The sequence below is a fragment of the Bactrocera tryoni genome, unplaced genomic scaffold (assembly GCF_016617805.1).
Source record: "Bactrocera tryoni isolate S06 unplaced genomic scaffold, CSIRO_BtryS06_freeze2 scaffold_25, whole genome shotgun sequence".
Lineage (NCBI taxonomy): Eukaryota > Metazoa > Arthropoda > Insecta > Diptera > Tephritidae > Bactrocera > Bactrocera tryoni.
In genome coordinates, this window is record NW_024395977.1 from 30970810 (window position 1) to 31042898 (window position 72089).

General features: G+C 36.3%; 1 protein-coding gene, 2 long non-coding RNA genes and 1 pseudogene across 6 annotated transcripts; 2 read left to right on the forward strand and 2 right to left on the reverse strand.

Moving 5' to 3' along the window:
* Positions 1–27919: 27919 nt before the first annotated feature.
* Positions 27920–36678, reverse strand: LOC120780271 (annotated as a pseudogene).
* A 1377-nt stretch (positions 36679–38055) lies between these two features.
* LOC120780872 lies at positions 38056–39902 on the forward strand. The gene is made up of 2 exons (XM_040113106.1): positions 38056–38436; positions 39302–39902. Exons 1-2 carry the CDS (start codon positions 38056–38058, stop codon positions 39866–39868), a joined length of 948 nt encoding a protein of 315 aa, XP_039969040.1. The 3' UTR covers positions 39869–39902.
* A 4924-nt stretch (positions 39903–44826) lies between these two features.
* Positions 44827–45635, forward strand: LOC120780599. 2 transcript variants are annotated; one of them, XR_005705922.1, is made up of 3 exons: positions 44827–44932; positions 45087–45272; positions 45366–45635. It is a non-coding gene; the product is annotated as an uncharacterized LOC120780599 (long non-coding RNA). The 2 variants fall into 2 exon arrangements; XR_005705923.1 differs by lacking the exon at positions 44827–44932 and adding an exon at positions 44948–45002.
* LOC120780598 lies at positions 45167–47524 on the reverse strand. Of its 3 annotated transcripts, none has more exons than XR_005705921.1 (5): positions 47050–47524; positions 46420–46991; positions 46231–46357; positions 45360–45594; positions 45167–45258 (listed from the first exon to the last, which is right to left on the reverse strand). It is a non-coding gene; the product is annotated as an uncharacterized LOC120780598 (long non-coding RNA). The 3 variants fall into 3 exon arrangements; XR_005705920.1 differs by having other exon boundaries at positions 46420–46792; positions 46849–47524; XR_005705919.1 differs by having other exon boundaries at positions 46420–47524.
* Between the last annotated feature and the right edge of the window lie 24565 nt (positions 47525–72089).

Consider the following 72089-nt stretch of genomic DNA (forward strand, 5'->3'; position numbering starts at 1 on the left):
GGCTGTAAAATCCTTTCCGGTTCATAAAAAGTGAAAGAGGAGTAGTGGCGTCTGTGCTTGAGGGTGAAACAATCCCAATATGGGTACAATCGATTGCGCCGATTGTGCCCTTGATCCCAAATTTCGTGTAAAATCTTTAAAAAAAAATGTATTTATTTATTTATATTTATTTTTATTTATTTATCTTACCCCTTCTTTGTATCCGAAACATCCTGCGCGCTTGAAGGGAAACAAATTTCACTGCCCTTAACATCCACAATTAATTTCGAAATAAAGTGCAGAGCTCTAGACACAGAGGGCTGGCTCATAGAGAGCATATAACTATTACCAACGCATTTTTGGTAAGAGCCATGCCCGTAAAAATATAAACACGCCAGGAAACGCAGATAAAAGGTATATTTGACTTCTGTACATCATGCGGCACCAATTCACTTATAAGAAATTTACATAGCGATTTTGGGAATCGAAATGTATTAATAAATGTTGTGTCCTGCATACTAAAAGGATCGCTTTTGTTTCGCAAACCCTTTAACACTTTCCTCCTACCGCCCGATTCCTCCTCCTCAACAATTGCCGCATATACAAATAATAGTTCCTCCATGCTAATTATAACACTCAATTCTCAATTTTTTTAAAAATGTAAAATATTGATTTAAAACAAAACAAACACTGATGTTTTCTATTATGATGGCTGCTTTCACACGTCACAGATATTTGTGATAATAATTCGCCAGAATAAGGTAACCCTCACTATAGTGAGAAACATCACTGTAGTGAGGTTGGTGACTTTTGTGAGGGCATGAGAATAGGGCTGTAAAAGTTCTAATAGATACAGGGGCAACAAATTGCTATTGCACACCGAATATTTTACCCAACAGACAAAGGTTGGAAATTGCAAATCGTGTGAAAACAACAAATGGCTTTGCGTTGATTACTCACTATTACAATGCACACATTTTTGGTTACCTAACACGTTTTTATGAAGTTAACAATTTGCAAAGCGATATGCTAATAGGGATGAATTTACTCAGTAAAGCAGGAATACAACTAAATTTTAAAGATAACAGATTCCTAAGAAATAATTGTAAAAATGAAGAGAAATTCTATACACTCAGCGAAACAAAATTAGGACAAATAAATAATATAAAAGATGAAAATTTAAATGCAGAAAAAATAAGAAAAATAAAACTTAAAATCTTAAAAATCCACGGTAACATAAATACAAATTTACCGTTTAGAACTGATGTTAAGGCCGAAATAAGAACAGTCACAAATGCACCAATATAAAGCAAACAATACCCCTAACCTCTTTCTACGAATGCGTTTGTGAATAAGGAAGTTAAGAAAATGTTAAAAGAAAACATAATTAGGGAAAGTAAAAGTCCTTATAATTCACCCATTTGGTTAATACCCAAAAAGGCAATTAACGAAGACGGATCACCCAAAATGAGAATGGTGATTGACTATAAAAAATTAAATGAAAACACAATAACTGATAGATATCCTATTCCGGATTGCAATGTCATATTGGCAAACTTGAGGAAAGCTAAAATTTTTTCTACCATAGATCTTGAATCAGGCTTCTACCAGATACCAATTAAAGATAAAGACATTGAGAAAACTACGTTTTCGATTAACAACGGCAAGTATGAATATGCCCGAATGCCTTTCGGATTGAAGAACGCACCTTAAATTTTTCAGAGAGCTATGGACAACATACTTCGCCAATACGTAGGAAAACTTTGTCTTAACTTTGTTTACATTGACGATATCATAGTATATTCTAGCAATGCTGACGAACACTATGATTATTTAGAGAAAATAATAAATACCTTGCATAAAGCTCATATGAAAATTTCACTGGAAAAAGCCGAGTTTTTCAAGACCAGTGTTGAATTTTTGGGATACAAGGTTGCCCATAATATAATCATGACGGATGAAAAGAAAGTAGAAACCATTAAAGAATATCCTATACCAAAAACTTTACGACAGTTAAGGAGTGTTTTGGGAATGACCGGGTATTATAGAAAGTTTGTGCGAAATTACGCACACATTACTAAACCATTAACTAAATATTTGCAAGGAGAAAATGGTAGAATATCACAAAACCAATCAAAAAAAGTCGTAATAGAATTAGATGATGAAGCCTTAAAAGCAGTAGCGAGATTAAAAAATGAATTACTGCAACAGGTTGAACTCACTCAACCAGATTTTAAAAAAAAATTTATATTAGCTACTGATGCATCAAACGATGCAATAAGAGCCGTCTTGTCACAAGACCGAAAACCAATAACCTTTTTATCCAAAACATTAAACTCAACGGAAAAAAATTATGCTACAAATGAAAAAGAATTATATGCCATTGTCTGGGCATTAAAAAACTTAAGAAATTACTTATATGGAGTTGCTGATTTGGAAATTCACACGGATCATCAACCCCTTACTTTCGCTGTATAGAATACGCCCCAAAAATAATTTATAAATCTGGAAATACTAATTATGTAGCAGATGCATTATCCAGACAGTTTTTGAATAATAATATTTTAGAGGAAAATAATAATGAAAATATCGAAGGAAGCGAAGAAGATAACCCCACTGAAACAATGCATTCAGCACCAAGCTTAGATATTTTTCACATAAAAACTTTAAATAAAACCTTAAACTCATTCCCACAACAAATTGTAGTGAGCAACTCAAGGGGTAACGAACATTTTAGAACAAAAACTTTTAATACCTACAGGCACCACATACGGTATAAAGATTTAGAATTTTTAAAACAAATCATTTCGGCAAGAGTAGATAAAAACCTTTTAACTGGGGTAAATTGCACATTAGAAGAATTACATGAAATTAAGCGAATTTTGCGAAACAGAATTGCAAAGAAAGTTTTCCATACGGATATAATAGCTATTGATATTTCTAACGAAGATGATCAGGAAAAAATAATTAGACAAACACATACAAGAGAGCACAGATGTTATAAAGAAAATTTAAAACAAATTTCTAAAGATTACTACTGGCCGATAATGAAGAAACAATTTAAACAATTTGTAAGGAATTGTGAAATCTGCAACAAAAATAAATACGATGGACACCCTATAAGGGTACCGATTGGAGAGGCTCCAATTCCGAAAATAGAGGGGGAACAAATATATATTGATATATTTTTTGCATCAAATTTAAAATTCCTTACTCTAATGGATGCATATTCCAAATTTTTAATAGTTAAACATATCGAAGACAAAACTAAATTGTCAGAAAAAGTATTAGAAGCCCTTCAAAGTTTCCCAGAAGTAAAAATGATTACATGCGATAATGAGCCCGGATTCAGCTCAGCTCAATTCAAATCCTTCGCAGATAGAAATAAAATTAAAATGAATTATTGCGACCCTAGACATTCAACAACAAACGGACAAATAGAAAGAATTCACTCAACAATAATTGAAATTGCAAAATGCCTAAAAGAGGAAATGGAATTAATAAATGATGTTGAAATTATAATACGCGCGGCACAATCATATAATCAAACTGTTCATTCTGTAACGGAAAGAAAGCCTTTTGAAATATTATATAATAAAATTAAGCACAATGATTTAACCGAAAAATTAAAATTAGTTCAAAGTCAGATGCTTAATTATAGAAATAAAGGCCGTAAATTAAGATCATTCAATGAAAATCAAACGATTTACGAAAAAGGAAATAAATTGCAAGGGAAAATAAAACCTAGATATTAGAAACAAATAGTTAAGCAAGATTTAGGAAATAAGGTTATGATTCAAGAGAAAAATAGAATTATTCACAAAGATAACATAAAATCTTAAATTTTATAGATAAGACATAATGATGAAGATTACGATACTCTTTTTGGTAATACCTCTAATCGCGGCCCAGATAGAAATAGTAGACTTGAACCATGGAATGAAATCAAACTAATCGAAAGATATGACAGAATATCATACTTAGTAAATACAACAATGTACAAAGGTCAAGTAAATAATTTGGAAAAATTACTTTTGAAAGAAGAAAATCCTAACCCTTTACTTATTGCTAAACTCAAGCACATTAGAATTCAAATAGATACTTTAACCACACATCACCAAAGGCAAAAAAAGGATTATTTAATTTTTTGGGAACAGGACTCAAATATATCTATGGAACTATGGACGAAGAAGATCGTGTAGAAATTGAAGGAAAATTAAATATTAATACTCAAAATGCACATAATGCAATTGAACAAATTAATAAACAACAAAATATTAATGAAAAATTTGGCAATGAAATAGAAACTGTAACTAATAGTTTAAACACCCATTATAAAGAATTTGTTGAAAATATGAAGAGTATTAAATCAGAACTTAAAGCTGTATCGAAAGAAAAATGGGACAATAAATTATTAGAAAATTTAATGTATATTGAAACAAATGTAATTAGAATAAAAGAAATCATTATGACTAGCCAAAACAATTTGTTAAGTAGAGATATTATTACAGATGAAGATATAACTAATTATAACGTAACTTTTGAAAAACTTAAAGAAATAAAAATTGTAATAGTTGCTAAAGATGAAAATATTGTAATACTGGTAAAGTTACCTCAATTTGGTAAAGAAATATATCAAATAATTCATGTACAACCAATACCAAATGCAAGACAACTGGAAATTTTTATTAAAGAAAACGAGGTATTGTCCATTAATGAGATTACTTATAAAAAAACAAAATTTAAGGAAGATTTACGGCTATATGAAGATCATTGCATTGAAAATATTTTTAAAGGGAAAATGCACTGCAATTATGTAATAAATAATAAAACCAATATCATTGAATTAGACTCAAATCATATATATATAATCAATGCAATAAACGAAACAGTTAGTCACAATTGTGATTCAAATAACTTTACCATAAATGGTAACTATTTAATCCGATTTGAAAATTGCGATATTAAAGTAATGGGAAAATTGTATAAACATAATAAACCAATGTCAATTCAAATTTTACCAAACCCGGTGAAGCTTATTAATGTAACAATAATGAAAGATATAACAATGGAAGAAATTCATTTTGATCAAATTGAAAACATAAAACAAATATCAGAATTAAAATATGAGGCTAACAAATCTAAGGCCATAAATTAAAGTTTAATAGCTTTGATACTGCTAGTATCAACTATTATAATAATTTGTAAATTCAAAAACAGGAAAAATAAGTTGGAAGTAAAAATTAAACAAGTTCCAACGCAACCTGTTGACATCGCATATATAAATGAAAGAATTAAATACTACTCATCTTTGAAATGGAGGCGATTCATTTAACAAAGGGGGGAGTTCAGAATCGTCAAATAAACACTCCCACCAAAACTGCTGACAGCATTAAGTGCACAAGCATAAATAAAAAACGATTCTAGTCACCGACTAAACCTCGTACTGAGCAGTTGAGTTAGCGTCTTTCTCTGAGTTTATAGCTATTCATATAGCTCTCTTTTGGTGTTCTTTTTTTTGCACTACGGTCTGCTTACTTAAGTAACGCGATTAATACGTATTTTAAGTGAGAAATATAAACCAATACTTATATCAGTGTATTATAATTTTTCCACTATGCCCCCGGCGGGCTTCCAGTTCGGGGACAACAGGTTTGCTGCGCTGGCCCAAGGTCCCCAACCAAAACGTAAAAAATCCTATCAAAAACTGCAAGATGCTTTTCCTGACTTACCGCCAATAAAAATTGATGACCCAAAGTATATTGTGATTAAATCCGACGAGAATTCTACACCCCTTTCGAAGGTTTCTTGTTTTCGTGTTTACAACGCCTTACTTACCGTGAGCAAAGATATAAACAAAATTAGTGAATTACGCGACGGCAGTCTATTACTGCTAGTGAAAAATAAGCAAGTAGCAGAAAAGTTTATAAAAACGAAATGTCTTTTCAACATTGGCGCTGTTAGCGCTAGCTATCATCAACATCTTAATTGTAACAAAAGCACCATTTATGCACCGTTTTTAAACGATGTGCCTGAAAGTGAAATAATAGAAGGACTGAGTTCTTACGAAGTTTCCGCGGTTTATAAGTTCACTCGCAAAGTTGAAGGTGTTATAAAGCCTACTGGTGTTATGCTAATATCATTCAACAGTTATTCCCTTCCAAACAAAATAAACATCGCATGGAGGATGACCTCTGTGCGACCATACGTGCCTAATCCAATGCGCTGCAGGTCATGCCAGAAATTGGGTCATACGCAAAAACATTGCAAAGGTTCCCCAACATGCGAAATTTGCAATTCTCCTTCTCCACACGATAATGACTGCATCCGAGTTATGTGTGCGAATTGTTCTGGCGAGCATCGCTCTTCGGACTATACGTGTCCAAAGTATATGCAAACCAAAGAAATTTTAAAAATAAAGACACTAGAAAAGTGCAGTATGCAAGTATAGAGAAAATACTTCCCTCCCTTCCCTTACTGCTAGCTTTGCACATGTGCTTCAACCTACAAAAGAGGTATCCTCTGTAACCACCACACCAACAAAAATTTCAGCCATCAACAATTTCACAAAATCTAAAAATACTCATAGAATTGCCGACAATGACTTGCCTAGTACATCAAAACAAAACGCAGAGGTCACCTCTGCACCCAACTCATCAATAAACTCTTTAACTAGAAATAATCACTCATCAAACGCCAACAACAAACATATTTCCATCAACAAGCCTGCTTCGATCAGTTCAGACTACAACAACGTCTCACATTCAGCTAAAAATATCAGCGACAACTGTACCCAACAAGCCTCTTTCTTAAATCCCAAACTTTTCAGTCCAACAACAGCCTCTCTCATTTCTAACTTAAACAACTCCTTAAACTCGCTCAATAAATATACTGACTTCAACAACACTACTACCAACACTACCGTGCAGTCTAATCCACCTAATCACGAAAATCTCTTTCCAACAACAAGCAATTCCAACGATAATCAATACTCTACTCAACATACTGAACAAATAGAAATTGACTCTGAATAAATACGCTTAGCTTTTACTCTCTTTTGAACTAGTACCAAATTGGTGACACTCAGCTTCAACTGACTGCTCTTACGAGTTGATATTCTAGCTCTCTTCTGTTTCCCTTTTTTCTTTTTTTCCTACATAGATCTTATGATTCCAGTATTGCAATGGAATTTAAACGGCTACACTAATAATTACAATGAGCTTCAATTATTAATACAAGACCATGCCCTAGCTATTATACTCTTAAATGAAACTCACATCTCTTTCAACTTGTCGGCTTTTACTCCTAAGCAGTATATTGGCATGTTTCACAATCTTCCACATATTAGCACAGGTAAAAGAGGCATTGCGATTCTCATAAGGAGAGATATTTCACACAAAATTAACGCCATTCAATCCAACTTGCTGGCTATGTCGATCGAAATTATCTTACTTAAAAAATCACCATTATCTGCACCTATATTGCACCGGATGAACATTTTACCAGTACAGACATCGTGCAATTAATCAACCAAGCTGCTGCTCCTTTAATTTTCGCTGGTGATTTTAATGCATGGAGTCCACTATGGGGCTCTCCAATAGCCAACAAGAAGGGCAAATGCATTGAAGACGCTTTACTTTCCCCTAACTTAATATGTTTGAATAACGGATCCGCGACACACTTTTCCACTCACTCCACTTTTTCCCATGTAGATCTTACAATGTGCACCGACACACTTGCCACAGAGTGCGAATGGAGTATACTCGATTACCTGCATGGAAGCGATCACTTCCCCATTGTACTAAAATTGCACCTAGGTTCAACAACTAAAAACCACAAAATAAATAAGGTATTCAAAACTGATTACGCTGATTGGGAGAAGTTTCAGACACATTGCGAGATAAATAGCAATAATACCACAATATCTGACAACCCTAACCAAGAAAGTGCGAGGTTAACAAAAATTATCCGTTCAGCAGCGAATGTTAGCATTCCTCATACAAAGCCAACAGCAAGTTCAAAGAGTGTTCCTTGGTTGAATAAAGAAATCGCTGAATTGCGGGCAAAAAAACAGACAGCTTGGTATGAATACAAACGCGCTCGATCACTAGTCAACTTAATATCTTTCAGGAAAGCCAATGCTCTTTTCCGTCGTTCCGCGAAACAGGCCAAGCGTAAATGTTTTCAGGATTTCACAAGCAAAATAAATCCTTCGTCTAGTCCTAAGTTAATATGGAACGCTTTAAAAAAACTTTCTGGAGTGCCTAGAAATCTAACCATTCAATGCGTAAAGGGGCCAACAGGTTTGGTAACCAATCCATCCGATATTTCCGAGTTATTTGCAAACCACTATTCTGAAACAAGCTCAGATATTTCATTCAGCACACAGTTTCAAACCTTTAAAACCACCACACTGTCCGACACTTCCTACTCTGTCTCCCCTCTTTCTTTTTCTGCTAAACAAATAGAAACCAGCATTTCACTGTCTGAATCCGAGTTCGTTGCATTTACCGTTAAGGGTAAGTCCCCGGGGCAAGATAAAATTTCTTATCCAATTATCAGACATATGCCGAAAAGTCTCAAGCTCCGATTGGTAAAGCTTTATAACAAAATTTTCAATACTGGTGTCTACCCCCAATTTTGGAAAACGTCCTGTGTTATACCAATACTTAAACCACACAAATCCTCCGATGAACTTGCTAACTATAGGCCGATTTCCTCCTTCCATGTATGGGCAAAATTTTGAAAAGATCGTAGCTAACCGCTTGATGTGGTATGCTCAGCGAAACAAGTTCATATCACCGAATCAAGTCGCCTACAAAAAAGGTCAAGGCACGTTAGATGCTTTAATCCAACTAGACTACTTCATTACTAACGCTTTGTCCAGCAAAAACCACGTGTCCGTACTATCTCTGGACTTTCACAGAGCTTTCGAAAAATTGGAGCCCATATTATTATTCGACAACTTAGAAAATGGAAAATAGGCCAGAATATGATACGTTTTATTACTAACTTTCTCACAAACAGAAAACTCAAAGTCAACGTAAATGGTTTTCTTTTTTCAACGCTCCCGCTTTCTAATGGTACGCCGCAAGGCTCACCTCTTTCAGCCCTCCTTTTTATCATTGCTTTCGATGATATTAGTAGGATGATAAAAAATTACATAGGAGTTGAGCACCAGATCTATGCTGACGATGTCCTAATCTACACAAAAGTCTCTGACGTTAATTTAGCTCAATCCTTATTTACTAATATACTCGCCAGAATTGAGACTTGGTCCTAGACCTGGAGTCTGGTGCTTCACTTTCCTTAAACAAAACACATATCCTTCATGTATGTAGGAAGCAAAATTGCAACGGTATTTCACTAACCCACAACCAAACTAACATCGAATGTAAAACACAGCTGAAAATACTGGGATTAATTTTTGACTCTAATTATAATTTTAATGCTCACTGTAAATATGTCAGAAACTCGTTAATGTCACGATTAAATATTGTCAAATATCTCTCGTCTAAGCATTCATTTATTCATCCGAACACAATGTCAATGTTGTCAGAGCTTTGCTAACTTCAAAAATAGATTATGGGCTCCCCATCTATGGCAATTGCTCCAAAAGCAGTATCAACCTTTTAAATGCACCTTACCATTGCGCAATACGGCGAAGTCTCCGAGCCTTTCCAATCTCGCCAATAAAAACGATAATGGCTGAATCTGGTTTACCAACTATTCAAAATAAAATTATAGATTCTTCGCTTCAAATTCTTGCGAAAACGGCTGAGAACACCAACCCATTACTAAATACAACTAACACCCATGCCACGAAAAAAAGAAAAATTCCAAGAATACAATCGGCTATTTCGAGATGCTTAAGTTTCGCTGCACAAAATAATATTTTACGTAACGCAACACGCAAATTCACCACTCGACATCCTCCCTGTCTGATCAATGATAAAATACTACAGAATAAGCTTATGTTTTTGTCCAAGCAAAACACACCAAACGATGTCTTTCAACAAACCTTTGCTGGACTGGAATCTAATTACACAAATAATGGCTGGAGATTATTGTTTACGGATGGCTCCAAGTCCATCGATTCCACTTCGTTAGCAGATGTCACTGCCACAGGAGAAATTATTTGCAATTGGCTTCTTCCCTCAACGACCTCTGTATTCACCGCTGAAGGATCTGCTATCCTTCATGCAGTTAATTACGCAAAAAAGACTAAAGGAAAGTTATTCATCTGTACAGACAGCAAATCGTGTTTGTCTGCAATAACGTCTCCTTCCAATCGCAATCCCATAATAGAAGTTATCAGGGACGCGGTCATTGGTGCCCCTCAGAAAATCCAAGTAATGTGGATCCCTGGCCATGCTGGTATTACAGGCAACCACTTTGCAGACCTAGCTGCGAAAAATGTAGCCAGGACTCCTGCCTTAACATACTACGTCTCATCCAAGCAAGACATTCTTAACCTTATTAAGCACAAAAGGCATCAAAAAAACGCAAGCGAATGTAAAACATTTAAACATCACTACGCGGTCATAAACCCAGCCAGAAATCGTATAATGTACTCGTCAACAGTTCGAACTAGCCCAATGAAGACATATACTCGATTAAGGATTGGACACACTATCATAACACACGCCCACTTACTATCGGGTAAAAGCCCATCCATTTGCCCCCTTTGCGATGACACCGCTTCTTACTCACACTCTGTCCGATGCTTCACCCAACAGCCCACAACTCTGGCAACATTGATCTCATAAAACTACTAAGTGAACCTTCAGAAAAAAACGTGATGATTGTATATAGATTCTTAAAAACCAACGATTTGTTAAAATATATTTAAGCAACTTACATCTTTACTAACCCTTAGCAAATAGAATTTTTCACCTAGTTATAATTACAAGACGGCTGAAGGCCTCGTAGCCAGTGCTGCGTTTATGTATTTATATAATAAAACTCTTTTTGTTATATGAATTATTATAAATAAATAAATAAATAAAAAACGATTCATATAGCTGTAACAGGAGACGCTAGCTTTAAGCTTAGAAGTTATGTTATGTTATATTGAATGTTAAGAATAAAGGGCAGAACGATTTTGGCATTTAAGCAGATAACATTGGTTTTATTATTAATTATTTGGCATTCAAGCAGATAACATTGGTTGTATTATTAATTTGCAGTACATACCAACATACACATACATACATACATATATTTTATTAGATACTTAAGATTTCCGAAATAGCATGTAAAAGTGGCCATACACGACACACATGTGCGTTCGATCCGTATATGTGCGATTGCGAGTTACTCGTGTACGGGCTTGTGCGCATACTAATTCGTGTTCGAGAAAATGTTTGATTTTTTACGATCGGTGTGCATACATGTACTATTGTCGTGTATGGCACTGTGCGCACACAAAATCTCATTTTTCTCGTGTCCCCGAATAGGAAAGATCGCGGACAAACAATTTTCCACTTGCTTGTCGCACATTTCACTATTTGAAGAACGAACTCAAAAAGGATTTGTATGCCGTGCATGGCGAAACGATTTCATACAGATCGAACGCACTTGAGCGTCTCGACAGACAAAAATTTATTGTATACTAACTGTATTGCTGTGCGTATTGCCTGTGGAGAGAAATACTAATTAGTATGCCATATATTGAAAGCTAAGAACTGTTAGTTCAGCAGTTTGACAGATCAGTTTTAATTTCTATGAAAATATCGAAGAGGCAACACATCCCATTTGCACATATGCCGACCGCAGTTTCATATCGGTAATATTTAATTTAGTAGAGCGAGTATTAAGACGGCTGAGTTAAATTATAAAAATAAAGTACATTTTCAAAATAATTTAATACATTATTCCAAAAAATTAATATTTAGTTTAATATTTTTAATTTGCGGAAAAATTATACAAAATTAATTGGCGAATGAGCGAAGTCTTAAATTTAATCACCTTATACAAACATAAATAAAAATATCATAGTAGTCCGAAAACATGAATTATTATTTTTTCCAGAAATACAACTGTAGAAAAAAATATATTTCTCCTTTTTTTATTTTCCACATAAATTTTTTTCATCCATATAATAATCTCAACAGTTCAAGAGCTCAAAACATGCGTAGCATCATCTCGAACCTACATACCCGACGCCTTTTCGCAAATAATTATGTTATGAGAAGAAATTCCCACTTGCAATAGATTTGACAGTTAGTATGAATGCGAGATGCCCCGTAAGATTTAAAAATACAGCTTAGAAACGAGCTTTATTTTTCCCCACCAGTGGTAAGAATCTAAAGAATCTGATTTAAGTTTAAAGTTTGATATTACAACCATACCGTACGTGCCTAAAAGCAAATACATACTAAACATGTTTAAAACAAAAGCCTGTCTCAGCATTTACAGCTTGTATTCTGCGTTCTCGGGGATTACCAGAAGTACGCCAAAATACATGCAATCGCATATATGGTACATACGTGTATTATTCGCCTAGGGAGATGTTTAAAAACTCTACTCGGGAAAATCGCACTCCTAACAAAACGCCAAAATACATGCAATCGCATATATGGTACATACGTGTAATACTAGGCAAATTATTCGCCTAGGGAGATGTTTAAAAACGATACTCGGGAAAATCGCACCCCTAACAAAACACAACTCAATACACCACCGCCGATGACACCGCAACACAGCACCAACACAACTCACATCACCTGTACGCCAACCCACTCAACAAAAAGGATGGACACCGGGGTAGCTGACACACTATCGGCACATAAACATTCTCTTTATACATTTTGTATACTTAAGTATATTCGTTGTCCAAGTATAAGTTAATGTATTTATAAGAATTTAATAACCATTATAAGCACAATTTATACTGAAGTTACTGTTGCAAAAATTTTTACTCAAACTTGCACGGACGGACAGGCACACAGTCACCCGGATTTCAACTCAACCTGTCATCCTGATTTATATATATTTAACCCTAAAACTAACTCGATTAGTTTTATAGCGGAATTCTGTAAGCAATCTCTGGTCACTATTTGTGACATTTTGAAGTAAAGTCTCAATTTGTGACACATTCAAAATACAGTCTCTAGTCACAAATTTGTCAGCTGGTAGTAAGCAGGTCACAAACGTTTTAAGAAAAGAGAAAACAAAGAGTGGTCGAAGAAGTGGCAGCTTTTTTATTAATTTTGCAAACTTCTGAAAGGTAAGTATTGTTTAATAGCAATGAATTAAAAAAATATTATTAATTTCTTTCCAATAGAATTGCTAACAGAGGAAATTTGGCACAGGAAAAGTGAGGATCCATTTTTATTGGGGGAAACAATAATTTGTAAATATTTTCGTCGTCAGCGTTGGGACTTATGCAGAAATTGAAACCTCACGATAATCGTTTCCGAAAGTCAGCTATTCCTTTTGAGATTCGGGTCAGTTTTCATGCTTTTACATGAACTTTTTTTACTAAACATTGGTACCCTATTTTTAGTCAGCCTAGCATATCCATGTATGTATAAATTGTGATGGAACACAAAAATGTGGAAATAAGCTTCTAAAATGCAATACAATTAAATGGTGTAAAGTATATTTTATATGTCAGATAAATTAAAACAAATATATAAAAACATTAAAATATTTCTAGTTTCCATAATAAGTTTGGAATAAAAGGAGAGATTGGTGCTTTTGACTGCACCCATGTTGCAACAATTGAACCGTATTCGTCGTCTAACGTTATTCCACATGAATACATGAACCGAAAGGGTTACTGCAGTATTAACGTAGAAGCGGTAGGCTAAAATATTATTTTGATATAAGTAATATATTTACATATATATGAATTTTAGATTCGTGACGACAAACTTATTTTTCGCTATTTGAATGCTCGTTTTCCTGGCTCATGCCATGACTCTGGAATTCGGACAAAATAAAATTGATAAGGGAACATGTTTCTGGATCATTTAAGTTGCTTCTAGGTGACTCAGGATATCCACAGAAGCCATGGCTACGATACCAAACCCATCTGAAATTATTTATAACAAAATCTATATAAAGACCAGGAACATAATTGAAAGAGCCTTTGGTGTTTTAAAGTCTCGTTTCCGGTGCTTATCTTAAGAGCGGGTACTGGGTATACTTCCAAAATAAATAATTATCTTTACAAATAACTCCTCCATATATATTTTGATAAAAAATCTTTACTTTAACTCATTATTTCATTTATTTTTCAGATTTTTTAAATAATTATATTTACAAATATCTCCTCCATTTATATTTTGATAAAAAAAATCTTTAATTTAACTCATCATTTCATTTATTTTTTCAGACTTCATTAAATTTTTAAATTATAAAAAATTACTACTTAAATATATAATTGTCTATTTTTGGTTTAAAACCGCTTCTGCTAGTTTTAAAATTGCATTTGCCACTATTTTATTTACTTCTAGATATAAGCACTTTATATGCAAACATTTTATTTAATCATACTTCTAGTCTAATTGTTGGCACATCAGGCAGTCCATCCACCTCGGTCCCCCCTAAAGTCTCCATTGCCCGCTCTTCCAACTCTGATGATTCAGTTTTTTACATAGGCCCTCCACCTTTATTTACCTAACAAAAGCTAAAGAGCTACAAACGGTCAAATATGATCAGATGTTAGAGAGGTTGTTATACCCTTTATGACATTGCTACTTCTTCGCGGCTAGCTCTTTTTTGCGCGCTTCCAAAAAAATAACCCTGGTCGGTCAAACACCGGGGTGTATCAAATTTTTTTCACGTTGAATTTATTTTTGTTTATATTAGCTTGGTAACATTGATTATTTGACAGTTTGTAACTCATTTGTTATTCTTAAATAATCAGAATTCAACAAAAAGTTAAATGTATAATAAAAGCTTTTTTTGCACTATATTATATAAAATAAATGTGTACAAACGAATTAGTGATGTGTTAGTGGATATAAAAGTGCAAAACATAAGTGCAAAAGTAATTTTATATCGAGAAAATATGTACTTCAAATAGTGGTAATTTTCAACCTTAAACGCGAATATCTCGAAAACTATAAGCTTCCTGCGGCTATAACTATATTCTTGATCTGGAGAATCTTCTCTATCCAACCATACCCATTTTATTCCCGAAATCCTGGGACGGTATACTAAAGCCGACCCTTTGTGGGAGTTAGAGACAATTTTTGTGACTTGAGACGATTTTGCTTTTCTGTAAGTGACAGTCACTAAAAATTTGCGAGTTTCTCAACTGAAAACGATCAATTCTAACCATCTGTCACAATTCATTATTTAGAGATATAAGTTCACATATTCAAAAAGTATCATATGATGCATTAATATCTTATGATACAAAGCAATATAATATGACATCACTAAATCGCTGAGAGTGCGACACGTGTAGTGGCAACCTGTGGGAAGCGCAGCGTCAGCAAACTCCATACCCTTTGCAGCGGCAAACATAGGTCTAGAGTTAAGTATAATTAATTGTAAACTTTAGTTCTTAAGCGGAATTCAATAATGGAGCATAGCTCCCCGAAAACATTTTTTTTGTATAAAAACTAACTAAACGTTTTTTAACTAGCGCCCGAGCAGGGACCAGCGCGCGTAAGTAGTAATAGCCTGAAAACCAAAACGCAAGATTTTGCGAGTGGCGAACGGTAGTGATTGTGAATAAAAAAAAACAAAAGTCTGAAAATAAAAAAGTAAGGCTATGTGTGTCAAAAACAAAAAACTACAATAAATACTGCTCTGAAGAGCGGTTACATCGTAACACGTGGGATTTGGAAACGTCGAGAGACCTCAGTACCAGTAGAGAAAAGGACTACCCGGAACTTGTAAGGACATCCTACGGAAAGCTGGAAACCACTAGTGTAAGCTTATATAAAATATTTTTAGATTATTATAAAAAATGTTGATACTACAAAGAATACGAAATTAAATTGTTCAACCCAAAAAGAGAGAGAATCAAAAAAAGGTCTTAAACTAAAAGAAAAGAAATTTAAATTAAAGGAATCTAATTATTTGATATAAAAAGAGAGGAAAAAAAGTCCTAAATTAAAGTAAGCTTTTAAAAAAAATTGCTAAAACTATTGAAAAAGTGATTTATTATTTTACATAGAAATAAAAGGAAAGAGATAGAGTGCTATTGAAAAGGAAAATAAATTTAACTAATTGACTTAAAAAAAAAATATTAATATAATGCCAGAAACAGCTGAAGAATTAATTGAGCTACTAAACCAAATGAGGTTAGATTATGGGCAAACCAGCCATCCTTCAAAACCTTCCACCCATCCTTTAAACCCTCAAACTCCTAACCCCACTCTAATAACAACAATAGTTCGAGAAGTACTCAAACGAATGAGTACGCAGGCAATAACTGACTTTAACGAACCCCACCACAGCGTGACACTGAACGCGAACAACATAAACGAATTAGATAAGATTCCGGACATGGTTAAATGCCTTAGAGAATTTTCAGGATGACCAGGAGAATTCAACTCTTGTATGAAAAGCGTAGAAAGAATTTTTAAAGCATATGAGGGGGTCAAGAATACCCCTAAGTACTTCGCGATACTCCATACGATCAGGCATAAAATAATTGGCGATGCCGACACCGCATTGGAATCGTACAACACTCACCTTGATTGTAGTCAAATTCGAAGATGCCTTACGATGCATTATTCGAATAAAAGGGACATAGGTACCCTCGAATACCAGATGACCACTATGGTCCAACGCCACAATGACATTCCGACCTTCTACCAACACCTTTCGCTTATATTAGACAAAATATCATGTCTCCAGTTAAGCGACGAGTCCATACGGACTATGACCAATTCATATAATGACAAAGCCCTTGACATATTTATTAGAGGACTAAATGGCGATTTACCTCGTCTCCTCAGCATGAGAGAACCGTCAACCTTGCCCCAAGCACTACATTTATGTCAAAAACTTGAAAACATGACGTATAGAATAAATCATGCAAATAATACACACAAAGCCAATATTCAACCACCACCACGATCTCCCCGAAATAATAATAATGTTAATAAATTTAATAATTTTAATAACAACAGAGGTTTTTACCCCGAATTAACATATTCCCAATCCCCCAGACGAAATTTCGACCAACATGCATTCGGTCGTCAATCAAACCGATATCCCTAACACTCTCCCAACTATATGCAAAAGAACCAAGGATTCATGCCGAGGTTCAACAATTACCTGAACAACCCCAATATTACTAGAGGAAATACCTCCTTTAATAACAGAACGAACATACCACCCAAACCACCGACCCCAATGGAAGTAGACCAGTCAATACGATCACGACAAATTAATTATCAGAATAGGCCCAGTAAATTCCAGGACAATCGACTACCGAAACGTCCGATTTCCGCACAACTGACTCACCCTCCAAGCAAAATACAACGAAATTTTTTTACTAACGCAGTAGAAGTGGACCCGAACGGGGTATATGATGACAATTCCTACGATAGCAATTATGATAATACAGGTAAAAATGAGCCTGATACTATTAATTTTTTAGATTAGCGCTGTCTTCGCTGCCTCGAGTTTAGAACAAGGCGCAATACATTTTCTTATTGATACCGGATTCTATAAGAATTACATTCAATTCACTAGGATTAGGAATCCAATTCTGAACGAAAAGCCCTTTACAGTAAAATCAGTTGCCGGGACAATCGAAATTACCCACCACACCTTCGTAGACATTTTTGGATCAACAGTGGGGAAAACAAAATTTTTCATATTACCAATTCTAAGGTCGTTCCACGGCATAGTAGGTAACGATACACTTAAAGAATCAAAAGCAATCATTCATAGCGATGAAAATTTAATGACAATTTGTCAAAATATAAATATAACGTTAAAGCAACGAATATCGCACGAAGTGAATAATGTGGAAATCAATATTCCACATCTCTCATTACAACAACAAAACAAAATTAATAATATTATTGATAAATGCCCAAACCTTTTTCCCGATCCTGATGAAAAACTCACCTACATCACTCTCGTAAAAGGTGAAATCCGAACAACAACCGAAACCCCTGTCCACTCTAAGCCATACCCGTATCCCATGGCATTAAAATACGAAATGGAACGCCAAATTGAAGAACTCCTTGATAACGGAATAATAAGGAGATCGAAATCCCCGTATAACTCTCCAATAAGGATAGTTAACAAAAAGTCAGATACCTCTGGCAAAAAAAAGTATCGAAGGGTCGTTGATTATCGCAAACTCAATTCAGTTACGATCCCCCATAAATATCCTATACCAGAAATTAACGAAGTCTTTGCAAATCTGGGAAACAATAAACTATTTACTGTTATCGACTTAAAAAGTGGGTTCCATCAGACATTCGCGAGTCAGACATTGAAATAAGCGCATTTTCCGTAAACAACGGAAAATATACCTTTCGGTCTAAAAAATGCTCCAGCCACATTCCAAAGAGCACTAGACGATATCCTTTGTCAACATATAGGAGTAAGATGCTATGTTTACATCGAAGATGTAATAATATTTGGCAAAAACGAAGAAGAACATTTTAAAAATATAGAGTTAGTATTTGAAACCTTAGAAAATGCAAATATGAAAATCCAATTAGACAAATGTACATTTGCTAAAGAATAAGTAGAATTTTTAGGATATGTAATCATTTCAAATGGGATAAAAACCAACCCAGAAAAAGTAGAAGCGGTAGCTAAATTTTCAGTTCCACAAACTCTCAAAGAATTAAGATCCTTCCTAGGTATGTCAGTTTACTACCGACGATTTATCCAGGATTACGCAAAAGTAGCTAAACCATTAACAGCACTTTTAAGAGGAGAAGCCGGTCATGTCTCCAAACAGAACTCGAAAAAATAGAAATAGAATTAGACAACGAGGCCTTAGAAGCATTTAATAAAATAAAAAATACTTTAGTATCCAAGGATATAGTTTTAGTTTCGATAAAGATTCTTTTTAAATTTCGATAAAGATTTTGAACTAACGACCGACGCCTCAGATTTCGCATTAGGTGCCGTCCTATCGCAAGACGGTAGACCAATTACTTTCATATCGAGAGCTTTAAGCAAAGCCGAAGAGCATTGTGCTACCAATGAGAAAGAAATGCTTGGTATAATATGGTCACTTAATTCACTTAGAAATTACCTTTACGGTTGAAAAAAAGTGAAAGTTATCACCGATCATCAACCTCTTACCTACGCCTTAAGCCATAAGAATACTAATGGTAAAATGAAGCGATGGAAAGCCATTTTAGAAGAATATAACTACGAACTGACTTACAAACCTGGTAAAACAAATGTAGTTGCATCCTTTTCAAGGATACCAATACAAATAAATTCACTCACACCTACGATTCATAGCAATGAAAGCTAAAGTCACTATTTAATCCCTTGTACAGAAGTTCCAATTAATGTTTTCAAAACCCAAATTTTTTTCAAGATTGATGAAATATCTTCATATCAATTTAAAATAATTTTTCCAACAGTTCATAGACATATAATTACAGAACCAGAACCACCAATTACAAACGATACCTTAACCCATCTGTTATAACTGGAATTCATACAGAAGAAAGGATAATGGGTATGATGCAAAATACCTATCCTATTCATTTTAGTAACATTAAAATCCGATATACCCAAAAATTAGTTAAAGAACAAGAACAGGAGAACGTCATATTAAAAGAACATTTAAGAGCACATAGAACATAGTGGAAAAGTAACTTTTCTCCGATTATTTTTTTCAGTGGTTTTAATGATGCAATTTTGTCACAGACATTCCAAGTAAACAAAAAACACATAAAGCTTATTTTTATGTTGGCCCGTTGATTTTTAATTGATTTTAGAAGTCAAATATACAAAATTTTCACGAAAAGAGGGGATTTCAGGGCTGTATTCAAAATGATCTCATTTGATTTTGGTGACAGATATTTTTATTCGGAAAAAAATCTGCCTTCGGACAAGTATCTTCTGTAAAACAAAGGAATGTTGTTTGAGACATTTTCATATGCACCTTTTTTAGAGCGAAACCCCGACTAAAGGTCCATTTTTCCTTTAAATTTGGGTTAGGTAAGCAATATCTAAAAAGTCCCAGAGAGTCCCAGTTCCAAACCACTACAGAAATGTTACATAATTTGTTTTCAACGAACTGTGAAAAAATCAGCTGCCCATACCTGCTCTCCTGGGAGTTATAGCGATTTTAGTATATCACTCTCAGTATTTATTCCATAGAAATAGAACGGAAATTCTCGGAATCACTTATTTTTTTATTCTACATTTATTCTAGCACTCCACAAAAATGAGCATAACTCTCTTTAAACTGAAGCTATTGACTTCAAAGCGGTATCAAATTAAAGCTTTTATTGCCACCTTTCAAATAAGAAATGAAATAGATTTTGGTTTTATATAAAATTTCAGAGTTGTTCAACAAATATCGAAAAATCATGAAAATTTGACGTTTATAATTCTTGTTCGGACCACCCTATACTTTATTTAAAAAACTAATCATAGGGTATTTATCAGAAATAAAAGAAGAATTAAAATACATTTTTTTTGTAAATTTTTCGAACTTTTTTTTTTACTTTTGTTGAAAATTTGACCCAACAATTTTTTTCGGTGTAAATTTTTTTTTCAATCATTCTGTTTGGGATTTCATTCTGACCAATCTGTAGAAGTTTCTCATCGATACAATTAAAATTACAGTTTAGGCAATATGATTTCCAAAAAATTCCGGTTTCGCAACACTGTGTGCCGCTGAAAATAAAACACAAATTCTCGAAACAAAATATTTCCCGGTATGTTAAATAAAATAAAATGAATAATAGCCCACTGCACCGTTTGTAAAGAAAATAAGTACGAAAGACATCCCAATCAACCGAAAATTGCAGAAACTCCATTACCAATATATCCAGGACACACAGTCCATATCGATATATTTTTAACAGAGCGAAAAATAGTCATGACAGCTTCAGATAAAATTACAAAACACGCAGTAACAAATAGTCTAAATAGCAGAGCAATAGAAGACGTCAGAAAACCTCTAAGAGATATTATATTTTTCTTCGGAGACCAAAATTAATAGTTATCGACAATGAGCCATCTTTAAACTCAGCCTCTTTAAATTTATGATGAAAGACGAGTTAGGAATAGAAGTTTACACCACTCTCCATACAAAAGCCAAGTTAACGGACAAGTGGAAAGGTTCCACTCTACATTAATCGAAATAATGCGCTGCATACAGTGGCGGATTTAGAAATTTGCCGCCATTAGGATATTAAATTTTTGCCGCCCCTATTGACCTCATGCGCTAGTTTAGTTCACATGGTAAGGTATGCCTTAAAAATACTTATACACCATATGAATACAGCTTATACAAAATAATGTGTAGTCGGTAAACGTTTAATTGTTAAATATTTTTTATTCCATTTACAATATAAAAACAACACGAACAATATCTATTAAATAATCTGTTAACAATTAGGTTAATGGTGACAATGAGATCAAGTAAGTTTTACATTAACTTTTCGCGGGATTTTAAATTCGCAAAATTATTAATTATATAGTATGAGATCTTGTTCATTAGTTCTGACTCTATGCACAAAAGAGATAAGGCGTTAAGCTCTTCTTGACTTAAAGTAGATCGTAGATAGTTTTTTACTCGCTTTAGGCAAGAAAAGCTTCTCTCACCTGAACAATTTGTCACTGGTGTACATAGAGCCATGCGAAGTGCTATATCCAAGTTTGGATATCTTGGTTTTATCAAAATTCTTTCAGAGGGAAGGTGACATTGAAAGTGTACGAATTCCTGAACTAAATCAGTTTATAAATCATTCAGATACATTTTTTCCAAGGGATTTTTCCGTCAGGGTCCATTTCAGTTTCTCCAAATTCAAGAGTATTCCCGCCACTTCTTGTCGCGTTACAGGCTTTTCGCTACAATTGTCTTTGATTGATTACAAAGTCTTAAGAACTTCGTGCCAAGAATCTCTCAAACTTTTACACGCGTCCTCTCTCGCTGATAAACGTGTCAGATTCACTCTTCTCAGGGTTTTGCCTTTCCCGATTTCACTCATTAATTTAAGCCAGCGTTGTGTCGAGCTTACAAAAAAAACATAAATTTCCTGTAGCGTCATAAAAAAGCGACATGCTTCTATAAACGATTCAGCAGCTGCAGTTGCCACTAAATTCAAAGAATGGGCAGAGCAAGGCACGTAAAATGCGAAAGGTGCTTGATTTCGAATTTTTGCATGCAAGCCATTGTACATGCCAGACATGTTCACGGCATAATCATATGACTATCCACGACAGTCTTCAGTATTAATGCACAGTGTTTCGAGCTCCGAAATAATGACAGAAAACATTTCTTCAGCTTAATGTCCCACCGACGGCAAAAACTTAACAAATCTTTCACACGGTTCGCCAGATTCTAAAACGTATCTAATAACACGTGGTGTGGAATCTATGATTAAAGAAAAATATTTCGCCCTTCGTATCTCGTCTCCAATCTGTTTTGAGACTTTATGACCCATCAAGAGGATAAACTCATCGCAAACGGTCTTTGATAAATAACTGGTACTGCCTGATCCTTGATTCCCAAATCGTTCAATACGACTGGCTAAAAAAGGATCGACTTCCGCTAACAGTTCCAAAATCATACAGTAATTTCCCTTATGTGGATCACCGAACTTTTAATTTTTGCCTCTGAAAGCAAGGCCTCTTGAACACAGTCGCTTCACTACCGCAACAACTCTCTTCAGAACATTTTTCCAATAAATAATTTCTTCATCAATTTAGACCTGTAGTAAATTGTCTATTCGGCCATCAATCGCACTCCTACCATTCAAACCAAAAATACTAGATTTATGACGTGCAGAGTTTTCATGCTGAGCTACTCGGTGTTCTGGGTTTTTGCAGTCATTAAATCATTCGTTCTCGAAATGAGTCTTATACTCCAATGGACCGAATGCTAAACAGGGTCCGCAATATACAGAACTTTTATTTTCAGAATATACAAGCCAATTTCAGTCTTTCACTTCATTATTTTTCATTTTTCTTCGGAAGATACCCACTTTCAAGAAACTACGCTGATCGGCATGTATTTTTTTACTTTTAGAGAAGTCACAAGATTTGTTTTGATCGAATTGATCTTATTGATGCTTCCTCTACCGCCTCCTTATCAAAAACATAATTATCCGTTTTTTCAAAAGCAGATTGTTCAACTGGCGACAGTTATTGTTGGGCCACAGTGCTCAAATCCGTTTCATTTTTTTCAGATTGGATTGTATCAAGGCATGTGGTTGAATTTCCTGGTCTAACAACGCTGCTTTTACTGTCACTTGTAAGAAAACTGTCAATTTTTATGGTTTTACGGATAATCTGTTCTTGTTATTTTTTTCATTTTGGCCTTTTTTAAACTCAACTCCACTAAGTCGCTTTCTTCCATCACTCATTCTAACAATTTTATATTCAAGAACTGAAACAAAAAAATATATTGGGAGTTTTATTTCTCGTGCGTAAGTAAAGTCCTATGTTCGGAATTCAAACCATGACTACTTACCTAATATTATAAGCAAAGGAAATAGGTATATCTACGGTTAAGTACCAAACACTGCTATCTACAAAACAAAACCGTTTAGATATTTAAGTATAATAAAACAAAAAATGTGAATTTCCATGCAAACCTTTCAAAACAGAATCAAGTTGATTACTGATTCGTTGCTGATGATTTATTGTAATACATTAGAATTTCTTACCTTACTACACGTATGTATTGTATGCACCGGTGATGTGATGTTATAAAAATTATCTATTCACACAATCCACTAAACAGTCTGAAAAATTAAAGCACACAACCAAAGAAAAATGTGCCGGTGAATAACGAATATTAATACGTAAGAAGTTATTAGAAATTGCAGGACGCAATCGACCAATGTGACTTTTGATTTGCTTTTGTTTTGAAGAAAATCCTAGGGACTCCTCGTTTGTATTGCCGCTATATATCTATCTCTCTCGATCTCGAACTCAATGCCAATGCCGCTGCCGCCGCCTACATCGTCTCTTGCACGCGGCAACCCGATCGCGACGCGAACCGAGCGCGCTCGCTTGTGGTTCGTGCTGTCAATTCGTTCAGCCAGCCAGACACTCTTAGCGAACGGCCATATCATTCGTTCCCGCGCAGCAACGCAAATACATTCATACCTAGTAGTAAATATTTAAATTTTGAAACATATTACACGTTAAATATAATATATGTACGCATTTAATTTAATAAATGGGTCAAATCTCTTTGTGTAGGTATACAATTTTAATTTATTTCTGTAAGACAAAATAAAATGTTTGGATCAAATTTGCCGCCCCCTAAAATCTGCCGCTTAGGCTCCAGCCTACTCAGCCTGCTGGTAAATCCACCCCTTCATATCCCACTTAATAACACAGATAAGAGCCCAACTTAACAATCTAAAATTAGAGCAAAACATAAAAAGATTAATAAATTTCCTGGGTAGCGCATGGAAATGGATTGCAGGAAGTCCAGACCATGAAGATTACGAAATAATTTCAAATAAAATAAATAATGTCTTACAAATTAACAATAATCAGGATTAATTAACAAACTTACAATAGGCAAAATTAGCGACATAAAAAAAATTTCAAATAATATAATTAAAACCATGCAATATGAAAAAAGTTTAGAAATTGAAGCAATTTTTCAGCTAAAATACAAATTAGAAATAATTAAGGAAGAAATTTTAAATATTGTATACGCAATACATTGGGCAAAATCCAACATAATAATTTCTTTTATTTTATCAAATGAAGAAATAAATATTGTAAAAGAAGTAATGGACAATGACAATATTCCATATGTAAATTTAGACGAAGCACTCGAGCTTTCCGAAGTAAAAATTGCAAATAATGGCAAAATTATAATTTATATTGTTAGCCTCCCAACCGTAGATAACCAAATTTGTAAAACTTTAAATATTAAAGCAGTAAGAAGTAACGGGAGTATCAATAAAATCAATTTAAATACAATTTTAAACTGTGAAAAGGGAATTTATGGAATAGAAAATTATTGTAAAAAATATAATTCCCTACAAATATGCTTAAGTAATATTGTAATAGATTTAAGTAATGATACATGAATAAATAATCTATTAAAAAGTCGTTTGCCAAACTGCACGGAGGTCAACAACCAACATATTCCAACTGTGCACAATGGGACAGAACGCCATTTTTTTGGCATAAAGTCAAAATTTTTATATATCTATTCCTGCAAAGTAAGTTATTTTTCTATTAGTAGATTATCCATATGTATCTAAAAGTAACAATAAAACAGCCTGTTGGCATCTCTACATTTTTGCCGCGCTTTCAAAGTCAGCTGATTGTAACTGCTTGTTTATGTTTTGATACATGCAATTTAAAGCTTGCAAGTAAATCGGCTGTGAAATTTTAAGTGAACCAAAAACTTTATTTTTAAATCATGGAAATCAATCGACAAGGTATGTAAATGCATATTGTGAAAAGAAAATGTGTGTATATTTGTCTATTGTGTATTCATACTGCCATATTCATACTTCCATATAAATTAACAAATATTTGTGTTCCTGTGCGGTAGAACTTCTTGGCTTCCGCTGCCTTCTGCTCAAAACCTGTTCCAAATGTATTGTGATTATGTCTTCTCAAATGTGTTATACAAATAATTTGCTCATTTTTGCTCGCTTTTCGAAAATTGGTTTTTTAAGGAAAATATGAATTCTCCCATGAAGAATTGCTGCAAATATGGGAGTCAAATGATCGAAAAGATGACAGTATTTTGAACTACATTTATAAAAAAATTAATGGAGACACGTTAAAAGAAGACAAAAACAAAGAAATAAAAAAGAAAGTTGTAAATTTTTGTAGCTTTATTAGAAAGCATTTACCAAATTGCAACAGACTGTTGAGCAGATTCAAAGAAAAACATTCTGAATGGCTTGCGTCGAAAATGACATTGGTAGTTGAAAACAAAGATTGGAAGAGTGCTTCTGCCAGCAAACTAGGACGCGTCCGGACGTCCAAATTTAAATTATGATGAAGGTAGTCAACGTTTGAAACGTAAATTGGCCTTTGAACTATCAACAGAGCGGGAGCACAATACCCAACTTCTTGTTCATGCTGCTGCAGTTTCAGCAAAAAATTCATCAAAGAAACTAAAAATCAAATATTAGCGAAGAAAGTAAATTTGGATTCACAAATTAAGAGTTTGACACCTCTCGAATACAACCTTAATGGTGGATACATCACTGTAAGCTATGATCTGCATATGACGTTAATAGATGGTAAGGTGTTAAATGTATTAATTGGTACAAATTCTAATCAGTGTTGCCCAGTATGTGGTGCAAAACCAAAAGACTTTTTAGCAACGAAGGATTTGAAATCCAGCGTTTTCAAGAAAAAATCTGGAGCACTTCAATATGGTGTAAGTCCTTTGCATGCATGGATTAGATTCCTGGAATTTGTATTAAAAATCTCATATAGAATCGACATAAAAAAGTGGCAGGTTAGGGATGCAATAGATAAACTAAGTATGAGAACTAGAAAACAGAAAATTCAAAAACAATTGTGGGAAGAAATGGGGCTACATGTTGATAAACCAAAACAGAATGGCTGTGGAAGCACAAGTGATGGAAATACGGCGAGGAGAGCATTTACAAATACTGAGACCTTAGCATCAATTCTGGAGTTTGACATTGAAATTTTGAAGAATTTATATTTTATATTAATTTAAATTTTATGCGAATACCAGATCAATGCGGAAAAATTCGAAATTTTTTGTAGTAAAACTGCTTTACTATATATGGAAAAGTACTCTTGGTTTCCTATGTCAGCAACCGTCCACAAAATATTAGTCCATGGTTTTTATGTATGTACTTACATTTTATAGGAAATAGTAGCAACAGCGTGTAAATATGGCACATAAAATAAAAACGTTAGCGATCGTCTGACCGTTTTGTTTCCGATAAGAAAACCTACAAACCCGGAATTCGCGACACCTTAAACCTATAAAAATGCGTTTCGAACATGAAAATCGATAAGATCGGATTGTGCGACACCTTTCGAAAAAAACTGTCGGATTGAAATGCGATACCGAGAAAATCGGATTCTACGACAGGGCCGAATAAGAGCTTCAGTAGTTCCTGTCGGTTGTCTTGGAGAAAATGCGGCCGAGGATCGAAATAAGTTCTGTAAGAAGGATAGAAATGCACATGCCAGAAAAAGTAGCAGAGCATATAATTTGTCCGATGTTTTTCATAGATCTATGGATTCCTCAGATCCTCTTACATCAAGTTTGCACATCAACAAAAGAGAAAATAAACAAATTAAAAAAATGTAAGTTTGTTAGAAGCAGAAAACAGAGTCAAATACGGAACCAGCATCACTCTGATAGTAATTTTAATAGTCATCTAATTTTCGGGAAGAATCTTCTGATGAAACAAAAAGAAGATGAACCCAGTAAACTGTCACAACCGGCAATAGAAGGACTCAACAAAATTTTCAATAAACCTAAAGATTCAAACGCCCAGTGGGACTTGGAAGTGGGAAAGAATTGGATACTTCCTAATGAAAAAATAGGTAGAGCTACTTTCCTACAATAATACTATCTAATTTCGTTTTTCTGATCAATGTCATTGGAGCGAAGGACCTCCACTTCGCTTACGAATTCATATGACGGAAAGTACTTTCCCCACACCTAATTTTGATTAATTCAGTAGGTAGTTACTATAAACCTAATATTTCGTGTGCTTCGAAGTACTTTTCCCCCCAATATTACAACATACTAGTAACTACTTACCATAAACCTACCAATAGCAGAAACAGTGGACACCATTTATTTTATTTAAATATTTTATTTTTTAGATTTTAATATGGAGTTTGTTTTAAAATGACGATTTTTCGCCAGTTTTAAAGCTTGTCGCAAGTCTTTAACAAACTCGCCATGGGAATATCCTTCTTTCATTGATGCCTCTGAAATCATAAAAAATTTTAGAAAATATGTATATATTTTTTCCTTTCTAAAATTATTTACCAAACAGGCAGTCGATTAACCCCTTGCATTCCTTTAAGGAGTATTTGGAATGAATGCCATCGTAGTTCAACTCAACAATAAGACTCCTTTCGAAAATACCCTCAATAGATTTAATAATCCCCGTTTTGCCTATTATATTTTTAATGATTGGTTAAATGAGTTAAGCATCCATCCCCTCTATCTGGTAAAACTGGCGCATCCTAATACGCCAGCTTAATTCACCACAGCTGATGACATTGCAACACATCACCAATTTAGCACACCACTCTCGTACGCAACCCAACTCAAAAAAGGAAGCGACAATGGGAAAGCCCATCAATTCGTTCTAAGCAATTCGACACGTCAATTCGCTACCAACTTTCGCTTCTACACTGCGCCGCATCAACGTTTTCCACCTCTAACGCGATTTTCCAGTTCCACGGCATCTCGATCGCCAGCATCGGAAGATATTACTCCGAATTGAAGTCACACCGCTTATCTCGCCGATATTTATAATAAATAACTTTATAAAATATACATTTATGTTATAAATAAAAGTTAAATGGTTTGTGCCTTTTAGGTCCGTACGCATTTTTATTTACTAAAGTGAAAGTGAATAGTAAGTTTGTTTGCAAATTTGGCAGCAAATTGTTAATGGTCCTTCGAGCCATAGTGAGAGGCACTATGGATTATTGAAACAAAAAAAAATCGAGAAAAATTAAAACAAGAAAAAAAAAAAGAAATTGTGCGGTGAACAAAAACCAAAACGAGAGCAGTGCAGTGACACCAACAAAAACAGGAAAAAAACATGTTTATATAGATTATTTAATACAGTGATACACAAATGTGCATACACTAGTGCTCACATAATTAAGTCACAAAAACGTTAGGGTGAACAAATTCATATATGTTGAGCTTTACTGACAAATCGAAAATAAAAGTTTCACGGATTTAAAAGAAATTACTTAAACTTTATTGTATTTACAGGTTTTTAAAGCTTAATTTTTATGTAAAAACAAAAATTTGTTTTCTTCTTCAATGTTTGGTGACAAAAACAAGGAAACAGAAGAAAAATAGTGCAGTGACACATAAAATATATCCATATATTGACAAGTCGACGAAATATGGATAAAATTTCAAACTAAGCAAAAATAAAAATATTAACATATTAAAAGTGCGTGTAAACCAAAACAAAAAATTAAATAAATCAGTGTACAAAAAACAACATACAACGGGCGCGAACTTAAAAAGATATAACCACACCTACAAACAACAACACGCACAAGGAACCAGGCAGCTGAAATACTGAAGGAAGAGGTGGAATAGAGGAATTGACATCAAAGGCCCGAATACGTACAGACTTACACACGTATATATATGTCTATTATCCCCTCAAAAAACCCTTGATGAAGAATAAAGGGAGTCGTATCGTTTGCTTTTCTTTTAAATGACATTATGCATATAAGTATGTAAATTATTTCCCGTATTGCGGGAATTTGAAAAAAAATATATATTTCTTCTATCTGCCAACGCGCAGAGAAAATAAAACACGTCGTGTCGACTGTATCGCCGGAGACAAAATCCAATCTTTATTTACAAGTTACTAATATTTATACATTTACTTATTATTTACTTAATGTTATTACATATTGGTTGAGTTTAGAACAAAGAAAGTGTCAATTTACATTAATGTCATATTCAACATTTTTAGGCAGAACGTTAAGTGTTCTGTTTTGATTTTATTATGCCTTCTTGTGAGGGCTACAAATATTGTTTAGATAAGAATGGTTTATTCTAATGTGAACGGAAAAATTATATCGAATTCTATTTTAATTCATGAGGCCGCACAACTACAAGTGTAAAGAAAAGTGTGGAGGCTGTCATTAACTCTCCCCTTCCTAAGATGAATCGTCCCCGATTCACTATTATTTTGGGTTAATTTATGTATTTGATCTAAAAGAGCATTGTATGTGACTTCTTGCAATTGCACATTTTCGATTGGTTTGGGAATTTCGCGAGATTTTTTGAATTTTAATATTATGTAAGTTATGAAAAGTATTCCCAAGATTAAAATTATGTACCAAGAAGTAAGGAAGGGCCAAGTTCATAAAGTGATAATCGAGCTTTCATTATACGTCATTTACATATTTTTCAAATACCGTATTTTTGTAAAGTTTTATTCCGCTATCATCATTGGTTCCTAATGTATAAATTATACAGAAAAGGCATCAGATGGAATTCAAAATAGCGTTATATTGGAAGAAGGCGTGGTTGTGAACCGATTTAATCCATATTTCGCACATGTCATCAGGGTGTTAAGAAAATATTATATACCGAATTTCATTGAAATCGGTCTAGTAGTTCCTGAGATATGGTTTTTGGTCCATAAGTGGGCGAGGCCACGCCCATTTTCAATTTTTAAAAAAGCCTGGGTGCAGCTTCCTTCTGCCATTGCTTCCGTTTAAATTTAGTGTTTCTGACGTTTTGTGTTAGTCGGTTAACGCACTTTTAGTGATTTTGAACATAACCTTTGTATGGGAGGTGGGCGTGGTTATTATCCGATTTCTTCCATTTTTGAACTGTATATGGAAATACCTGAAGAAAACGACTCTGTAGAGTTTGGTTGACATAGCTATAGTAGTTTCCGAGATATGTACAAAAAACTTAGTAGGGGGCGGGGCCGCGCCCACTTTTCCAAAAAAATTACTTCCAAATATGTCCCTCCCTAATGCGATCCCTTGTGCCAAATTTCACTTTAATATCTTTATTAAAGCTATTTTGAATTCCATCTGATGCCTTCTTTGTATAATACGAGTATAAACATTAGGAACCAATGATGATAGCGGAATAAAACTTTACAAAAATACGGTATTTGAAAAATATGTAAATGACGTATTATGAAATCTTGATTATCACTTTACCATGCGAGAGTATAAAATGTTCGGTGACACCCGAACTTAGCCCTTCCTTACTTGTTTTTCCTGAAATTAATATTGCTCCTGGTTTTATTTCTTCTATTTTCAAATTTTTCTCTTTTAATTTTTTACATTTCCTTTGTTTTTATACTCTCGCAACAATGTTGCTAAGGAGAGTATTATAGTTTTGTTCACATAACGGTTGTTTGTAAGTCCTAAAACTAAAAGAGTCAGATATAGGGTTATATATACCAAAGTGATCAGGGTGACGAGTAGAGTCGAAATCCGGATGTCTGTCTGTCCGTCCGTCCGTCCGTGCAAGCTGTAACTTGAGTAAAATTGAGATATCATGATGAAACTTGGTACACGTATTCCTTGGCTCCATAAAAGGTTAAGTTCGAAGATGGGCAAAATCGGCTCACTGCCACGCCCACAAAATGGCGGAAACCGAAAACCTATAATGTGTCATAACTAAGCCATAAATAAAGATATTAAAATGAAATTTGGCACAAAGGATCGCATTTGGGAGGGGCATATTTGGACGTAATTTTTTTGGAAAAGTGGGCGTGGCCCCGCCCCCTACTAAGTTTTTTCTACATATCTCGGAAACTACTATAGCTATGTCAACCAAACTCTACAAAGTCGTTTTCTTCAGGTATTTCCATATACAGTTCAAAAATGGAAGAAATCGGATAATAACCACGCCCACCTCCCATACAAAGGTTATGTTGAAAATCACTAAAAGTGCGTTAACCGACAAACAAAAAACGTCAGAAACACTAAATTTTACGAAAGAAATTGCAGAAGGAAGCTGCACCTAGGGTTTTTGTTAAAAATTGAAAATGAGCGTGGCCTCGCCCACTTATGGACCAAAAACCATATCTCAGGAACTACTATACCGATTTCAATGAAATTCGGTATATAATATTTTCTTAACACCCTGATGACATGTACAAAATATAGGGGAAATTGGTTCACAACCACGCCTTCTTCCAATATAACGCTATTTTGAATTCCATCTGTTGCCTTCTCTGTATAATATATATACATTAGGAACCAATGATGACAGCGGAATAAAACTTTACAAAAATACGGTATTTGAAAAATATGTAAATGACGTATAATGAAATCTCGATTATCACTTTATAATGCGAGAGTATAAAATGTTCGGTGACACCTGAACTTAGCCCTTCCTTACTTGTTCAGTGAGCTCTCAATTGCACTAAACATAAGTACTTTCATAAGCACATACATACATACAAGTCCAAGTATTAGGGTGTATCTAAATACTAACATAAGGACGTAAAAGGTGGTAATAAAGTAAAAGTGCGGATATTTTTAAACTTAAAGCTAAAATTAAATAAATAAATAATATTATTTCGCAAAAATGGTTAATAACGACACTAATCAAAATACACCTGCAGGAGCTACACGCTCAAAACAGGTTGCTAAATTAATTTCAGAAAGTGACAGTTTAACAAGATACTGCAGATTTGCCTCTTCACCGATTCACGAAAACTCTGAACCGTAATTAGAAATAAAGAGCCAAAATCTTAAAACTTTTTGGACTCGCCTTCAAGCGGCTCATGACGCCATACTAGAATCGAACGATTCAGACTTGCCACATAATTTTAAATCATCGGCTTACCATATTTACGAAAACTGCTTAGACCATTTCGAAGAAACAAAAGCAATGATCTCCGATCAACTAAAGCTCATTAAAGCGATTGAACCTACTCTCCACAGTAGGGTAGAGCTACCACAAATACTCGTAGACAGTCAAAAGGCAAGTTCAGGCATCCACCTCGAGGTGCCCGCATGTGACACAGAAACCTTTTACGGAGGTTATGAAGAATGACCGTCCTTCCGGGAGATGTTCACGGCCGTGTACATAAACCATCCTCAATTATCACATGCGCAAAAATTGTATCACCTCAGATACAAAACCAAAGGTCAAGCAGGCATAATAGTAAAACAGTTCGCACTTAATGATGATAATTTGAAAGCTAGATATGAAAACGGCAGAATACTGGTCGATAAGCAAGTAACGATACTAATGAACTTGCCAAAAATTAAGAAAGGAACAAGTGTAGAATTCATCAAACTAGAATCCACTGTTTCAAATTGTTTGACACTATCGACACTAAATATTCCCACAGACAGCTGGGACCCAATTCTGGTGAACATTTGCGCCGCCGCATTACCAGAAAAGTCGTTACTTCTATGGGAGCAATCGCTCTCATCACCAAAAAAGTGCCCAACGTGGCAACAAATGAAAGATTTTCTCACAACCCAATATGAAATTGCGGAAAGGTTAGAAGAAAAATTAATCAAAACTAAGATCATTAAACACGACCAAAATAGAAGCTTCAATAGACCCCTAGCTAGAAGCAACAAAAAATTAAACAAAAGCTTTCACAAAACGCACTTGTTCATATCCGAACAGAAAAAACACACGTCGTGCGAACTATGCACAAAAGGGCATATGCTTAAAACTTGCGATAAGTTTAAAAAATTAAATATTAACGAAAGGAACAACTTTGTCAGATCAAAAAGACTCTGTACAAACTGCTTGTCCCATACACACAATCTGAAAAATTGCAAAAGCAAATATATTTGCTTCTATTGTCACTAAAGACACAACTCAATGCTTCATTACAGCAGATATCCCATTTCACCTCAAAGAAGCGTTTATTCACAAAGAACTACGGGTTTAATTGCAAAAGCAAATCCCGAAACCCCAAATTCAAAAAATTTCCGATAGACTCCATGTTGCTCAAAGGCACAAACAGCTCAAACGCTGCACAGCCAAATGCCTTAATTCACAATTAAGTAAATTTCAAGAGATAGGGAAACTTCCCCAAATATTAAACAAAACTAAAGTAGATCGGTATTGTGAGGCGTAGCCGCTGTCTTTTAATTCGCTTAACTATGTCAATGTCGCCGTATATCTCGTACAGCTCATCGTTCCATCGAATGCGATATTCGGCGTGGCTAGTGCGCAAAGGACCATAAATCTTTCGCAGAATTTTTCTGCAGAACAGTGCGACGACTGTTTGTTTGATAACAGGAGATATTTCGTTTTGCCCTCGTTCACTGCCAGACCCATTTTCTGTGCTTCCTTGTCCAGCCTGGAGAAAGCAGAACTAACGGCGCGGGTGTTGAGGCCGATGATATCAATATCATCGGCATACGCCAGCAGCTGTACACTCTTATAGAAGATGGTACCTTCTCTATTTAGTTCTGCAGCTCGAATTATTTTCTCCAGAAGCAGGTTGAAAAAGTCGCACGATAGCGAGTCGCCTTGTCTGAAACCTCGTTTGGTATCGAACGGCTCGGAGAGGTCCTTCCCGATCCTGACGGAGCTTTTCGTGTTACTCAACGTCAGTTTATACAGCCGTATTAGTTTTGCGGGGATACCAAATTCAGACATCGCGGCAAAAAGGCAGCTCCTTTTCGTGCTGTCGAAAGCAGCTTTGAAATCGACGAAGAGGTGGTGTGTGTCGATTCTCCTTTCACGGGTCTTTTCCAAGATTTGGCGCATGGTGAATATCTGGTCGGTTGTTGATTTTCCAGGTCTAAAGCCACCATGTAAGGTCCAATCAGTTTGTTGACGGTGGGTAATCTTTCACACAATATGCTCGATAGAACCTTATATGCGATGTTGAGGAGGCTAATCGGGCATCGGTCAATAGATCACCTTTGGGGGTTCTTCAAGAGTATGCTCCGGTCTTGAAACCTTCTGTAAGCCGCCGCATTTTTTCGTAGAATTTTCGAGCATTACCCCTGTCGGCCGGCTTATCAAGCTCTTCGTACTCACGCATTTTATCCTCTTTCTTTTTCTGTCTTCAAATGCGTCTTGCTTCCCTTCTCAACTCTCGGTATCTATCCCATCCCGCACGTGTTGTGGTCGATCGTAACGTTGCGAGGTAGGCAGTCTGTTTTCTCTCGGCTGCGACACGGCACTCCTCGTCGTACCAGCTGTTCTTTTGCATTTTCCGAAAACCAATGGTTTCGGTTGCAGCTGTGCGTAAGGAATTTGAAATGCCGTCCCACGTACTCGATCAAATAATGGCCGGTACGTCGTACGACAACCACTATAGCCACAATTTTGCAATACCCCACATAAAGGTATAAAAAATAAAGTCAGAGTTACCTCTGACAGTCGATATATGTATTAACAGCACATAAAACTTTCGGCCCCGCAGGATGGCTTTCGCCAATAATGATACAAAAATCCTGCTTAAAAATCTCAAGTTATGTGGCGCGCTACTTTGGCGTTTAAATTAGTGCATACGCACTTAAATATATTTGTAAAATATAACAAAATTGTCTCCAGAAGTCGAAAAATCGATATTTTCATTAATTTTCAAAAAAAAAATAAAATCAAAAAGGAAGTTAAAAGATCACCATACTCCCAAAGCGATACATTGACGCACCTACTCTTACAAAAGCTCAGGTCGCTCTTATCGCATCTGCCCAAGCGCTCCTCATATGGGTGAGTTATGGAAATCAGCTATACAAAGCTTCAAATTAAGTATACAAAATTATCTACTCCACGAATCAAAGACGTTCTCTATTCACGGCCACTCCCAAGCAAGATCCCTCTATTGTCACAGTCCTAACACCAGGTCTAAGGAGTACCCATTCTGGCCACATCTGAGCCAGACGTGGAGTTCCAATCCTTCTTTAGCCGATCATAAATTAAATATCATAAAAAAACTGCAACCATTGCCAATAACATTGAAAAGCCAAATAATAAATAACCTGCAAAATGAAGTTGCTTCTCTTAAGCATCTATTTGCATTTTAGTATTCATATTCAAATATGTACATGTGCTATATTTTAAACCAAAAGCTGTTTTCACCATACACGAATAAATATGACAATATTACAACGCCATTAATAAATACTTTTGCTGTCAAATCCATGCCACTCCATCAGAAATACGGCGAAATACGTGCAACAATATATGTTTATGTATAAAACTAGGCAAAATATTCGCCTATGGGGCCCAGGATGGTTAAATGAGCATCCTAATACGCCAGCTTAATTCACCACAGCTGATGACATTGCAACACATCACCAATTTAGCACACCACTCTCGTACGCAACCCAACTCACAAAAGGAAGCGGCAATGGGAAAGCCCATCAATTCGTTATAAGCAATTCGACACGTGAATTCGCTACCAACTTTCGCTTCTACACTGCGCCGCGTCAACGTTTTGCACCTCTAACGCGATTTTCCGCGATATTACTCCGAATATCTATAGAAAAATAGGTATAATATTTATTAGTCAAATAGTGAAACTAAGGGATTATATAGACAACTTACATAGTCTGCACTGGAACCTGCCACTATATCTGCATTCAGTTTTTTTAATGGTTCCAAGTTGGAAAACGGGAACACACTTCTCGTTAAATAGGAGCCTACATCTTTTTCAAATAGCTGCTTAAACATCGCCAACGTCTCTGCTTGTTGTCACTTTATGATGTTTTGGTTGGCTATAATGATATCAAATTTTTCTAATAAACACAAACATTTTGATTAAAAACATTGAAATTATGAACTTTGTTACTGACATTACCTTCTAATTTAGTGTTATTCGTTGTATTTATATTGGTAAACTCGCTAGAAGCGATAAAGAAATCAGAATCGGGGATTTGCGACTTAAATAAAGACATCTGCAATTAAATATAAGTGTAACAATTTTCATTTAAAACATATAAAATTATTAGATATCTAAAATGTATAAAAATATTACCAGATGACGTTATGAAGAATGGGCATCATGACGATTTGTTCTCCATAAGGCAAAGCTGTATATTTATAATTTATATCACTTAATTTGAATATTTCTAAATCAGAACATATATCTTTATTCACTATTACTATTCCTAATGCTGACAAAGATTGGACTGGTTGCGTGAAAAAATTATCAAAGTTCAAAACTCTATTGCCCACTATATATTTCTCATCATCTATTTGCTTAAATTCCTTAATTTTGAAGGGAATGCAAGGAGTTATACAGCAGTAATTATTGGGTTGAATTGTTGATAAAAAAAAATGGCTTTCAAATGAAATTATTTCTCCCAAACGATTTGTTTTAAAACCAACCACTGGACTTTTTGATGACACTACTACTTCATTTACATATAAATTATTAAGCTGTTGAAGAACTCTTGTTGGGCATTTAATTTTGTTTTTTATGTCTTGCATGAAATTCTCAAACTTGTATGCAGTAAAGCCCATGATAAACCCTATTTCTCTTATGCACTGCGGTAAATGCAGCAAATTATGTACATTACAAGTAACTGCCTTTTCAGAGTAGAGCTGGGGAAACATAATTACAAATTTCTTTAATAGCTGGTCGCTTACATCCAAGTTATCAAAATAGCTTTTTTTAGAACATAACAAACGATAGGGGCAATGCAAAATTAAAAAATGATTGTAAAGCTTATCACTAATAATGCCTTTCAAAACAATAGGGCCAGTATACTCAGTTGCCTTCCAGAATTTTAATTCATCGAGTCTTCTTGGTTTTCTTGAAAATTCTTTTGGCATAAAAGTGCCTAAAGCATTTTTTTTTTGTTACTCCTAGATCAAATAAATGCATGGGATCTAGAGGAAACTGCGATACCATTTTTATTCTAAACTTTTCGAGTTCTGAAGGAATATTTTTAAACATGTTATTATGATGTTCTGAGTGCACACGATTTTTAAAATCTAAGTCCGTCCTTTCATCGCACCTTTTTGTGCTATAAACCACAACATATTCAATTGTTTTCCCTTTCTGTGTGCATTTGTGGCAACCATAATGAGCATTGTGACCTACAACCCCTGTAAAGCGGCCTTTACACGGTCATTCAAGTTTGCAAGCATGTGCGGCGTGATGAGAAGAATGAGCGTGTAAACATAATAAATTCGTGTTCGTCATACATGTGCGATGGTTTATAAAAATTTTTAAAAACATGATGTTGTTATGAACATGTTTTATAGTGTAAACGCTTGCATCATGAACGCAGTATATATTTTCAGTTGTAAGCAAACATCGAAGTGTAATGGCGTCACGGATAAACGTAGAACTGTGGAAGGACTTCTTTGAAATTTATCGAAGCTATCCAGAAGTATGGAAAGTGAAAAGCGAGGAGTACAAAAACAAAATAAAGAAGAATGCTGCTTATGAAGCACTTTTAAAAAAATATAAGGAGATAGATCCAAAAGCAAATTTGGAAAGTTTAAAATACAAAATAAACTCACTTCGCGGATGTTATCGACGTGAATTAAAAAAAATTAAGCGAAGTGAGAAGTCTGGAGCAGGAATTGATGAAATATATATACCATCTTTGTGGTACTTTCATGACCTAGCATTTTTGGAAGAGCAAGAAACACAGATGACTGGCATGTCATCAATAGAAAATGGGGACACGACTGTGGAAGACGTAAGTAAAACGAACAGGACATTTTTATTTATTTATGCATATACTTATTTTTATTTATAAAACGAAATGCAAAATTACATTGATCGAACACCATTAAAGTATTCACAAAATGAGTTTCGAATTTTCTTGGCGTTGGTAGTACTCTTCCGACTTGTGGTTTTTTCTATTTGCATCAAAGCAGGTACCGACTTTTCACCTACATCATTTATCATTCGAAGATAATATTCACTGCTTTTTGTGCTTAAGAAGTTGTGTAAATAGCAAATTGCTAAAACAATTTTCGTTGCCTTTTCGGGAGATAAATGTATTGTAGTCAGCAATATTCTGAATCTGGAAGATATAATTCCAAACGCGTTTTCTACAACTCTTCTTGCCCGTGAGAGACGATAGTTATATTGTTGTTGATGCTGGGTTAGACCACTTTGACTATAGGGTTTCATAAAATGTTCGCTTAGTGCAAAAGCGTCGTCTGCTACAAAAACATACGGCAGCTCTTTTTCAAAACCAGACGGTTTTGTTGGGGAAGGTATTTTCAACTTTCCGTCATCAAGCATAGTCGAAAATATAGTATTTCCGAAAACACCACCATCGGAAACTCTTCCGTTTGCTCCAGGTTCCACCATTAAAAATTGATATTTTGCATTGACTATGGCCATCAAAACAATACTGTAAGTCTTCTTATAGTTGAAATAGTATGATCCAGAATGCGGTGGTTTCGTAATGTTTACATGTTTTCCATCGATAGCGCCAAGGCAATTCGGGAAATTCCACAGTTCATAAAATTCAGAAGCTATCGTTTTCCATTCTTCTTCACTTTTCGGCAACTGGAAAGATAATAGTTTTTATTTTTATTTATTATTTTCAGATTGCACCTTGCGCCAAAAAAGACAAAGGAGAATTTGGTAAAAAAGAAAAACAACAGTTGCTTATTAAAGCAGTCAAAGCTTTAGAAGATTCGACGCGACGCAATGACGATGCAAGTACCTTCAGTTCGACTTGGGAAGTCCTCTTCAGGAAACTTGACTTTAATCAACAATTTGCCAATAAAACCATTGTGGAGGTGTTGTACCAAGGAGCTTTGGGTCGGTTGAACGAAAATTCCCATCAGATGTTCAACGTACCTAACACAAGATGCTCATCAACACCTTTTTCTTATAGTGACAACTCGTCAACATGTTTTGATTCAACAACATTGCAAAGTCGTCCGCAATACTTAATTTCTCCCCCGCTTCTGAGTCCATCGCAAATTATATCTACTCCTCAACCGCAAGTTCAGCACATCAGACTTCATAGAACAGTTCAGCCACAGCAATATCAAAAAATTTCCAGCATCAACATACAACCACAGGAAACCATAAATACTCAACAATACGGAAACAACACGGAATATCAGACATTTACGGACTTGTTGAACGACTCTGACTATTCATAAGCAAACTTTTCTTTTTATTTTTGTTATTTTTATTGATTTAAAGAAATATTTCATTTTTGTTTTGTTTAATATATACATATGTATACTTACTGAAATAAAATCTTTAAGAACTTTAATCAACGCTTCACATGTCTCAATAATTATGTTGCTTAAACTTGCAGTTGAAATATACGACTGGAATTTCAAACTTTCGTAGCTCTCTCCAGTTGCCAAATACCTCAATGTTACAGAGAGACGTTCATCAGGCGAAATTGCGTCTCGCATAATAGTATTTTGTTTTTCTATATAAGGTGTTACTTTTTCCAAAAGTTCCCTATATACAGAAGGATCCATTCGGAGAAAATTTGTGTAGTCCGCCGGGCTGGACTGTTCAAGTTCCTTTAATAAACTTATATGTGAAAAAACTGGTCTTCTTGATCGCCATTCCTTTACCCAAGTTTTTCTCTGTCTTTTTTGCTTTTTTTGTTTCACTTCGCCTTCTTCTAAAATATCAATTATAAGTGCTGCAACTAATGCACGTGCCATGTTGCTTCGTTCACAAATAATAGAGGAATAAAGTATGATTGCATGTTTGACCGTTTAAACGAAAACCAGTTTTTTTTGCATCCTACCATGTCTTCATACAAAAATGACCGTGTAAAGGCCGCTTAACATAAGCTCTTGCAGGGGCGTCACAAATAAATGCTCTTATCTTTACAGCTATAGGTTGTTTATTGATGAGAACTCCTTCTTGCATTATTTTTTTTAAATCATTATTAAAGTCATGTAGGTATTGATCTACACTTACAGGTTTAGAGCCACCGATAAACGCTCCTATTAAAAATACATATTTTTCTTGCATATTTTCTATAGAGCCTAATATTGGCCATAGCGACCTTTTGGAACTTTTAAATAAAGGAAGACCATCAATGCCTATATCTATCACTATTTCAGACATGTTTTTAATCCTATCAGAAATTTTTTGTAAATGATAGCTAATGCCTATATGGAAATATTCGCCAGGATGAACGCCTTTTACAATAATTTTTTCGTTTTGTCCTATTAGACCATGTAACAACAAATGGATATCCAAGCCTTCATCTTGCAAAATTGATAATAATGAGTTTACTGAATTTCTACTTGGGCTGTACTCAAAGTACCACTTTTTCAGTTTATATTTTAAATCATTTTTTTTTAAGTTAGATGAACTTGGATTATCTAGAAAACAACAAACACGTGGTAATTAAAAAAAAAAGATTATTTATGTTGAGTTTAACTTACTATCATCAATTTCATTGGAAATGTCTTCCATAAATATTTCGTTTTCATTGGAAATGCTTTCCATAAATATATCATTGCTTGTAGATTCTGCTTGCACATTTTGCATTCTAGCTAAATGCGCAGCTGCTAATCTTTTTATATGACGTTTGCCGAAACTGCGTATCATCTGATAATATTATTAGTATGTACGATATGTACATGTATATAACATATTTAATAAAATTTAATGATTAATAAAATTTGATGTTAGTACTTACCTTGATAACTATATATGTATATATATCTCCACTTTTATTTCTATGCACTTTATATTTATTGCTTAATTTATTTGCAACACCCACAAACAAAATTCTTCTTTAAAGTGACAAATAACTTCATGGACGAGAACGTTTACCAAAAAATGCTGTTACTTCTTGAAAAAAAAATTCAACATATCAAATACAACAACAGAAATTTGTACAAGCATACAATTTGCTGAAATCGTATTGGGGTTGGTAATGAGTTTTATTTTTCAAGTGAAATTTAAATTGATCTGCTAGAATACAACAACAGAGATTTGTACAAGCATACAATTTGCTGAAATCGTAAGCGGCTTAGTAGCGAGGTTGAATTAAATTTATAAACATTTTCTTCATTGGCATACCATCAATTTACGAAGTAATCACTTTCATCTTCCATAGCCAATAAGTACTTTCAAAACTAATGAAATATAGAAGTACTTTTTCCAAGTTCCACTGGGCGGGGACGTTCATTCGGAATTTCAAGGGGGACTAGTTAACACCCCAAATATTTAAAAAGTATCATCTCATGCATCAGTGGCGTAGCTAGAGGGGGCGAAAGGGGCCGTCGCCCCGGGCGCAACGTAAACGATCTTCGCTTTTTTTTAATATTCAGAAAAATACTTCAACAAATTTTTTTGCAAAATTTTTTATAAAAGATAAAGAATTGTACATTCAGAATGTAATAATCTGAATAACAATGAAAAATATTAATTTTTACTCGAATACTCTTCGGTCTTTGAATTTGTCTTATATCTTTTGGCTTATATCTTTCTTAAAAATAGTGATAGGACTTAAAGATGCACTTTTCTAGCTTTGATCGCTGCAAAATCACATATCATATCACTGTAATTTAAAGTTGAAGCAGTTTCACATTCTATTGAGAGAATCGCAAGATTGGACAGTCTACCCTGACTCATGGTCGATCTCAAGCTCAAATAATTAATAGAATAATGACAATTAACAAAATGTCTTTTAAGGATGTATTCCCTATTATCTTTAAAAGACTTGGAACATAAAAGGCATTGCATGCCTGTCTTGTACACAAAACAACGCAGTTGTCCATTTTGTATGTACACAATTTCGTTGTGGCCATACTAAGTGAAATTTTTTATGCAAAAAATAAGTAAATAGGTAAATATTTTTGCTTTAAATTATCAATTGTTATTACAAATGATATAATAGAGCTATTTTATGCTTTTATTTGTAAAATAACTTCAAGTTTGTTAGAGCTGTGAATTATTTTACATTTTACATATTAGTGGCATCACCACTCTACCTCCTCTTTCTATCTTCTATTCTACTGTCGTCCTACTGTCGTTGGCAAATTTAGGAAGTAAGCGAGAACGGCAACTGTCGGCCTGCAGCCGTGCAGTGTCCATAAGATCGTGTGTATTTTAATATTTGACAGATGTAGTTTGCAGTCTGTCGCACTCTATGTGTTCAGCACTTGAAGTTAGTTTGCACAATTGTGCTAAGAAATGCCGACCACTGGCAAGGATAATATGATACGAGACTCTTTGATTCGAGAGAGAGCTGTCAAAACTCGAATTTTTTATAACATTTGCCAATGATGCCACTGCTGAAAAATATTAGATTGGGTATTTAATAAATTATACAAAACACAAAATTAAACACTTTGAAAATACACACATATATAAATGCTAAAATGCAAAATCATTAATTAATTTACATAAACATTTATTTTGCCAAAATATGTTCGCACAGTTCAATGAAATTTCACTTCACACCAATTTCGTCAAGTAATTATAGCGGTTTACTTCTGGCATCCCGCCTTTTCTGAAATCAGCTGATCGAAATTTACTGATCTCCTGCGCTGTCAAATAATCAGGGAACGCGTTTGGAGAAAAATGAGAGCCAATGAGAGCCAATGCGAGAGTCTCGTGTCCTATTATCCATGCCACTGGTCTAGATTTAAGTATAATTCAGTGGTCGGCATGAGAGGATCTGTCACTGTTGGAATTAAAATTAAGCAAATTTTATAAGTAATTAAGAGTATGATGAAAATTAACAAAATTTCTTTTAAGGATATATTCCCTATTATCTTTAAAAGACTTGGAACATAAAAGGCATTGCATGGCACCAAAGACATTTAGAATCATAAAATATTTCTCGCAGGGCATATTTGGTTTTGCGCTATAGTCTTGCGCGATGTTAATTCGTTGCTGGCTCGACAACGACTGAACGATAGAGCGTAAGCGTACGTGTGAAGTTCTTCTTCTTAACTGGCGTAGGCACCGCTTACGCGATTATAGCCGAGTTAACAACAGCGCGCCAGTCGTTTCTTCTTTTCGCTACGTCAATTGGATATTCCAAGCGAAGCCAGGTCCTTCCCCACTTGGTCCTTCCAACGGAGTGGATGTCTTCTTCTTCCTCTGCGTCCCCCGGCGAGTGCTGCATCGAATACTTTCAGAGCTGGAGTGTTTTCGTCCATCCGGACATCATGACCTAGCCAGCGTAGCCGCTGTCTTTTAATTCGCTGAACTATGTCAATGACGTCGTATATCTCGAACAGCTCATGGTTCCATCGAATGCGATATTCGCCGTGGCCAATGCACAAAGGACCATAAATCTTTCGCAGAATTTTTCTCTCGAAAACTCGTAACGTCGACTCATCGGTTGCTGTCATCGCCCAAGCCTCTGCACCATATAGCAGGACGGGAATTATGAGCGACTTATAGAGTTTAGCTTTTGTTCGTCGAGAGAGGACTTTACTTTTCAATTGCCTACTCAGTCCGAAGTAGCACGTGTTGGAAAGAGCAATCCTGCGTTGGATTTCCAGGCTGACATTGTTGGTGGTGTTTACGCTGGTTCCAAGATAGACGAAATTATCTACAACTTCAAAGTTATGACTGTCAACAGTGACGTGAGAGCCAAGTCGCGAGTGCTACGACTGTTTGTTTGATGACAGGAGATATTTCGTTTTGCCCTCGTTCACTGCCAGACCCATTTTCTGTGCTTCCTTGTCCAGCCTGGAGAAAGCAGAACTAACGGCGCGGCATACGTCAGCAGCTGTACACTCTTATAGAAGATGGTACCTTCTCTATTTAGTTCTGCAGCTCGAACTATTTTCTCCAGAAGCAGGTTGAAGAAGTGTGAAGTTAGTTTGCACAATTGTGCTAAGAAATGCCGACCACTGGTATAATTAATTGTAAACTTTAGTTCTTAAGCGGAATTCCATAAAGGATCATAGCTCCCGGAAAACATTTTTTTTATAAAAACTAACTAAACGTTTTTCAACTTATATATAAAACCTGAATGAAAAAAGAGTGTTGATAATAAATATTAAATTATCTTTAACGCAGTCAAAAAGTTTAATTACCAATAAAAATGAAAATAAAATGTTGTTTTTGAAATACGATATAGCTAAAATTGATGTGAAATTGATTTATTTTTTACTTTTACCTGATTAAGTTTTGTATAAAACATAAACACCAACAATCGATTATTATCTGTGATGATCTCTATAAGTGAATTGTCAATACATTAAAAATGGAAAACAAAGGTAAGTAAACGTTAAATTAAATATTTGCTAGTATCAAGCTCCACAAAAACGCAGCTAAACGCTTTGAAAGGTCCATCACGTTTGCCTCCCTAATATACACTTCTATTTATATAAATTTATTTCAATTGTGATTAACATCTTGTTTATTTTACAGTGTTTAAACCATTGGAAAAACCAGATTCCCTTAAGGGCAAGAAAGGCGAAAGTAGATAATATGTATATTGACAGGCGGAGCACCAATACAAGAAATTCATTCCTCCGAGTTGGAAGAGCGGTCGATGAAAACCTTAGGGAGACCGTGGTTGATAGATTGCCTGATGTCCCAACTATTGGAGTAGAGGTATGATTAAATAAAATCTTTCCGTATAATGTGTCTATAAACCTATTTTTTATAAGTAAATGAAATGGAATGATATTTTATTTTTACGTTTAGAACGACATTATAATAAATATAGATCCACAAAGTCCTTCAGTAAGCGAGATGCCATCAATTTCACGTACTCGAATGCAGACTTCACAAGAAATGTTTGCTGGCATGATGGCTACGATGAAGAGGAGAAGCGACGAAGAGGCAAAATTTAGGGAGACATCACATTAATGCTTCAAAAATGTTGCGGAGTCTTTAAACAATATGGCAAGAGCTATTTTAAAGCAGTCGGAAGCTGTTTAAAAAAAATTAAATAAATATATGTGTAAGAAGATATTTTTAAGTTGTTCCTATTAATGTTTATTATGTACATACATATAGAAGAAGTCTGGTATGGTATGTATTAAAAAATCTATGAAAATTGCATACAGTCTTACTTAAAAAGCTGAATATCTCCAGAAGTATTATTGATAGCGATTTTGGTTTTTTTTATGGCAAATAAAATTTCCTACAAATTCGTTGTGTACAGTTTTTCTATAGCTCCTGTCATTTACGAGATATATACAAAAAAATGCGAAATTCTTGGAAAAATCGGGTTTAGAGCCCCTTTTGTGAGTTAGGTCTCTGTTGCACTGAGCACTTTTGTAGAGTGAACAATTCTGAGAAATATACGTCTAAAGTCAAAGCGATGCCATAAAATACCTTTGATCTGTAGGAATTTAAAGATAAAACCTCAAGATTGTAGTGTATTTTCTATGGAAAATTTTTACAGGCCTTGGCTTTAATATTAAGGGCTAACATTTTCAGGGAATTTTTGTTAGGGTATTTCCAAGGAAATTTCGTGACGGGAATGAAAAAAATTAATAGTTCAAAAAAAAAAAACACCCTAATGTACATATATTACATATATAAAAATAATATTTTAACCTACCGCTTCTACGTTTCGGTTCATGTATTCATGTGGAATAACGTTAGACGACGAAGACGGTCCAATTATTGCAACATGGGTGCAGTCAATAGCATCAATCACTCCTTTTATTCCAAACTTATTATGGAAACTAGAAATATTTTAATGTTTTTATATACTTGTTTTACTTTAACTCACATATATATACTTTACCCCATTTTAATTCTGTTGTAGTGCTCTGTTGCATTTGGAAAGCTTATTTCCGCATTTTTTGTTCCAACACAAGTTTGCATATATGCCTTACATTTCGAGATATGCTAGGTTGACTCATGGCAGATAAATGGCTATTTCCAATGCAGTATTGGTATGAGCCAATGTTTAGTAAAAAATCTAAATTTAAAAGCATGAACACTCATCCGAATCTCAAAAGGACTTTCGGAAACGATTATCGAGAGGTTTCAATTCCTACATAAAGTCCCAACACAACGATTTCGGAAAACGAAAATATTTTCTAAATGTTGCATCCTCCAATAAAAGTGGATCCTCACTATTCCTTAAGTGTGCCAAATTTCTCCTGTTTACATTTCTAATTGAAAGAAATTAATAATATTTTTATATTCATTGATATTAAATGATACGTACCTTTCTTCATTTTCATAAGTTTGTAAAATTAACTAAAAAGCAGTGACTTCCTCGTCCATTGCTTGTTTTTTCTTTTCTTAATACGTTTGCGACCTGCTTATTACCAGCTGACAAAATTTGAGACAATATTTTGAGGATAGAGACTATATTGTGAATAGTAACTGGTCAAAATGTCTCAAATAGAAACAAGAGATTGCTTACAGAATCCCACTAATCGTGTGATATCAAGATCGGCAATGTTCATTCGATTTTAGTAAATTCAATTCAAAATTTTCCTTTTATTCTTAGGCGATTCTGTTAGCAGAATTTTCGCGTTATATGTATCAATATCAATTTTTTCAGACCGAAAGTTTAGTCCTACAGCTCCGATGAAAATCAAGTTCTGGTATGGAAACCTTTTTTAACTGACAAGCTATCTTCACAAAATTTAGTACGGCGCAAACTCCGAACAGTTAATAACGTACACATTTAAGAGTATTCTTCTGCTTCTTAATCTGGATAAATGAATACATTTGGAAGCAATCCTATTAAAGTTTTTATTGAGTTCTGAATTGAAAAAAGATTTTTAGAGATAACATTTATGGATGGAATTTATAAATGAGAATTCGAAATATTGTCGAAGCTATATAGAAGGGAAATAGTGACCGAGCGATATATGAGCGCTTGGGCAGAAAGCGAAAACTTTGACTCGGTTTTTCATTTTTACGATTTTTCTTAATTATCGGGCAGGATTGAAAAAAACTAATCGTATGGAATTGCGACAAAGTTTATTATCTTTGGCATTAAATTATCTTCTATTTAAACTAAAAAAATTAAGAAAATTTAAGTTTGAACATATGTTTAAGCAACATAAAGTAACATTTTTTGGTCAAAAACCACTTTTTTATTTTTTAAAATTTCCTAGCTTAACTTGAATATAAGTTATTGACAAATGTGAATCTCTTTAATTTTTTTGTTTCCGACTGAAATTGCGACCTGCATACTTTCCGCCGTCCGACAAATGCATACGCGAGATGCATCGGGCAATTGTTTCCCTAAGGCAGAATATCAAAGAATTCGTATCCAAAAAATTTTCGGGTGATGTTTAAATATATAACTATAAACCCTAGAAATTTCGCTTTAATCAATTATTTCTTTCCCTCCAAAAAAAAAACATCAAGCCTCTAAAGCGGCTCCCCCTTAAATATCCGCATTTTTTCCAAAACTCAATAACTAAGACATTTCGTACTTTATTCTTATGTTTTCTTCTATAGAAATAAAGATAAATCAATTCGTAACAATAAAATAACTCGATTTCTTAACTTACATTTCAAATCTGTGTGCGACTATCTTCTTGCTTTGTTTCTGACAGCAAAACCGATAAAATTGGTTTCTGTGACACCCAAAACCGATAAAAATTCTGTTTCGAATATCAAACCAATAATGTCTGAATTCATGACACTTACTGCTTTTTTTGATCGGTTTCAATTCTGATTCCGACAACTATCAGATTCCACAACACCCAGAAATGTAACTATTATACTAAATTAAACAAAGTACCACAATTAATATAAATTATATATAAATTAAAAGAAATAATGATAATATAGTAAATATATAAATGTTGGCCAAAATGATTATAACAAGAAAAATTAAGTTTGTAAAATATTTGTTTATATATAAGTGCTAATATTTAAAAGCTAACCCAAAATAATTACTAAAAAATTGTAAAAAATAGAAAGAAACGTAAAATTATTATGAATAAATATGTAAATTTCAAAAAATAAAATAAGAATTTCAATTGTTTTAGTTATAAGGGAAAATGTAACCGATACGATAGGTAGTGGTAACCAATGAGTAACAAACAACCTACAGCATGTGGCGACGTAACCGATGCACCAGTTTTCTGTAAAACATAGGTAACCATAGCAATAACTACACAAACTATTTTCAGTATCAGTAAAATTCTCATACCAACATTTAGAGAGAGAAGAGAAATATTTCTTTTTCCCTAGGCTAGATTTACCTATCGGGTAAAGAATGCATTAATTACTTATAATCAATCGGTAACCGGTTAGCTAACTTTTACCCATCTGTAGCGTAACTAATTAAAACTGGACAGTAAAACTATTAATTTCTTTTTTATTTTTGTCAACAATTTCAAGAAAAGACGAAAATACTACAGCTCTGAAAGTATTCGACGCAGTACCCACAGGGGGAAGCAGAGGAAGAGAAGAAATATGGATAATTTTTACACGTTTAACTTTAGGATTCCCCATTCAATTAGAAATGACAGTATGCTTATGGCTTTTAATTAATGTTTATTACATATTCATAAGTCTTAAAATAATTCATGTTTAACTACAACTGCTTGTTAGCAGCTGAAATTCTCTAAGAAAAAAGTCGAAGGTTGACCATAATTCAACCGAAATTTGTTTTGACGAGTTGAGTTAAAAATCATTATAGTGAATTTCAAAACTTCAACCAAAATGCAGTTGCTTTGAAAACCGTAATAGTGAGAAATTATGGGCAGACGGTCTGATGTGAGAGTTAGCATAGTCATGGTAATGTAAATGCGAGCAATCTCAAGTGCCTATAATTCTAGTGAATGCTTTTATTTTGAGCTTTTCTCTTTAATCCACTTATTGTCACTACTTGGAGGTTTGTACTGTCCGCAGACTAGTCTTCTGTGCCTTGAAGCAGTTTTTATCATTTTACTGCTTGGGTTCCAAACATTTGAAGCAGCGCACAGGTCTTGTGACTTCGCCTTATTTTATTTGCACTAAGAAGTTTATTGAAAATTGTTACCGGGCAATTCAGAATTTTTAACGACACGGGTTTCCAGTATTTTAATAAGACATAAGAACGGCGGAAAAATTAAAATTGTGAAGAAATATTTAGGGTTTTCACAAGTCTCATAAAGTTATAAGTTATAACGAATCGAAAACATAGCATTGAGAATTGTAAATGTGTAAACTCATTTTTGTATGAAATCCAACAACAATTTTTTTAAACAAGTGTAAAAATTTATAATTTTACGATTTTACGATGCTTTACGACGGGTTGTGAGTACCCCAATCCATTTTGTTTAATACTCCTGATTTTGGAAAATAAAATTATTAAATTGAAACAATTTATGTGAACATTCATTCTCTCGTTTTTATACTGCTCTCAATTATTACAACGACAAGAAACGACTGTTGCTATGTCGTTACTACTATACTCCTTTCAAAATTTAGAATCTCATTTTATTTTCTATAAATGTTGATAATCATTAATGTATATAAACTTTTTTATATAAATTAAGATTTCCACTTCAAATTGTAAGTGGAAATAAAATCAATTTTACAAACAATTTAAAATATATCCTTATAATAAATAAGTATGTCGTACAATAAAACATAAATTAGTTATATCAATTTCGCCATTAATATAAATGGAATTTGTAGAACTATACTCTAGTTAAAAGCTCATCTCCAAATTTATACAAAACTAAAGTTTTTCGATTTAATGGCCATAAGTAATTTGCTACGTAAAATGGTTTTGGTAGAATATAAAGGTATATATGTATATAAACATATACAAGTGTTTCCTGTAGGTAAAAAAGAATTATCGATTGGTCTAATAGTTACTGAAAGAAGGAGCTGATAGCGCAGGTGTGCTGGTCCAAAAATAAATCTTATATTTGATATATAATTATTATCAAAAAAATACAACTATTTTTGGTTAATATTTAAATCAATATTACCAAATCTTGACGCTCTGAAGTACCCATTTTTTCTACAATGCTCCAAAACCACCTTTCAAATTTCAGGAGCTTGTCAGATCCCTCACTGGATTCATCATTGAAAGTTGTATATGATATCAAGGTGGACACATTTATGTCTCCAACGGCGTTTAATAGTAGACGAAAATCTTCAGCAGTTAAGCTGTTCATGCAGCTGTCTGGCAGCATATCAAGACTCCATCTCTTAGCTCCTGAAAGTATAATGTAATTCACTTTCTCATTTACATATAAAATAATAACAATGTTAAAATATTCATAGCTCACTCGTGTGTTCGCTATCTAAGCGATTTATTATTAAAATGAAAATTTGCCTGTGCTCCGGTGGTAACGGGGGCTCTGTTTGATTGACTGCAATTCCCAAAGCTACAGTATCCTAACCAAGCTCTTTGACTAAATCAGTGGACGCCTCGTCCTTGTTTTGTGGAGCAGGAATACTGTAATCGGGTAGTAATTTTCCAAACTTTGCAAAAGTTTACCTTCAATAAGCTTCAGCGCTTTTTTAAATATTATGCCATCGGGCTAGTGTTATCTTTGTAATCGAGTACAATCTTCTTACAAAATAATCGCAAAAAGAGCTCTCTCAACGTAGTCCCTGACCAGCACAACATGGCGTCTTAATAAAATTGTGTTATGTGTAGAAGTTCACGCAAGTGATCGCCATTCACTTGGGAGTGGCCAGAAACGATTCTTTTACACATGGCTCAAGCAGCTCACTACTTCCGGTCTTTGACCAAGTATCCTCTGGGTGGCCTAAGAACATCCGTTTGAAGGCGAGCTAAAGTGAGAAGGCGAAACATCCCCTGCATAGGGTTGTGCGCTGGGTTTGGGACCCGCCACGTAAAAAAACACCCCCAGTGAAGAAGTATAACCAGCCTCGGATGAGAGACCCCCCTTTTGATGACGACCATGGCAAACGAAAGAAGGACTACGAATTAAGGGCATGCACCTGGAATGTCCGGTCCCTTAATTGGGAAGATGCCGCTGCCCAGCTGGTTGATGTCCTCGTAAAAACAAAGGCTGACATCACCGCCGTCCAAGAAATGCGATGGACGGGACAAGGACAGAGACGAGTAGGTCCTTGTGACATTTACTACAGTGGCCATATAAAGGAGCGCAAGTTTGGTCTAGAATTCGTGGTGGGAGAGAGACTCCGTCGCCGAGTACTATCATTCACTGCGGTGAATGAACGTCTAGCCACAATCCGCATCAAAGCGAGGTTTTTCAACATAGGACGATGTAACCAAAAATGCCTTTTATGAGTGCTTGGAGCACACTTATGAAGGCTGCCCCCGCCACGATGTCAAAATCGTGCTTGGCGACTTTACCGCCAGGGTGGGCAAACAAGGTATCTTTGGCACTACGGTCGGTAAATTCAGCCTCCACGACGAAACATCCCCAAATGGGTTGAGGCTGATTGACTTCGCCGGGGCCCGAAATACGGTTATCTGTAGTACTAGATTCCAGCATAAAAAGATTCATCAAGCTACCTGGCTGTCTCTGGATCGAAAAACTACCAACCAATTCGATAATGTTGTGATAGACGGAAAACACGTTTCCAGTGTTTTAGATGTGCGTGCGCTCCGAGGTCCTAACATCGACTCGGACCACTATCTTGTTGCAGCCAAGATTCGCATCCGCCTCTGTGCAGCAAAAAACGCACGCCACCAACCACAAGGAAGGTTCAACGTCGAGAGGCTGCAATCACAACAGACAGCCGAACGATTTTCTACTCGGCTTGCACTCCTGCTCTCTGAGAGCACTCGTCAACAACTCGGTATAAGGGAACTGTGGGACCGCATTTCAAACTGCTTACGTACAGCTGCAACCGAAACTATTGGTTTTCGGAAAGTGCAAAAGAACAGCTGGTACGACGAGGAGTGCCGTGTCGCAGCGGCGAGAAAACAGGCTGTCTACCTCGCAACGTTACGATCGACCACAACACGTGCGGGATGGGATAGATACCGAGAGCTGAAGAGGGAAGCGAGACGCATTTGTAGACAGAAGAAGAAAGAGGCTGAAATGCTTGAGTATGAAGAGCTTGATAAGCTGGCCGACAGAGGTAATGCTCGAAAATTCTACGAAAAAATGCGGCGGCTTACAGAAGGTTTCAAGACCGGAGCATACTCTTGTAGAACCCCCAAAGGTGATCTAGTCACTGATGCCCAGAGCATACTTAAATTATGGAGAGGAACACTTCTCCAGCCTGCTGAATGGCAGTGAACGCACAACACCAGGAGAAGGAGAACCCGATTCCCCAATCGATGACGATGGAGCAGACGTTCCATTACCCGACCATGAAGAAGTTCGAATAGCAATTGCCCGCCTGAAGAACAACAAAGCGGCAGGGGCCGATGGATTGCCGGCCGAGCTATTCAAACACGGCGGCGAAGAACTGATAAGGAGCATGCTTCAGCTTCTTTGTAAAATATGGTCGGACGACAGCATGCCCCACGATTGGAATTTAAGTGTGCTATGCCCAATCCATAAAAAAGGAGACCCCACAATCTGCGCCAACTACCGTGGGGTTAGCCTCCTCAACATCGCATATAAGGTTCTATCGAGCGTATTGTATGAAAGATTAAAGCCCACCGTCAACAAACTGATTGGACCTTATCAGTGTGGCTTTAGACCTGGAAAATCAACAACCGACCAGGTATTCACCATGCGCCAAATCTTGGAAAAGACCCGTGAAAGGAGAATCGACACACTCCACCTCTTCGTCGATTTCAAAGCTTTCGACAGCACGAAAAGGAGCTGCCTTTATGCCGCGATGTCTGAATTTGGTATACCCGCAAAACTAAAACAGCTGTGTAAGCTGACGTTTAGCAACTTCTTCATGATATTGATATCATCGGCCTCAACACCCGCGCCGTTAGTTCTGCTTTCTCCAGGCTGGACAAAGAAGCAAAGCAGATGGGTCTGGCAGTTAACGAGGGCAAGACGAAATATCTCCTGTCATCAAACAAACAGTCATCGCACTCGCGACTTGGCTCTCACGTCACTGTTGGAAGTCATAACTTTTGAAGTTGTAAATAATTTCGTCTATCTAGGAACCAGGGTAAACACCACCAACAATGTCAGCCTAGAAATCCAACGCAGAATAACACTTGCCAACAGGTGTTACTTCGGACTGAGTAGGCAATTGATAAGCAAAGTCCTCTCTCGACAAACAAAATCCAAACTCTATAAGTCACTCATAATTCCCGTTCTGCTGTATGGTGCAGAGTCTTGGACGATGACAACAACGGATGAGTCGACGTTGCGAGTTTTCGAGAGAAAAGTTCTGCGAAAGATTTATGGTCCTTTGCGCGTTAGCCACGGCGAATACCGCATTCGATGGAACGATGAGCTGTACGAGATATACGACGATATCGACATAGTTCAGCGAATTAAAAGACAGCGGCTACGCTGGCTAGGTCATGTTGTCCGAATGGACGAAAACACTCCTGCTCTGAAAGTATTCGACGCAGTACCCGCCGGGGGAAACAGAGGAAGAGGAAGACCTCCACTCCGTTGGAAAGACCAAGTGGAGGAGGACCTGTCTTCGCTTGGAATATCCAATTGGCGCCACGTAGCGAAAAGAAGAAACGACTGGCGCGCTGTTGTTAACTCGGCTATAATCGCGTAAGCGGTGTCTACGCCAATTAAGAAGAAGAAGAAGTGTACGATAAACATACTACTCAAGGTATCTTAGGCTTTCACACCAGGCAAACCGACGATGGGTGTCCCCTGCACTCGATGTTTCCATTCTTTTCGTGACACATTCCACATGGAAGCCTTTGGCGATATTACATAGAATAACGTCTGAACAAACTCGTCTTTTGGGCACAGACGGAAAAATGCGGAGAGTGTGGTAATAGGCGGTGTTGCAACTCGGTCTTGCAGTTTTGCCTCTGTAAAATACATACGCTCGCCGTTTGAGAGGTTTACAGCAAAATAGGTCACTGTTGAGTGCGTTTCGTGTAACGATAAACCAGAGTGTCAACTGAACACTAATTCCGAAATCCCCTGATTTTTCCCTGACCGAAAATAAAATTCCAGAGCCTACAAAAAATAATTGTGATTCAAAAATTCGTTATAATTGTAAATTATTTATTTTAAAAATAATTTTTGTTTGCTATAATTTACACCTAATACCCGGAATTGAGTAAGAATTTGGAACTATCAATTATTTTATATTTTTTCTCAGATTTCCAACTATCCATAAAAGATCAGTTTCTTTCGATCAAATGTTTATAACTCTTGATAATCAAATAATGACTACTACTATCAATTAGTTAGAAGTTAAACTTCATTTTTATTATTAATTCTCCATATAGTCAGTTTTTAAAATGCTGTAGACATAATAAAAAAATAAATTATAAATTTCCCTAACCCAAGTTAAAATTCCTTGACTTTTCACTGACTGTTCCAGAAATTTCAAATTCCCTGACATTTCCAGGTTTTCCAGGTCAATCGCCACCCTGTAAGCCGAGTAGACCAAGACTTCACGACTGACGACTCGTAGGTTTATATTGAAATTGAAACATACCTACTGTACTCTTCAATATTGTCGAAGAGTGTACATAGGAATAGAAATTAGAAACATGCCTAATGTACTCTTCAATATTGTCGAAGAGAGTGCGTAGGATTTGGCCGTCATTTTAAGTATCGTGTTTTATTTGAAAAATTAAACAAAGTTCCCCATACATTATCCGCGATTTCATTTTCATCAATTTTCCCATGGGAGTAAGATATTTTCTCGCTGTGTTTAGGGTGTCAGCTAACTTCATTACCAATTTTAATTAAAATTTCTCCAGCTGGTTAGGCCTGAAGAAGTAACAAACATAGTGACTCACAAAATTTCGCCTCTGTGTTGGTAGTGTGATGTCACTAAAACAATAACTTTTTACGTCAAACACTTTAACAATTTGCTTTATCTCTCCGCATGAAATCACTGAATTCATTTTGAGAAAAAAAAAAAACTTGGGGGTAGATGCTGTACTCTCTTATTAACATCCATCCACTGCACCGATATCTGGGTATTGGCGAAAGCGAGATTTTCAGTGAATAAAATATGGAATTTCGTAGACGGCAATTTTCGATATCTTCACGTTTAAAGTTTAGTAAGACCTTAAAACTTTCCGCATAATTTGTCGTGTATTTTCGGTAAGGAGCCTGAGAGTAAGGATCACGTGACGTTAACATTTGTGAAAAAAGAGCGCAAACCCTTAACATGACTGGAAAACTAAATTTCTATTTCGAATGATTATTTCCAATATACATATATGAAAATATTATATATGCAATTATCTTAAAGACAAGAAAAAAATACATTCCAAATTTTCATAAATAAGGTCGTATTCCTAACACTTAAAAGCACTAAACATAACAGCTATTCGCTTCTTTAAACATGCTAATATTTCGATGTGGTTAAATATGGATAGTTTTTACTCGTTTAACTTTAGGATTCCCTATTCAATTAGAAATGACAGATGTTTATGGCTTTTAAATAATGTTTACTGCAAATTCATAAGTTATTTTCGTTTTCCATTTTGTAAAAATAAGAAAAAGATATTAATTTCTTAAATAAACTCCTTAATTTTTTACTACAATTACATGTTAGCAGCTGAAGTTTTCTAAGAAAAAAGACGAAGGTTGACCATACTTCAACCGAAATTTGTTTTGTCTAGTTGAGCTAAAAATCATTATAGTGAATTCCAAAACTTCAACCAAATTGCAGTTGCTTTGAAAGGTTATGCTACTTATCAGACCACCATTAGTGATGTTAATGTAAATGCGAGCAATCTCAAGTGCCTATAATTTTAGTGAATGCTTTTATTTTGAGCTTTTCTCTTTATTCAGTTACTGTCACCACTTGGAGGTTTGTACTGTCCGCTGAGTAGTAGTACGCCTCTTCTGTGCCCTAAAGCAGTTTTTATCATTTTAGTGCTTGGGTTCAAAACATTTGAAGCCGCGCACAGGTCTTGTGACTTCGCTTTATTTTATTTGCACTAAGAAGTTTACTGCAAATTGTTACCGGGTGGCTAAGTGAGTCTTAGACCCCCATCGCAATATTACACTTCCACACCACACACATTACATACACCATACTTCATTCCACACCACATCATCATTGCATTCCACATCTCACGCACACAAATACCACAACATCACAAATTCAACATACACGAGGACACTATACAAAAAAAGAACTAAAGGGACCGACGGACAACGCACCAGCCTCTTTTTGGTTTTTGATACGGTACACCGCAGACCTGCTCCATTTTTTATTTCGTTTTTCGTTGCGAATTTTTTTCAATATAAAGTGAGTGCCGGGAAGACTAATAGAATATTCATGGTCCTTCGAACAAGTTAACACAGTAGAATAAAATAAAAATAAAAAAAAATAAAAGAAAAAAAATAATAATAAGAATTAAATAAAATAAAATCTTACTAAAGAAATACACGAAAAAAAAAGAAAACGTGGGGTGTGGTGCATCAACAAAAAAAAGGTGAAGTGTCTACTGTCAATCAATACAAATAAAACACAAATCTAAAGCGTTGCGGAAAAAAAAGAAAAAAAAATGAGCGGACTGTTAACTGTCCGAAAAAAGCATCCAAAATACATTGAAGTGGAGTGACTTAACCAACAACACAGAAAAGTGTCTGAAAGTGTTTAAAATGAACATAGAGACATAAGGGCAGTGCAGTGAGTCCAAAACCACCGAAATAAAAAAAAAAAATAAATAAAAAGGAAATTAAAATCTACAAAAAGAGTGAAGAGTGGGCAGAGTGGAGTGTGACACTAGAAAATTATTATTAACACATACATACATACGACAAGTGCAGTGACGCCGAAGAAAAATAAAAAGAAATAAATAAAACGGGCGCGAAATTAAAACTATATAAAATAAAAACAACAATTTCAAACGGGAGCAACACAACACAGCTAGACATCGCAGAGACCTGCATACACCAACAAGGGAAAATTGCACAGGATAAAAAAAAACAACAAGGAGGAGCGGACCGTCACGAATAAAGGAGGCCACTGACCCCAAAAACGAAAAAAAAGTAGATACACCGCTACTTGTCCCCACACAAATAAGCACAAAAAAAGACCCCTTGAAGCGAGTCAAAGTGCATCGTTTTCATTTTTTATTAAAATATAAGTATGTATGTTTTAACAGTTAAAAAAACAGGTACCAGCGGTTTAACAAAACGAAAAAAACAATTAATATCGGTATTCTTATTTTCTTATTTTCCAACACCTTAACGGAGAAAGCGGAAAATAACCGATATTCAAAAACAAAAAAAACGATAAAAATCGGACAAATCACATTATTAAAATACTATTGCTGCCTTTTCTTGCGGTGTTTCATTTGTGTACATATATATATACACATAATAAAAAAATACTAGGAGGATGGAGTCATGTGTAGAAGTTCACGCAAGTGAGGAAAGTTCTCTGATCGCCATTCACTTGGGAGTGGCCAGAAACGATTCTTTTACACATGGCTCAAGCAGCTCACTACTTCCGGTCTTTGACCAAGTATCCTCTGGGTAGCCTAAGAACATCCGTTCGAAGGCGAGCTAAAGTGAGAAGGCGAAACATTCCCTACAAGGGTTGTGCGCTGGGTTTGGGACCCGCCACGTAAAAAACACCCCCAGTGAAGAGCTACAACCAGCCTCGGATTCACTCATAATTCCCGTCCTGCTTCCCGTCCTGCTGTATGGTGCAGAGTCTTGGACGATGTCAACAACGGATGAGTCGACGTTGCGAGTTTTCGAGAGAAAAGTTCTGCGAAAGATTTATGGTCCTTTGCGCGTTAGCCACGGCGAATACCGCATTCGATGGAACGATGAGCTGTACGAGATATACGACGACATCGACATAGTTCAGCGAATTAAAAGACAGCGGCTACGCTGGCTGGTCATGTTGTCCGGATGGACGAAAACACTCCAGCTCTGAAAATATTCGACGCAGTACCCGCCGGGGAAGCAGAGGAAGAGGAAGACCTCCACTCCGTTGGAAGGACCAAGTGGAGAAGGACCTGGCTTCGCTTGGAATATCCAATTGGCGCCACGTAGCGAGAAGAAGAAGCGACTGGCGCGCTGTTGTTAACTCGGCTATAATCGCTTAAGCGGTTTCTACGCCAATTAAGAAGAAGAAGAATAAAAAAAAAAACAATACATATTCAAGTAACCACTTGCACTATTTTCCCGCAATACCACTTCTGCTTCTTAAAGCAGTAAGCAAGATTGCTAAATCATACGTAAGCTAAGGCCGAGTTATCACAAAGCTACACTCTAAAGCGAAAAATAAAAATAAAAGAAAGATAAAGAACAAAATACAAACGTACATATATTCTGTTTCCACTTGCATTTATATACATATATACACGTACATACATATTATATGTATATATTTTACATACATACATATGTATATAAAAGCCGTGAACATAAGTGTAGACGGTAAAAATACTGACGCTCTTTTTTGTTATCACGGCAGAAATATTGCGAATACGTATATTCATATATATATACATAGGGACATACGACACACGATTAGCATGCTATATTAACGGAGTGTGTAAATCACTGTTAAGGCGAAACAAAAAAAAATTTCGCGGTTTAATACAAATATTCACCACAGTTACGATATGTAAATATCGCTTCAAAGTCCACATTGGCAAATATCCCGCAATAACCCTTGTTCTTTGACCGACAAAAACAAGCAGAATTGTATATAAAAACGTTATACATACATACATATACATACATATATACAAAGTGCAGTGATCTCTAAACGAGCTCTCATTAGCACATAAGACAATCACAAGAGATCCGCTCTATCCGTAGGTATACCCCATAAGAATTATGGACACAAAATACATATAAAAAATAAAATTATTTATATACATATATATATGTACATATATATTAAATCCGCTGAAAAATATACCGGCATATATATCGACATCGGGTACAACTTAAATATAACATAAAAAGTTTTTCATAACATGCTTAAAAATTTGTACATACGTGTATTGTCACATATGTAGATACCGCTGTGCAGAAGGAACTAGTTGCAGCATGCGGCGCAACTATGCGCAGGACGAGATACAATAACAATCGAAAGCCGTTATACTGGTAGAGCGACGAAATTGCCAAGCTGAGGAAGCTCTGTCACTCAGCTGGACGTCGCGCACAGCAAAACCAGGGAGAGGAAAACGAAATCCGCCTCAGAGAAGCATTTAAATGCCAAAAAAAGCTCCTGAAGTCAGCCATTATGTCGAAATTCAAAAATCAGTCGCAGCAACCTAAGAACGCTTCATTTATAAAAAATGTTGTCGAAGCGTTATTCCCTACACATGCATCCATTTCCTACATTAAAAGAAACGAAGCTACGGACCCACCCTTATTAGTCACAGAAGACGAACTATTGGCTATTGCGAAAAAAATCAAAAACTCGAAAGCGCCTGGAATAGACGGTATACCAAATAGTGCCCTTAAAGAAGACATAACTCATAGACCCAGTTTATTTATTAGCATGTACAATGCGTGTATATTAGAAGAGGTGTTACCCGATCCGTGGAAGATTCAGCGCCTGGTTCTACTCCCAAAGCCAAAAAAGCCACCAGAAGAACCCTCATCATATCGACCTCTTTGCATGCTCGACACGATTGGGAAAGTGTACGAAAGCATTGTAAGAAACCGCTTGGAATTAGCAATCCAAAAATCCGGCGGATTATCAGAGAGACAATACGGCTTCATAAAAAAGAGATCCACTATTAACGCACTACGATAAGTCGTCGTATTGCGAAATGTGCAGTAAGTGGCAAAAGATGGAAAGGTGGCACAGAAAAGTATTGTGCGCTGATTTCCCTGGATGTCAAGAATGCATTCAACTCAGCAAAATGGGCAGACATAATTAAAGCCCTGGATGAAATACGGGCCCCTGAATACCTCATAAACATAATAACGAGCTATTTTAAAAACAGAAAGCTGATTTTTGAGACGGACGAAGGCACCAAGAGCTGCTCTATCTCAAGTTGAGTACCACAAGGCTCAGTGTTAGGCCCACTATTATGGAACCTTATGTATGACAGGGTGCTAAAGAGACAGCAACCAACAGACGTGAAACTAGTAGCTTATGCGGACGACCTAATGGTGGTAGCAGTCGCCAAGCAACTACCTGACCTGAGAAATAATAATGAGTGCTTAAATGGTCTACGCCAATGGTTCTGAATGAGTCTGAAACTGGCGGAGGAAAAAACAGAAGTTTTACTGATAAGCACTAGGAAGATAGAAGAACGAATAGAGCTCACCATAGGGGAATGCAAGATTATTTCGCAGGCGCAATTGAAGTATCTGGGGGTAATATTAGATTCCAAAATACAATTTAAAGAACACTTGGAGTATACTTCCGCCAAGGCAAACAGAATTTATAATACCCTATCGAGAATGATGACCAATAGAAGCTGTGTGCGTTCCAGCCGGCGATTATTAATAGCGAAAGCAATGAGTTCCGTAATACTGTATGCGGCACCAGTATGAATACAGGCAATGGATATAAAAGCGTATTCAAAACAAATAATTGCAGTGCATAGGCTTTCTGCAATTCGGGTAATAAGTGCTTTCCGGACTATATCAACCGACGCTGCTGAAGTATTAGCCAGCATGCCGCCCATTGACATCCAGGGAGATGAACTCGAGCATTTATATCAATTATCAACGCCTAAAACAGTATCGGTAAAAAAAAAAAATATGTAGATACGCATATTGCTTCAAAGTCCACATCGGCATATATTTCGCAATACCCCTTAGGTTTTCGCTAACAAAATCAAACAAGATTGCGTATAAAATATATTCAAAGTCCACATTGGCATAGTTCCCGCAATACACCTTTGTTTTTGATCAACAAAAACAAGCAGGATTGTGTAACCAACCAAAGCGTAATACATATGTTCATACATGCATATGTACAAAGTGCAGTGATCTCTAAAACGAGCGCTCATTAGCACATAATAAATAAAAGATCCACCTATAGGTATACCCTATAGGTCATTTGGACATAAAATATATATAAAACAAATATATATAGAAAAATAAAACATATAAAATATTTCCGGCCAACAATAAATAATTATGTAAATCAAATGTAAGCGATATTCTATATACGCGTAATATTTTATTTGATTTGGAAAACTCTTATTTAGTACTTAAAAGAGTTTACGTCTAAACATTTCGTTCAAAACTCTTATTAACTTAAAAGAGTTCGCGATTACACATGCTACCAAATACGTAAAGCTTCTTGTCATATCAAGTTCGTTCAAAACTCTTATTTATTTAAAAGAGTTCTCGTCTAATCATATAAATACTTACATATACGAAAATATTTTTGAAATCTCGGTTTATCAAAAAGCCATTGGTTTTATTGGTTTTTTTTTGAAACTCTTACATACAAAAGAGTCTTCTATTCAACATTTTATATACGAAACTTTTTCTAAACATCTACAAGTATAGTTTTCACTAAGACGTTTTGATTCATTCTATACATCTTTTAAATGAGTTCAGACTCAAACTAATCTAAAACAACTCAGTTGCTAAAAGTTCCAAAGATGATTTCAGACGAAAAAAGTCCGTGTACACCTGAAGAATCTACACGCTCAAAGCAAGGTGCTACAAAACCAAATTTATTTCTGAGAGTGACAGTCTAATTCGATACTGCACTCGATTCTCATCTTCACCGATTCAAGATAATTCTGAATCGGTATTAGATATTAAAAAAGAAAATCTTGACAACTTCTGGACACGTCTCCAAGCGGCATATGACGCAATCGTAGAATCTGACGACTCAGATATACCAGAAAATTTTACATCCTCGGCTTGCTCAAAATACGAAAATTGCTTAGACTAATTCGAAGAGACTAAAGCCATGATCTCTAATCAACTAAAACTAATCAAATCAATTGCACTTACTCCACAACCGAGAGTAGATCTGCCACCAAGACAAGCCCAAGAGGCAAGTTCAGGCATTCACCTTAAAGTGCCAGTATGCGACACAGATATATTTCATGGTGGTTATGAACAGTGGCCGTCCTTCCGGGACATGTTTACAGCTGTGTACATAAACCATCCTAAATTATCACAAGCGCAGAAATTGTATCACCTTAGATACAAAACCAAAGGTCAAGCAGGCATAATAGTCAAACAGTTCGCTCTCAATGACGAAAATTGCAACTATCGGTCGACAAGCAAGTGACGATACCAATGAATTTACCACAAATTCAGAAATAAACAAGTGATGAATTCATAAAGCTTCAATCCACTGTTTCAAATTGTTTGCCGGTTTTATCTACACAGAATATTCCCACAGATAATTGGGACCCCATTCTGGTAAATATATGCACAGCTGCATTACCAGAAAAAACTTCTTACTACCCAATATGAAATTGCAGAAAGGGTAGATAAAAAACTAGTCAGAACGAAAAACGTTCAAAGCGACCTCAATAGAAGCTTCAGTAGACCCCAAGCAAGTATCCACAATAATTTAAATAGAAGATTTTTTAAGAATCAATAGTTCACTTCTGAACAATATAAACAAACGTCATGCGAACTTTGTAGAGGAGGTCACAAGCTCAAATCGTGCGAGAAATTCAAAAAAATGAATATTAGCGATCGAAACAATTTCGCAAGAACGAAAAAATTATGTACCAACTGTTTGTCACATGCGCATACGCTTAAAGATTGCGAAAGCAAATTTAATTGCGTTTACTGCCATAAAATACATCATTCAATGTTACATATAACAAATTATTCCAGCTCACCCCCAAACAGCGCAAACGTAAAAAGAGCAACAGGTTTAGTTGCAACAATAAATTCTGAAAACTGCCAAGAAGCACTATGCTGCTCAAAGGCGTTAAAAACTCAAACGCTACATAGCGAAAATCACAGTAGGGTACTATTACCCACAGCAGTTGTCTCCATCGAACACCGAGGAGAACTGTTTAAACTCAGAGCCTTAATAGACCAAGGATCACAACGATCCTTTATAGCGTCTAGGGCACAAAACAGGCTTCAGTTGCCAACAAAACTGGCCAATTTTGAAATCACGGGGATGGGTGGAAGAGTTGTTCAAAACTCAAATAAAATCTGCCCCATTACCCTTTTTTCCCCCAAAGCGGATAAGCGCATACAAGCAGAAGCTATTGTCTTACCGCAATTAACTAACATGCTACCAAGCTATCATATAAATAGCAAGCATTGGCAAAGGGTCAGAAGGATCAAGCAAGGGTCAAGGATCAGAAAACGGTCGGTACATCGTACGACTACCACTTAAGCAACAATTTCTTAACACACTCGCCTTAGGTTACTCTCGCAACTCTGCAATACAGCAGTTTCTAAGTATGGAAAGAAACTTACTTAAAAAAGGTGAACTCAAATCAGAAATATGATAGTGTGTTAGAAGAATACCTCCATTTAGATTATGTGGAGGAAGTAAACCCAGGTGAGGAAATTGTCAACGGCAAATACTACTCCTTTTACCTACCACATCACGCAGTAGTAAAGCCAGACAAAAAAACAGCAAAAGTAAGAGTTGTTTATAATGCCTCGAAAACCACTAGTTCAGAGAATTCCAAAATGATATTTTGTTTACGGGACCCACACTCCAACCAGATTTAATGCTTCTGATATTAAATTGGCGTATATTGAAATACGTATTCAATGGGGACGTTGAAAAAATGTATCGGCAAATAGTCGTACATAAAGACGACCAAGATTTTCAACGTTTTATGTTCCGAAGATCCCCCACCAGTCCTCTACGCGACTTCAAATTAAAAGCAGTTACCTTTGGCGTTAACTGTGCACCATATCTAGCCATTCGAACCCTCCACGAATTGGCAGACAACACAAAGTCAGAATTTCCTCTGGCAACTGAAGTGTTGAAAACTCAAACGCATATAGACTATATTCTGTCTGGAAGTCACACTCTTCCACAAGCATACGAGGCCTTGTCACAGGTAATAAAAGCCCTCAAATCCGCAGGGTTTCCATTAAAAAAGATTACGGCAAATCACCCAAATATACTCAAAAATATTCCAAACGAAAATTTGTTGGACACTAATTTCCTTATATTCGAAAAGGAAAGTACAACAGAAACACTAGGCATCCAATGGAATGCGATATCGGACCAGTTATCATACACGACTGACTCCATATCCAATTATCAACCATAACAAAATGACAGATTTTATCTTCGGAGGCAAAACTTTTCGACCCCGCAGGATAGCTTTCGCCAATTATGATCCAAGCGAAAATCTTAATACAAGAATTATGGAAAGATGGAACCTACTTGGACGAACAAGTGAAACCTTTTGGCTTAGAAAAATGGTCCCAGTTCACAAACAATCTGAATGATATTTCTCAGATACAAATTCCGCGATGGGAAAATTACTCCCCCTATCAGAAAATCGAATTACATGGCTTTTGTGACGCCTCTGAAAAGGCATACTGCACTACTACAGAAAAAAAAAATTGTGAAGAAATATTTATATTTTATTTCTCCTGATTTTGGAAAATAAAATTATTAAATTAAAACACATTATGTAAACATTCAGTTGCAATCGAATTTCAAAATATATACATACATTGTGACAAAAACGCACCCGGAAATTGGAATTAAATTCCTTGGGTAAACGATATTTTAAAATTATGTATTTTGCTAAGTAGTAGGAATGCCCTTAATTACTATCCCAAATATGATAGCGATCTGTCAATCAGTTTGCTTACAGCAACTTCTTTCGGCGCAGCTCGGATTTCCCTCGCTTTGTCGTCGTGTCAGTGCTTCGACACATTGACTCTTTGAAGTGCTGAACACAATGAGCGCGACAGACTGCAAACGACATCTGTCAAATATTAAAATACACACGTTCTTATGGACACAGTTATTTTGACACAGTTATTTTGACTGCAGGCTGACAGTTGTCGCTCTCGCTAACTTCAATATATTCTTATATTTGCCAACGCCAGTAGGATGACAGTAGAGATGAGGTAGACTGGTGATGCCACTAATATGAAAATTGTAAAATTATTCACAGCTCTAACAAACCTGACGTTATTTTACAAATAAAAGCATAAAATAGCTCTATTATATCATTTGTAATAATAGTTGATAATTTAAAACAAAAATATTTACCTATTTACTTATTTTTTGCATAAAAAATTTCACTTTGAACAAAATATTAAAATTTCATTGAAGTGAAAGGTATTAGTATGGCCACAACGAAATTGTTACATACAAAATGGACAACTGCGTTGTTTTGTGTACATGCCGGCCATTGCTATGTCGCTGCCTTCTTACAAATGTTCATGTAGAAGGATTCACGACGCCATTTTCAGTTTACTGGCGTGCTGCTGCAGTCTGTCGCGCTCATTGTGTTCAGCACTTGACAAAGCGTGAGTTTCGGCCATGCGAAAGATGCGTGCGACACTTGTTATTATGAATGTATGTACATATGTATGTATGTGGCTTGCATTTGCTTTCGCAAACATACAGACAAATGTGCCAAAGAAATAATATATGTATATGCCATACAAATTCTATCGGTATATATGAGGGCAATTCACAATAGGGGTATTCGCTTGCTCTTGTAAAACCCTTGCACGGTGCAAGAATTGCATATATTTCCTCTTGGTGCACCGGCACAACAACAAACACACGCACAAAAATATTTGCAATGGCTGTAAAATATGTCAGACCAAAACCCATGTAAATTTGCGTGCAATGTCACGCAAAAATATAATTGCAACCCTGTTTTAGCTGTCATTTTACATAAAGACATATTACATTATTAAAATGTTGAGGAAGGTAAGTTTTAAATAGATTTTATAATTTCTATTTAAATTATAAAGATTTGTTACAGTTTTTTTTTGTTCAAAATGTATGCAGAGCAGTATGGGTGCTCTCGTGCCCTTGTATATTTCGGTATAGTATTTTTGCAATCTACAATCTTGCAAGAGCAAGCAAATACCCCTAATCTGGTGCAAATGGTCTTGCATATTTGCAATTGCAAATTGCCCTATGGAAATGATAACCAATATGCATATTTCATGAAGGTTATCAATTTTCTTTGAAGAAATGAAGTTCATTTGGCACATCTTCATTTTTTGTTAGTCGAAATAAATATAAATAATATTTGAAATACTAATTTATTTAAAAATTAAAACTAAATTAAAGAGAAATAAAATTAAAATTATTCTAGTGAAACTTCTTAGGCGACTTCGGAAAAGTTTGCGTTAAACGTTTAACGCTTCAGTAGAGGGGGAATAGCTTTGAACGATTAACGCAACTTGGAAGGAGAAAAGAAACAGAGAGAAATAGCGTGAGAGAGAGAGAATGAGAGTAAAGCATAGAAGTTAAAGGATAGAGAAGGTGGAGGTTCGACAGCGGACATTTGTTAGATTTGTAGCAAGGAATTCACCTCACTACCACAGAATTCACGCTGTGAAGAGAAATAAATTTATGTATTTTCAAAATATGATGACGTGGCATGTATGTCCAAGCAGAGAATATGAAGAGACATAAATATGTATATGTATTCATGCCCATGATTACACTCCCAACGAATGTAAAGAATTTCGTTTTACTTGTTTAAATTTTTGCTTTGTATGTGCAATGTATGCATATACATATATATGTATGTATGTACATGTGTATGCTTTTGCGTTTTGCCCTCAGCAATTCAATATTGACATATAAACCTAGTTATGATACGACGTCATGTCAAGAATCGATTCTTAATCGACTTCGACTACTGAAAAATCTACTATTTTACGAGAAAACTCGATTCTCGAGTAGAATCGTTATCGAGTTTACCATCCCTACTGGCAGCCATCGCGTGCACATATAATAACCTCCGCACAATAACCACCACAAAAAAATGATTTTTTTCCATGTTATTTATATGAAAACAGAAAATTTGAAACAGGCACCTCTTAATATTAATATTAAGAGCTCATCTTTCGAGTGACTTTCTTTTTCACATTTTCGAAAGTTTTTAGCCTGTTTTTCAGTTGACAAAAAAGGTTGACTCAGAATGACACACCCTAATGTAAGTACTTGATTATATGTTCTTCTTAAAGAATTTATTGACTGACGTTTCTAATTGCAGATAAAAATTTTACGCATACATTTTTTTTAAATTGTTCAAATGGTTGCAACAATTTCGACAATGTTCCAATTGCAAAGTTCAATACAGTTCCGAAGATTGTCGTTTGGAAGCTTTAAATAAATACCATGGAGTTGCTTGTATGGGTGCTTTCCACACAGACGATAGACAGGCAATAAAAGCATTGAATGAAATATGGAGGTAAGTGTAAACAAATACCTTCCACATTACTTTTTTCAAAATTTTCGATACTTTAAGAAAAATACATTATTCGCCTAGAACTGCTACAATTATGTTAATTGCTCTTTTAATGGATATGTATAAACAAAGGAACAACAATGGACAGTTTCTCTTGTCACGTCGATCCTTCCAATCGCTACTAGTGAATACAGAACAAAAAATACATATATCACAAAATATTCGATGAAGTCTTTCAACAACAAATAGAACAGGTTTTCGTAACATTTTTTATAGCATTCCTCCAGGAGCGGAATATGCATATTCGGGCTTACAGATTGCCGAAGCGCTTTGTAGCTAATATAAAGTTACACAGACGCTTAACTTCAACACCCGCCAGTTCGGTGGGGTGTCCAAAGGTATGCGCCCCCAAGTGTATGAGTCTTGACCTCCCAAAAGCGGGACAGTCAAGCAGAAAGTGCTGGCTTGTTTCCACCGCATCTTCCTCTAAACAGCATCTGCATTCAGCATCCGGCAAGATACCCATTCTTACTGCATGTAAGCCAATAGGACAGTGGCCTGTTAAAAGACCCACTAACAATGAGATGCTAGCCTTACTGAAGACTAAGAGATCATTTGATCTCCCGCGATCTATACTGGGCCAGAACGCTTTTGCAACCGCACAATTGCCGGTGCTGGCGCATCGTTGGACGAGCATCCGCGTGGCCCAGCTATCTAGTAGTAGACCACAAGAAGAAACAGGAGCACCGATCCGTTTTCATTCTACCGATAATGATTCTAGGGTGCCGTTCCTTGCTAACTCATCAGCTTTGCAATTGCCCGCAATTCCGCTATGGCCCGGCAAACACACCAGTCTAATCACGAAACATCTAGCTGCTAGAATAACGACGTTAGACATTCTTCGACCAACCCTGAACGCACTTCGAATGAGTTCAAGGCTAATATAGCCGCTCTACTATCAGGTGAATAGTGCAGGCGAATACCTCCCATCTGCGGCAACGGTGCCGCCGGGATTTTATATTTTCGGCTGAATAAAACCATTTCCGTTTTGTTAGGATTAATGGCGAGTCCACTTCCGGCCACCCACTTTGTTACAACGCTGAGATGTCCCTGCGTCAACTCGTACACGGTGCTAAGGAACTTTCCTTTGACCATAAATGCTACATCGTCTGCGTAGGCAATCACCCGACAGCCGCGATCCTCTAGTTTTTTGAGCAATTCGTCAACAACTAGGATCCATAGAAGAGGAGAGAGAACTACCTTGTGGTGTTCCCCTACTCACCCTACGCCTCGCACCCGCGCTGCCCCATTCCGTTTCGATCACTGTGTCACACAGAAGACTGAGAATGAGGCACTTGAGGTTCGATTCAACCCCAATACCGTCAAGAGCAGTTATTACTGCCTCCGGTAGAACATTGCTGGAAGCTCCCTCGATATCCAGGAAGGTCTCAACAGCGAAGTCCTTGGCTTCAATGGCTTCTTCGAGCCATGACACGATAGTATGCAAGGCAGTGTCAACTGACCTGCCTTTGCGATAAGCATGTTGTGCTCTTGACAAAAAGTCTCTCGGAATGCTCTTCCTTATATACCAGTCCATCAGTCTCTCCAGAGTCTTTAACAAGAAGGAGGAGAAGCTGATTGGCCTGAAATCCTTGGCCGTGACATGGGAGTCCCTGCCAGCCTTCGGGATGAACGTAACCTTGACTCGTCTCCAGGCCTCCGGGATGTAACCTAATCTGATGCAGTTGGCATAGATAGGTGCCAACCAGCTGCATGACACCTTAACAGCTTGTTGTAGCTGCGCTGGTATGATGCCAACTGGTCCCGGGGACTTGAATTGTTTGAACGAGTTAATCGCCCACGTCAAGTGCCGCTCTTCCAGGATGCTGACAAAGACCGCGCAAACGTCATGCGGGACCCCGTTAGATCCCCTAACAGAGGACATGTTGCTCGGAAAGTGAGCGTCGACAAGCATTTGAAGTGTTTCTTCACTACTGAGAGCCCACTTCCCATTTGCGTCCTTGAGATACCCCAGGGACACTGGGGTTTTTAGGAGAATACGCCTGAATCTCGAGGACTCGTGACAGCCTTCCACTTTTTCACATAAGCGCTTCCACGAAGTCCTCTTAGCCTTCCTTAACTCTGACTTGTATATTGAAAGTCCAACTTTATACAAAGCCCAGTCATCAGATAACCCACTCCAGCGGGCCTTGTTGAAAAGCCGTCTGCAAGACGCCCTAATATCTGAGAGCTCCGTAGTCCACCATAGAGGTTTCTCTGTGCCCTTCGGCGATCTCAGTGGACAAGACCTCTCCAGCGCAGCCTTGCACGCCGAGCTGAAGACTTCAACCCACTCCTCCACCGCATCGGTGGTGGCCAACGAGTCCACCCCCGGTGCGCGCGGGAGAGTTTGCCTAAGCCTCCTGCGGTAACCTTCCCAGTCCGTGTTCCTAGGGTTCCTAAAAGATTTCCTAGGCGGACCTTCTCCGACTAGACTAAACTCGATGTACCTGTGATCCGAAAAGGAGTGATCGTCGAGGACCCTCCAGTTCGAGATCAGCGGGGCAATCGCTTGTGAGGTTAGGGTGAGGTCGAGGACCTCCCCCCTGCCTCCGGTCACAAAAGTAGGAGAGTTTCCTCTATTACATATGCGAAGTTCTTCGCAAATAATGAAATCAAAAAGCGACTCACTTCTACTGTTCGTGTGGCATGTATGCGGAGATAAGCCAGAAATCTCCGGTGTCACACTCCAGTTTCGCTGTCACAGTGTCAGCGCTGCTGAAATTAGGTAAAAGAAATACCGTTAATTCATTCCTTACCAGCATACAGGCTCTATTCCTACCTGCATCCTTGGCCGACAGGAGCCTATGGCTCTTTGTCCTCAATCCAGATATACCGTTACCAGTCAGCCACGGTTCCTGGATCAGGACGACATCAGCTCCGTCTTGTTCCAGACGGAGCAATAGATTGGCGGAGGCCGCCTTCGCATGCTGGAGGTTAATCTGGAGGAATTTCATCCTTCAGACTTTCCTCGAGGAGCGCTATTTCAGCGCCCAAGTCGTGATCGACCCGAACCTCCTCAAACAGTCGTTCGAGGCTGAAGACGGAGTCGCCAATCGAAGAACCGACCCCAACACTCGCCACATCCGAGAGATCCGGATCACGGTCATTTGACCGTCGGCGCCCTCTGTCGCACCGATTTCCACAGTCGTTTGACCGTCAGTACCCTTCACACCTCCACCGCAGGCACCGCAGCTTGGAAGCCATCAGCTCTGGCATCCGATGGAAGTACTTTCAGCACTACCATCTCAAAACCATAGCTTATGGCTCCCTTTGTTTTGCTGAGAGGACCGATGGATTCCGTGTTTAGCATTATCAGCGCTTGCCGATACGGTTCATCAGTCCTCTCCAGCCATAAGACTTTCCAGTCCTGCGTTGGAAGTGAGGTATTGCAATATTTGAGGATTTCCTCAGTCTCACTTGGAGTGGAAGGTTCGGCCGGCAGCCAGACGCGAGCCCTAGGACGAAGAGGAAGATCCTCCTTGGCCACGGCCTCCAGTCTGGCTCCCTTCCAGACCTCCCCCACCTGAGAGACTGCCTTCTTGTACAAGATGGCCGATCTCTCGTCTGCACAACATGTTAGCTTATGCAGCCCCTGGTGCCAACCGGCACTCACACATTTCGGGGGTGGCCCCGGGTTTTCCTTGACCACCCTCAGGAGGACCGATGAGATAGCCGCTGCTACCCTATTCCATTCATCATGGGAAATGGCACCGTCCTCTCTACTGCGATCAAGCACCCCCAGTATTCTGGCCCCAGCGCCTTTAGCGATTTCGCTAATGGTTGGCACTTTTCCTGTCCGCGGTTTCTTAACACGGGAGGTTTCTCCCTCATGCGACCTCTGCCGCTTGACCGCCGGTTCTGTCCTGCTGGTTTCCAGTTATACCCTATCGTCCTCGCTCAGCACTTTCTTGGCCCACTCAAGTGTACTAGCATGTTGCTCAGACACCTGACCAGCATGCTTGTCACCGTAGCGCTCCAAGATTTTGGCCGCCAATCGGCGGTCGGACTTTAGCTTTCTAGCTAAAGCTGCCTTGCTCTTACTCCTTGTGGATCCTTTC

Coding starts and splice junctions, on each gene's coding strand:
- LOC120780872 (XM_040113106.1), top strand. CDS start 38,056: ATGGCGTCACGGATAAACGTAGAACTGTGGAAGGACTTCTTTGAAATT. Junction 38,437..39,301: donor GGGACACGACTGTGGAAGAC/GTAAGTAAAACG, acceptor TATTATTTTCAG/ATTGCACCTTGCGCCAAAAA.